General features: G+C 51.0%; 2 protein-coding genes, 1 long non-coding RNA gene and 2 pseudogenes across 4 annotated transcripts in view; 2 read left to right on the plus strand and 3 right to left on the minus strand.

The window, feature by feature from the left end:
• Positions 1–21,856: 21,856 nt before the first annotated feature.
• LOC136518419 (protein VACUOLELESS GAMETOPHYTES-like) lies at positions 21,857–23,485 on the plus strand. The gene is made up of 2 exons (XM_066512077.1): positions 21,857–22,026; positions 22,517–23,485. Exon 2 carries the CDS (start codon positions 22,671–22,673, stop codon positions 23,352–23,354), a length of 684 nt encoding a protein of 227 aa, XP_066368174.1. The 5' UTR covers positions 21,857–22,026; positions 22,517–22,670; the 3' UTR covers positions 23,355–23,485.
• Positions 23,486–32,895: 9,410 nt separating this feature from the next.
• On the minus strand, positions 32,896–34,406 carry LOC136518420 (disease resistance protein RGA2-like; annotated as a pseudogene).
• Positions 34,407–35,387: 981 nt separating this feature from the next.
• Positions 35,388–39,522, plus strand: LOC136518496 (CRM-domain containing factor CFM9, mitochondrial-like; annotated as a pseudogene).
• A 17,443-nt stretch (positions 39,523–56,965) lies between these two features.
• The window catches only part of LOC136518036 (VIN3-like protein 1), an 18,310-nt gene continuing 3,834 nt past the window's right edge, over positions 56,966–71,441 (minus strand). Inside the window, exons 3-4 of one of the 2 annotated variants that reach the window (XM_066511690.1) lie at positions 58,467–58,768; positions 56,966–58,385 (exon numbers count right to left, since the gene is read on the minus strand). In XM_066511690.1, the coding sequence (XP_066367787.1) occupies positions 57,322–58,385; positions 58,467–58,768 (1,366 nt within the window). In that variant the 3' untranslated portion in view covers positions 56,966–57,321. Of the gene's footprint in view, positions 58,386–58,466; positions 58,772–71,441 lie in introns of both variants that reach the window. The other variant, XM_066511689.1, reaches the window with a different exon arrangement.
• LOC136518037 (uncharacterized) lies at positions 66,240–68,524 on the minus strand. Its single transcript, XR_010774421.1, has 3 exons — positions 68,398–68,524; positions 67,842–68,322; positions 66,240–67,770 (listed from the first exon to the last, which is right to left on the minus strand). It is a non-coding gene; the product is annotated as an uncharacterized lncRNA (long non-coding RNA).

Raw genomic sequence — 71,441 nt, forward strand, 5'->3', positions numbered from 1 at the left:
TGTCAATAAAACAACAACGAGCAATGAAGACACACATGCATATGTAGACACACACATATGTACACGCCCACATATATATAGGCTAAACTTTAGCAAAGATCACAAGGGCTACAATTAATATTCCGTTACACATACATAGGTTCTGAATATAAGGGTAAATAAATGCTAATGATCAACCTCAAGAGAAGTTCAACACATGGATTAGTTCAAAATGCATGAGAGGGTGTCCAAATTGATTTAAAGCACCTTAGTTAATGTAACAACTACAAGAGATACTATATTCCATAACCATAAGCAACACTAGGTGATGCTTGGCCCTCTTCCCTCCTTCCCTCCACCTTCGTGCATCCACCTAGATGAGTATGTGTTGGTGTGTCCGTCAAATTGCACGTTTCTATTGTTCTTCAGTATGTATAATAATTCATTATGTTTGTTTGATCATGAAAAATATTTTAAAGTCTTACAACCTACTCACCATGCCCCGTGAACACTTGGATACAACATATGTCGGACATAGATGAAACATTTGAAACATACTATTGCAACATATGTGTGAAACATATTGTCGGTGCAGAAAGTGACCAACAAGTAAATATTTGTAGTTTTGCCGTACATTATGATCAGAGGTGGCCTAGCACTCAATGACACAGGGTTTATACTGGTTCAGGCAGCATGCCCTACATCCAGTTTGAGTTGGTCGGTGACTTTATTCCTGAGCCCAGGTGCTCGAAGTTTGCAGTGGGGTTACAAATGAGAAGGAGAAAGATGGGGGGTACAAGGGGTCCGGTCGACTCTGATCGGAAGGGCCGAGAGCGATAGGAGCTCCACTATGAGCTAAGTAATCAAGCGTGTGCTTGAGGTCCGAACCTAGTGGTTCTGTGGTTGTGAGCTAGTGAACTTGATCGATCTGATGAATCTGGAAGCACTTGGATCGACCTGGATTAACCTTTTTTTGTTGGGAGAGACCGCATCCCCTTTTATAGATGAAGGGGATGGCCTTACAAATGAGAGGGAGAGAGTATGCTTCTAAAACTTGTTGCCCATGTCGGTAGGTACAGGATGATGGTAGGCGCCCACAACACTATTGGATGTCAGATGCACGTGGGAGGTTACGTCGTCTTGTTTGGGCATGATACACGTCGGCGCCTGCCACACTGTTGATGTCCAAAGACATGTGAGGAGTTTCACCATGTTCACTCGACATGTTAAATGCCAGCGCCCACAATACTGTAGGGAAAATGTCGGCGCCTACAACACTATGTGTCAGGGAGGTTGCAGAGTACTGTTTTTAGCAGTCGTATAGGGTACGGTCCCTGGTATCATGGTTTGACTTTGTGCGCCCTGCCTTGCTTTCTCTGTTTGTTCCCTAGTCCCTTCTAAGCGGGTGTCCCTGGTCGATTGGTCCCAGTCAGCTCTGGTTGCGCCAGTCGGAGAAGTGCAGTGAGCAGGGTCTTTGCATACCCCAGTCAAAGACGTGGGGTCGGAGTCGGAGGTAGTGCTTTGCCAGGCCTTCCAGTCGGAGAGACCATCCGAAGGTGTGCTAGAGACCGAAGTGAGCGCTCCAGTCGGAGAGGTGGGTCAGAGCCGGAAGGCGGGTGCCGTTCCTCCTTGACTAGACCTTCTGGTCAGTGATTGGATTGCCCTTCTGGCCTATCGTCCAGATACTTGGGTCGACCCATGAGTTGCGTGTTTGTCTGCTTGGGCCGAGCCTTTGTTGGGAAGCTGGTCCATTAGGGACCCTGGGTTTATGAACCCGACAGGAGCCCCCGAGCCCCTAGGCGATTTGGGCAGAATCGTCTGGGGATTTTTGCCTCGATGATGGGGCAAGTTTGGGGTCACAGACCCAGGTGTTTTGTGTCTTGAGCCCCCAAGCCCCGTTGGGCTTTAGTAGAGGTCGGTTTGAGTTGTGTGCGTTACCCCATCCTCGGTTCCTCACAACTGGAGGGGCTGAGTGTTGTCTCTTGTCCCGATCTCTCGAGCTCGGGTGACGCGCTTAGTGAGTTCGCTAATGGGTATGATCGAGTGGAATCTGGGTCCATCATTCATGACAGGGTTGGCATAGCCCTCTTGTGACATTCCACTGCTCCTTTTCCTACAACTCAACAGATGCCTAGGTCATTCCAGAGACCAACCCGGGTGGCCTAATGGCCTCCCCTCGATGGAGATTCTGTGGGCTTGGCAGAGGCTTAGAATCGAACAAGAAGGTTGAGATGACCCTGTCTACTAGACTAGGCAAGGGCCCCACAGGGCTCATCTGCGTTTTTCTCCCCTGGCTCGGTTGTTGCTCATGTCGAATGAGGCAACTGCCGCTTCGTGACGCAACACGGAGCATTATGATGCATTCCGCTGCACGTGCGATGCTTAGTTCCCGAGCCCCCAGGCGGTTCAGGGCTCGAATCATCCGAGGGGCACGGGCGTATGGAATGAATGCATGTGTAGATGTATGAAATGATTATAAAGAAATAGAAGGGGGTTGGTAGTGTTACCTTGATGACTCGAGTGACGGGGTCTGAAGAGCTCTAGTCGGAAATGTCTGACTGGGACCCGTGCTCGTCGTTTCTGATAGAGTCGGCATGGCCTACATGAGGCATCCATTTGCTCCTTACCTATCCCTCGGTGTGTTTTCCCTGGTGGAGATCCTGTTTTGGGTTTTTCCAAGTCCCGCCTGGGGATGCGGAGAGCTGCCTACATGTGGTGAGGCTTCGGTTTTCATGCCCGGTCATGCAATAGTGGTGGGCCATACCCAGGCTACATCTCGTCTCACCAGGCGGTGTTTTGTCTGACCAGGCATTGTTCCATCGGTCAGTGTGCATCCCATCGGTCAGGGTGTGTCCCATCGTTTCCCATCCGCATTGAATGGGGGAAGGGAGAGTTTTTTTTGCTCTAATGTTTTGCCCCTCTTTGGCTATGGCATTTCTTCCTTAAATAGGGGGGAGGGCTCTCCGTCGCAGTCCTTTGCCTGTTCTTCAGCTATTGTCTCTCCTCCTTCTTCCCTTTTACCGAGAGTGCCTATATGCCGTGGCGGTTCCTATGTGAGAGGGGGTGAGCGAGGGGGAGGACTTACAGATCCTTTTGTGAATCCAGAGCGCGATGTCGAGCTGGTGGCTACCTGGAGCGGTGCTGGTCATCTTTGCCTGAGAAGGGACGGCTTCCGCCGAAGGGGGTGGCGTGCTGGATTTGTCTACAAGGCCTTCTTCGGGATGGAGCTGTGTGTGGCCTTGTTGGAGGGGAAGTTGCTCAGGAGTGTGCCGGTAGAGGGTTCTGTGCCTATAGCTGCTCAGGTTGGCCAGTTCATAAAGTTTGATGAGATCTCTTCCAGCCATGGCGACCATACCTTGGTAGCAGCGTCCCTACTCAGGAACAGCCTCGACTGCATGAGAAGGTCATGAGCTCCATGTTCCTCTACTGAGCATCTATGGGTGCGACGCCCTTGAGGTACCCGTTGCGCTCACCAAAGTCAAGGGGACGGAACCAGGTGGGTCCCTTGAGGTGCCCATTGCGTTCACCGAAGTCAAGGGATCAGAACCGGGCGGGGCCCCTGTAGCGGTGGTTTCATCTGGTGGTGTGTGTCGTAGTCTTCCCTTTGGCGTCAGGCGATGTTGTCAAGGGGCCGCAATAGTATTTAGATTTAGAAGTAGTTAGAAAAAATGTAATAGTTGTGGGTGAGCCCCTGTGTGAACAGTTTTTGTATCAATGAATGCATTAGTTCTATTTTTGTGAAAGAACCACACTATCCATTCCTTGTTTTTTTTGTCCTGGCATAACTTTCATTTTTATCCTTTTCTTTTTTTGCACCTGCCCATTAGTTCCATAGGCTACAGCTGTTAAGAGCCTGGGCATGGCCCGCAGGGCTCGGTTGCTTGTAACCATAGGTCATGGCGGGGTGTGTTTGGTTGGGAGTAAGAATAGAGTCACATTGGGCAATCAAAGGAATGGAATGTGCTTCCGTTCGGAGACAAAGTTGTTTACCATGTGATAGTAAAAAAAAGAGGTAATATTTAGTATTGTACCCTCATGGAGCCCCTGAGCGCCCCAGGCTGAAAATGTTCGGGCTGGGGTGCTTTTATAGGAGCAAGTGTTGACGAAAAAGCGGTAAGACAAAATTTAGGGGAAAAACGACGTAGCTGTTCAATGTTCCAAGTGTTGGTGAGAATGTTGCCATTGTTGTCCTCTAGTCAGTAGGTGCTCGGTCGAATTACTTCGGTCACCATACAGGGCCCTTCCCATGGTAGAGAGAGTTTGTGTCTTTCCTTCGTTGATTGGGTCCTCCGGAGTATGAGATCACCGACTTCGAGTGTCCTCCCCCTGATCTTCCTTTTGTGGTACCTACGCAGGGTTTGTTGGTAGCGAGCAAAATAGATGGCAGTCGTCTCGTGGGCCTCTTCGAGCAGGTCGACTATGTCTTGCTGAGTCTCCATGGCTCGGTCGCGGTCGAAAGCCTTCACTCTTGGGGCATCGTGGTCAAGGTCGAAGGGTAGCACTACCTCAGCTCCGTAGGCCAGGAAGAAGGGTGTGAACCTTAAGGATTGGTTTGGGGTCATTCTCAGGCTCTAGAGGATTGCTGGGACCTCTGCAACTCATCGCCTGGCGTACTTGATGAGTCGGTCAAAGATGCATGACTTAAGTCCTTGGAGGACCATACCATTGGTGCGCTCGACCTAACCATTAGTTTGTGGATGTTCGACCGAGGCCCAGTCAATCCTGATGCCGTATCCATCACTGATGATATAGTTAGGAACATCGAACTGGTAGATGATGTCAAGGAAGAATTTGACTACCTCTTTTGAGCAGATGTTGGTGATGGGCTTGGCCTCTATCCACTTGGTGAACTTGTCGACTGCTACAAGTAGGTGAGTGAAACCACCTAGGCCCTTTTTGAGGGTCCCACCATGTTGAGGCCCCAGACCACAAATGGCCAGGTGATGGGGATGGTTTGGAGCTCCTGTGCTGGCAAATGGGTATGCCGAGCGTAAACTAGCATCCTTCACACCTACGGATGACCTCCTCTGCATCTCATAGCGCGGTGGGCCAGTAAAAACCTTAGCCAAAGGCTTTCCTGACCAGCAACCTCGGGGCTATGTGGTGTCCGCAAATCCTAGCATGGACCTCGAGGAGGAGCTGCTTCCTTTGGTTGGTGGGGATGCACTTCATGAGCACCCCTGATGGACTCTGTTTGTAGAGTTCATCACCAAGCACGATGAAGGTCTTGGCGTATTGAGCACCCCTGATGGACTCTGTTTGTAGAGTGTCCTTTCGGGTAGGAGAACCTCCTCGAGGAGGTACGTGAGTAGCGGTGCTCGCCATTCATTTTGATCGAGTGCCAATACGACGATGTTGGTGGGTGATGTCGTCATAGAGGTATTGGGATCGGAGCCCTCGAGCGCTGGCTTGGTGTCGGGGTTGGAGTCCTTGGGCATCAGCTAGGCATTGGGTGTGTCTAGACTAGACCTTCCATGATGTGGGTGGATGGCTCGTGGACGTCATTTATGAAGACCCCACTTGGGAATGGATCCTGCCTAGCGGCCAATTTTGCAAGAAAGTCAGCGGCATCGTTGTCCTTTTGGGGGACGTGGTGCAGCTCGATCCCCTGGAATTTGTCCTCAAGCTTGCACATGTCTTGGCAGTATGCTGTCATGAGGGGGCTTTTGTAGGAGGACTCCTTCATGACCTGACCAACAACTAGCTCCGAGTCACCACAAACGTAGAGTCGCATAGCACCAAGCTCGATGGCGATGCGTAGTCCATTGATGAGGGCCTCATACTCTGTGGTGTTGTTTGAGGCTAAAAAGTGGAGGTGGATGGTGTAGTGGAGCCTACTCTCATCCAGGGAGATCAGAACCACTCCAGCCCCTGAGTCGGGTGCCATTACGGACCTGTCAAAATACAATGTCCAGAACTTGTGGGTGACGTCCGGGGTCGGTAGCTACACCTCTGTCTATTCGGTGACAAAATCCACGAGCGCCTAAGATTTAATGACGGTACGAGAGATGTACCTCATGTCGTGGCCCATGAGTTCGAGTGCCCACTTAGAGATTCGTCCCGCGGTGTCGCGGTTGCAGATGATGTCCCCGAGCGGGTATGAAGTGACGACCATAACCTCGTGGTCGATGAAGTAGTGCAGGAGCTTCTGAGTCGCCATCAGCACGTCGTATAGGAGTTTCTGCACCTGGGGGTATCGGACCTTGGGGTCGGTGAGTACTTTGCCGATGAAGTATATGGGCCGTTGGACCTTAAGTTGGTGTCCTGGCTCCTCCCTTTCGACGACCAGCGTGGCGCTTACCACATGGTTGCTGGCCACGATGTAGAGGAGAAGGGGTTCTCCCTGTTTGGGAGCGACGAGGATCGGGGCTGACGTCAAAGACGTTTTGAGGCTCTCCAGGGCCTACTGAGCTTCTTCAGTCCAAACGAAAGTGTCCATCTTTTTGAGGAGCTTGTAAAGTGGCATCCCTCGTTCGCCAACCCAGGAGATGAATCGACTTAGAGCAGCCAGGCAGTCGGTGAGCCTTTGTATGCCCTTGACGTTGCGTATGGGACCCATGTTGGAGATGGTCATGATTTTTTTGGGGTTGGCCTCGATGCCGCGCTCGGATACAATGTATCCTAGCAGCTTCCCCTTTGGAACTCCAAAAACACATTTCTTGAGATTCAGCCTGATGTTGAACCTTCGAAGGTTCGCGAACGTTGCGGCCAAGTTTGTGATCAAGTCGCAAGCTTGAGTTGTTTTGACCACTATGTCATCAACATAGATGGCGATCGTTGGCCTTGGTCGCTCGGCTTGATCAGGCTGATCGAGCGGGTCGATTTGGTTGGTGAAGCATTGCTGCATGCACCTTTGGTAGGTGGCACCAGTGTTCTTCAAACCGAATGGCATGGTTACATAATAGTATGAACCATACAAGGTGATGAACGAGGTTGCGAGCTGATCAGACTTTTTCATCGTGATCTGGTGATAGCCTAAGTAGGCATCCAGAAAGGAGAGGATCTCGTAACCTAATGTGGAGTCAACTATCTAGTCTATGCGCAACAAAGGGAAGTGATCCTTTGGGTGCACTTTCTTGAGGCTAGTATAATCAATGCACATTCTCTATTTCTCGGTCTTCTTTTTAACAAGAATGGGATTGGCAAGCCAGTCAGAGTGGAATACCTCTCTAATAAATCCGGCTGCCAGGAGTTTGGCGATCTCTTCGCCTATGGCCCTACGCCTTTCATCGTTGAAATGGCGCAGGCATTGCTTGGCGGGCTTCGAGCCCGAGATGAGGCATAGTGCGTGCTCGGTGACCTCCCGCAGTATGCCTAGCATGTCAGAGGGCTACCATGCGAAGACATCGCGATTGGTGCGCAGCAAGTCGACGAGCTCGCATTCCTATTTGACCAGGAGCCGGGTCCCGATCCGCACCATCTTGGCCGGGTCAGTGGGGTCAACCCCCACTGCCTTGGTTTCCTCGAGTGGATAGAAGGCCGTCGAGGAGGTTGGTTTGTTGTAGTCTGGGACTACCGGGATCGATGATTTCTGAGCCACGGGAGCTCAGTCGAGTTGACGACTGTAGTGGTGAGCTCGTAGTGCTCGCGGACACACGTGAGGCGTGCAAGAAGGCGCTACTCACTGTGATGACACCGTTTAGTCCCTGTATCTTCAGCTTGAGGTAGGTGTAGTTGGGGATTGCCATGAATTTGGCGTAGCATGGCCGCCCCAAGATGGCATGGTAGGACCCTAGAAAGTCCACCACTTCGAAGGTGAGGACCTCCGAGCGAAAGTTGGTTCAGTTGCCGAACATGACGTTCAGGTCGATCTGCCCGAGCGGGTATGCCTGTGCTCCTGGGATCACCCCGTGGAAGGGAGAGCCCGCCAGGTGGAGCTCCGATCGAGGGATGTGCATGGCATCGAGGGTGTCAACGTAGAGGATGTTGAGGCTACTACCTCAGTCCATTAGCACCCTGGTGAGGCGCTTCTTGTGAACGATGGGATCGATGACAAGCGAGTAGCGTCCCGGTCTTGCGACGTGGGAGGGGTGGTCCCTTTGATCGAAGGTGATCGAAGATTCTGACCAGCTGAGGAAGGAGGGGATGCCCGTCTCAGCGGCGCATGCCTCCCTATAACATACCTTGTGCTGGCGTTTGGACTAGATGACGTCAGATCCATCGAAGATCATGTTGTATTCATCAGTGTTAGGGAAACCATCTCTGTCCTTGCCCACCATGCCTCCTTTCTTGGTTGTCGCCTCTTTGCCGTCCCCTTCTTTTGGCCCGCCGGCCTGTCGTAGGAAATGTTTGAGGAGCTCGTAGTCCTTGTAGAGGTATTTGATGGGGTAGGCATGGTTGGTGCACGGGCTATCCATGAGTTTGTTGAAGTGGTCAGGCAGGCCCTGTTGGGGCTGCTTGCCCATGCGGTCAGTTGCGGCAACCAACGCGGTGTTGTTCGGCCGGTGCCGGTCCTTTTTGTTCTTCTTACCCCTCTATGTGGAGGGGCCCTCGTCTTGGTTCATGCGCTTGGCCTTGCCTTTGTCCTGGTCCTTGTTGAAGACCGCTCCGACCGCTTCCTCGCCAGAGGCATGGCTAGTGGTGACGTCGAGCAGGTCACGGGTGGTACGGGGCTTCAGGCATCCAAGCTTGTGGATCAGGGACTCGCAAGTCATCCTGAAGAGGAATGCGCTAATGACGTCCATGTCGATGACATCAGGGAGGGAGTTGCATCGTTGGGAGAACCTATGGATGTAGTCCCGCAAGGACTCGCTGGACTCCTGCTAGCAACTCTTGAGGTCCCAGGAGTTCCCTGGGCGGATATACGTCCCTTAGAAATTCCCAACAAAGACCCTCTTGAGGTCTGCCCAGTCGCGGATGCTGTTGTGCGGGAGGAATTCAAGCCATTCCCGAACATGTTCCCCCATGTAGATGGGGAGATACTGAATGATGAAAAAGTCATCATCCACCCCTCTGGCTCGGCGGGCGAGCTAGAAATCTTCGAGCCAAATACTAGGGTTTGTCTCCCCGGTGTACTTGGTGATGTTGGTGGGTGGTCAAAAGTGTTGTGGGAACTACGCTCTTCGGTATGTCGGTCAAAGGCCCATGGTCCTAGGCCCTCAGGACTAGGACTCCAGTCATCTAGCCGACGACCGTGTCTAGGGCGCGTTTCATCGCTCCCCTCGATGGTTCGGCCGGGATCTGTGTCGCCTGCTCTCACCGCTGCCCAGTGGACATCATCATCATACCGGGCATGATGTTGGTTGCTGACGACATTGTGAGCATCCTGGTGTGGACCGGGCCACTTGTGTACCGGCGGTCGGTGCAGAGCAGGTGATAGGTCGGATCGAGGCACGGCTGCTGCCTCCTAAGCCGCACCTAGCGGCTGTAGCGGTGAGCAGATGGAGTGATCCATCTAGTGCGTCCCCACTCCCCCGGTGGGGAGAGAGGGCGCGTGTCGGAGTCGCGATACGGAGCTTTTCGCTTGTTGAACGGCAGTGGCTTCTACTAGAACCTAGAGGTTCCGGTAGACTGCCCGCACCTAGGGGTCGACAGGATTGGGAACATTGCGTAGAAGCATTGCTGTAGCAGCGATGTTCTAGCTAGCCCAAGTGAATTGTGGAAGATCGTTCCTCTCATTCATGATGTCATATTGGACCTAGCGGGCGCACCCCCGAGCACCGCCCGCCGGGTCATTTGCATGGGGCGCAACGTGCTGCACCGAGCTTATCGGCGCAAGCGGCGGCTGGTTATGCCACCGTTGTCATAGTTCCTCAGCATGCCCTTGTGCAAACATAAGGGCCCCAGCATGCGGGTCCGGAGGGGTATGAGTTTGTACAGACTCCGCAATGATCGGTGACTGTCCTGGAGCGTCCACCATAGCGCACTCCCAGGATGGACGGTGGCTAGGTGCCACATCACCGATGCTGGAGCCGTTGCTCTCACCCTCATCATCCGGTAGTTCGTGGAAAGTGGTAGGAGCATAGCTCTCCATTCCCATAAATTTGGATGTGAGGGGGGATGGCGACAGCATCCCTCGGAGCCCCTGAGCGCACACGTCCATGGGGGGTGTGAGGTCATAGGGGAACCGATCGTATGGTGTTCATGGTGTGGTAAATGCGGTCCCTCTAGATAATCAGCGGGAGATAGTAAATAGAGAGTAAATAACAGTATGCATATTACTCACAGCAGGGTTTGAGCAGAGAGTTTGCTCGGAATGAAGTGCAGATGCCACGTCGTTGAAGTCGTCATGCGTCCTAGAGCCAATGGAGGGTGCCCCTCTGACGAGCACCAGAACGGGTGTCTCCTCGCAAAGGTGTAGTATGCCGAGCCGGTCAGCGAAGAAGTCCTAGCTTCCAAAGCAGAAGGCCTAGGACGGCTCAAAGATGGGTGGAACCCACATCCCGATAGGTGGGAGTATGGGAAACTCCAGTGAACCTAAGCGAATCGCATCGTCTAAGCCTGCCATGGCAAAGATGGCAGAAAAGTGGGCCATCCGATGACCAAAAAGTGTTGAACATACAGCATCTTCCCCACGGACGGCGCCAACTGTCGGTGCAAAAAGTGACCAACAAGTAAATATTTATAGTTTTGTCGTACGTTGTGATCGGAGGTGGCCTAGCACTCAATGACATAAGGTTTATACTGGTTCAGGCAATGTGTCCTATGTCCAGTTTGAGTCGGTCGGTGACTTTATTCTTGAGCCTAGGTGCTCGAAGTTTGTAGTGGGGTTACAAACGAGAAGGAGAAAGATGGGGGTACAAGGGGTCCGGTCAGCTCTGATCAGAAGGGCCAAGAGCGACAGGAGCTCCGTTATGAGCTAAGTGATCAAGCGTGTGCTTGAGGTCCGAACCTGGCGGTTCTGTGGTTGTGATCTAGTGAACTTGATCGATCTGATGAATCTGGAAGCACTTGGATCGACCTAGATTAACCTTTTTTCGTTGGGAAAGAGCGCATCCCCTTTTATAGATGAAGGGGATGGCCTTACAAATGAGAGGGAGATAGTACGTATGCTTCTAAGTCTTGTTGCCCATGTCGATGGGTACAGGATGATAGTAGGCGCCCACAACACTGTTGGTGTCGGATGCACGTGGGAGGTTACATCATCTTGTTCGGGCATGATAGACTGTCGACATAATATTGTCGGCAGTCCACCGAGGGGTATCCCGTGATGGTAGATTTGTCGGTGGGGTGCGCGTAATCAGGAACCGGATGGTGACAAGGCGCAGAGACAGCGATTTAGACAGGTTTGGGCCGTCTAATCGACGTAATACCCTATGTCTTGTGTCTTTGGTGTATTGTATTGATCTGGATAACCAAGTAGCTTGATGTAGCCTATCCGCTAGGGGACCCCTGCCTCTCCTTATATAGTCTGGAGAGATAGGGTTACAAGTAAAGTATCCTATTTGGTACTATACAATGTCTTGTGTTGCACGCTGAGCAGCGCCGTGCACGCCTTGATCTTGTGGACCGGGCCACCTCCGATGGTGCGGCCCATGTCTTGGGGGCCATACCCCCATAGCTAGTCCCTAAGCCTGATAGTAGGTGACACAGTCACATGGTGTCAGGGTCATAAAGTAGAAGACCAGCCAAGTAGGTAGCCAGTCCCTGAGCATAGCCTCAAGATGAGAACAAGCACATTCACCGCAAGGTGAAGTGTGCCCACTTAGTCCCCGAGCCTGCTGGAAGATGAAGAATGAATCTTGTAGCAGGGTCAAAGAAGTCTGAAAGCTTGCCAACGTCGTCTGACATGCGTGTATCAAGACCCTAGACATGCTGCCCAAGATCAGCACCCTGATCCAAACAGCATGGAGCAGCTTGATAGCACACCGACGAGACATAGCAAGATCCGAGCACCGAGGAGTCCCTGACGTAGCCGGTGATGTCCGACCACCCAGGGAGTTCCTAACATAGCTGGCGATGACCGAGAACCAAGGAGCGAGGAGTCCTCGACGTAGGCGACGATGACCAAGCACTGAGGAGCGATGAGCGAGGAGTCCCTGGCGTAGGCGGCGATGACCGAGCACCGAGGAGCGAGGAGCGAGGAGTCCCCGGCATAGGTGGCGATGACCGAGCACCGAGCATCAAGGAGTGAGGAGTCCCTGGCGTAGGCGGCGATGACCGAGCATCGAGAAGCGAGGAGTCCCCAGCATAGGCGGCGATGATCGAGCACCGAGGAGCGAGGAGCGAGGAGTCCTCGGCGTAGGCAACGATGACCGAGCACTGAGGAGCGAGGAGTCCCTGGCATAGGCGGCAATGACCGAGCGCCGAGGAGTGAGGAGTTCTCGGCGTAGGCGGTGATGACCGAGCACCGAGGAGCGAGGAGTCCCCGACGTCGTTGGCAATGTCCGAGCACCGAGGACCGAGGAGTCCCCGGCATAAGCGGCGATGACCGAGCACCGAGGAGCGAGGAGTCCCCAGCGTAGGCGGCGATGACCGAGCACTGAGGAGCGAGGAGCAAGGAGTCCTCGGCGTAGGCAGCGATGACCAAGCACTGAGGAGCGAGGAGTCCCTGGCGTCGCTGTCGATGACCGAGCATCGAGGAGCGAGGAGTCCCCGGCGTAGGCGGCGATGACCAAGCGAAGAGGAGAGAGGAGTGAGCAGTCCCTAGCGTAGGTGGCAATGACCGAGCGCCGAGGAGCGAGGAGTCCCCGGCGTAGGCAGCGATGACCGTGCACCGAGGAGTGAGGAGTCCCCGGTGTTGCTGGCGATGACGGCGTAGGCAGCAATGTTCGAGCACCAAGGAGCAAGGAGTCCCCAACATAGGTGGCGATGTCTGAGCATCGAGGAGCGAGGAGTCCCCAATGTCACTGGCGATGATGGTGTAGGCGGCGATGTCTGAGAACCAAGGAGCGAGGAGTCCCTAGCGTCGCTGACGATGACCGAGCACCAAGGAGCAAGGAGTCCACGGCGTCGCTGGTGATGGCCGAACACCAAGGAGCAAGGAGTCCCCGGCGTAGGCGGTGATGTCCGAGCACCGAGGAGCGAGGAGTCCCTAACATAGGCGGCGATGTCTGAGCACCGAGGAGCAAAGAGTCCCTAGTGTCGCTGGCGATGTCCGAGCACCGAGGAGCGAGGAGTCCCCGATGTCACTGGCGATGACCGAGCACCGAGGAGCGATGAGTCCCCGGCGTAGGCGGCGAGGCCTGAGCATCGAGGAGTCCCCAACGTAGGCGGCGATGTCTGAGCACCGAGGAGTCCTTGGCGTAGGCGGCGAGGTCCGAGCACCGAGGAGTGCCCGACATAGGCAACGAGGTCTGAGCACCGACATAGCTGACGACGTCCGTGCGGTGAAGTGTGCCCACTTAGTCCTCGAGCACGAAGAATCTGAGGGTCGAGGAGTAACCGGCGTAGTTGGCGATGAAGCACGAGCGGCGAACAGTCCGATCAACTGGTCGGTGATGGAGTCCATGAACCAAGCGGTCCGACCAGTTGATCAGTGGAGAAGTCCGAGCACCAGGTGGTCCGATCACCTGGACGATGATCCTGCAATACAAACATGTAGAACGGGTAGTACATGATGTAAAAATAAATAAACTCTGGAGAAAAATCAGCAATGGTGATGAAACGGCATATGCAGTTCGGCAATCAGTTGGTGTGAAAATATATTTATGTTTAATATAAACCTCCCAACCAGTTAGTGTGTAGCTGAGTCTCCAGCCCTAGCTAGCCTATAGTCCATAACGTTGAGCGCGGAGCCCATCCACGTGTAGGAGGAACAAGCGTGACCAAGGAGCCACTGCCGACCACCCATAACGCAGAGCGCAGAGCCTGTAGCACATGTAGGGAGGAGCCAGAGACAGGGCCGTCTCTGGAGGCATCCGAGCATCAACGTGACTGTTCGAGGGTTCGGAAAATCATTTGGAGAACAAATATGGAGAAAACAGTTCGGAGAAACATTATGGCGATATACGGAGATCGGAGAATATTTAGAAGAATATTAAAGCGTGACTTAGCTTTGGACGGAGCATTTGGTCGACGACGTATGGCATTATCTGGTCAGCATTGATGAAGTTGCTAGGCGCTCGAGCTTTCTGAGCTGTCATCATGGCGGCGGTCGCGGTTGTCATGGCGTGTGGACGGAGTAAGTAGTCCAGGCGACGTCGTCCTTATATTAGTGGTCGGCGACTCGGGCAGCTTGCGATCGGCGATGGTGTAGGAGCGGTAGGAACAGCCTTTCCGCTTGATGGAGTATTCGTCGTCGTCATTGGCTTGTGTGGTGATCTACCTTGGACTTGTACAAAGTATCAGATGCTATGCAAGAAACGGTGACATATACATGTATACGCACTCCATCGATGCATGGCCCTATTTACCACATATATGCTTCCTTGGTTGCATGGTTCTGTAACATAGCAGGGTGCCTCCTTGTTTGCTTGCATGGCCATGACGTTCACATGCATATACCCGTATACGATGCATGCATATATCCATAGATGCCTTGGCCCTGCTTGCTTCCTGTTTGCTTGTAATAAGAGGAAAGTCTTGATCGACGAAACCTTGACTGCCGTGTTGGAGATGGAGACGGCGTTGTAGTCTGACTTGTGCTCTGATTTCAATACTTGGGCTTTAGATCGGATCTCGTCGTCTCGTGGAGATAGGGCACCGTCTTGTAAATCCAACATGGTGATTTACATGACAAACTATTGCTTTTGCTAAAAATCCATCGTGCGACACACGGTAGACCTCCTGGCTTTGTTGTAGAATCAGATCTGGCCCAGCAGATCGATCAGGTGTCGGCGTAGAACTATCCCGCTGGACGCTGGTGACCGTGGATTGACCCCACGTCTTCTCGTACGATAGAGTACCGCCACAAATTACTTCGGGATGCTGTGTTGATGATAGGAATAGTGACCGAGTTGTGGACGAGGATCATCGCGGGAGCGACGACGGTGATGATGTTGTCGCGCATGATGTTAAACGCCGCCACCGAATCGTTGTAGATGTTATTGATGTCGAGGTCCATCTGGCTCACCATGGATCAAGCGCACACCCCTACCTGGCACGCCAACTATCGACAGAATATTGTCGACAGTCCACCGAGGGGTATCCCGCGATGGTAGATTTGTCGGTGGGGTGCGCGTAATCAGGAACCGGATGGTGACACAAGGCGCAGAGACAGCGATTTAGACAGGTTCGGGCCGTCTGATCGACATAATACCCTATGTCCTGTGTCTTTGGTGTATTGTATTGATCTGGATGACCAAGTAGCTTGATGTAGCCTATCCGCTAGGGGACCCCTGCTTCTCCTTATATAGTCTGGAGAGACAGGGTTACAAGTAAAGTATCCTATTTAGTACTATACAATGTCTTGTGGTGCACGCCGAGCAGCGCCATGCACGCCTTGATCTTGTGGGCTAGGCCACCTCCGATGGTGCGGCCCATGTCTTGGGGGCCATACCCCCACACAGACGTTGGCGCCTGCCACACTGTTGACATCCAGAGGCATGTGAGGAGTTTCACCATGTTCACTCGACACAATAAATGCCGGCGCCCACAACACTGTCAATGCCTAGAGGCATGTGGGGGAGCCTTACCGTATGAGAGTTAATGATGCCCACAATACTGTAGGGGAAATATCGGTGCCTATTGTAACAACCCAAAAATCCACACACCAAAAATCCCAACTGAAAATTTTTTGTTTTAACCCCATGCAATGTTGAGTGACATCTGTAGGAGCCAACCCTAGGTGTTGCATTAGTTGTAACCCAACTAGACAATTTCATGAGCATAGCATGTCATTTGTTAATTATGTTTATTTAAAATCCTAACAAATAAAATATTGCATACATTGTTAACTCAAATTGTGATTTGGATTTCCATTTACTTTACGTAATGCTTAACAACTCCTTTAAAGTAATAAACCATAAAGTAATTATTAATCAAACCAAAGAATAAATGCTTAAAGTGAAAACTATTTCTATTTTTGTATAACAAAGCTACAACTATTTTTGTTACACAAAATAGCTAAATAAAGTCCCTAATATATATAAGAGTGTTGTGGGCCTCACATCTAAAAATCCAATGGATGAGGTACACCAGATTTGAATTCAAACTCCAAATCAAATTTGAATTCAAATAAAGAAGAAGAAAAACAAAACAGAAAAAGAAAAGAAGAAAAGCCTCGCAGCCGGCTCGGCCTGCTCGGCCCGATAACCAGCCCAGCCTACGCGCGGCAGCACCAGGCCCAGCAAGCCGGCCCAACACGCCGCTCACGCCCATGCTCCCTTTTACCTCGCCTGCTGCCACTGCCAAGCCAAACCCGCATGTCAGCTTTATCTTCTTCCCTCACTGCTTTTCTTCCTCGCCCTACGGATACGAATCACCAGCTGTCACCGTCTCTGCGTGGAGGCCACGCGTCGCCCCACGCTATCCGATCGGCCTCCGCTTCACGCCAAGACGTCCTGACCGGCAGGACCCAGCCACTAGCCGCCCAACCTTCACCTTCTTCCTCCACACGAAGCACCCCATGACTCTCTGCTTTATTCCATGGCAGAGCGGGCTAGGGTAGGGAGGGAAAGCGGGGGCACTACTCCACCACACCACGGCCGTCCGATCCCACGCACCGACCATCGCACGGTCGTAGGCGAGCCCCGAAGCCAGCCAAACTCCCAAGCCTTCCCTGGGTGAGCCCGAGCGCCACCGCCATGGGCACAGCCCTATAAAAACCCCAGCCAAAGCACTAGCACGCCCTAGTTCCTCATCGCCGCCGCCGGGTGGCAAAACCACTGCACCACCGCACACCGAGGGCCGGGGAAAAGGAGAGCCGTGAAGAAGAGGAAGGGATTTCGGGTGAAGAGGATGCCGCCGCCGCCGAAGTTGGGGACGACACCACCGTGATCGACGCCGCTGCTACCATGACTACGCGGCGTCGGCTCGATGCGACACCGCCCTGATACTGCACCACCTCGTCGGCAAGCAAGCTCAGTGAGTTCCATCGCTGAGACCACCCCTAGCCCAACCGTGGACGTAGACCTCGTCAGAGCTATGCTCTCCGGCATAAGCCAACTGGGTAGCATAGGGGACCTCCATGATCGCGTAGACAAGCTAAAGGAAGCCAAGCAAGTGCCATCTTGCTCACCACGCTTATCCGCACATGCACACACATACATCGGGGCGACGCCGAGCCTCTGCTCGGGAACACCACTCGCCACCGCTGCACCTTTGTTAAACCCGTTTGGACCATGTATTCGCCATAGCCGAGCCTGCTAAGCCACTTGGAGACCAAAACCATGACCAACGACATGATGCCCACACGTGCATGCGATCATGAAAGCCATGGCGACGTCGAGCCGATCGTGCTCAAGCATGCCCCTGTTAGCGCACACGCACGTGCACACCAGGACCCTAGGAGGAACGACACCGAGCGCTGAGCTCGAACACGCCGATGTGGTCCACGCTCAGAGCATGCGCGTCACGGCTAGAGTACGGCCGCGACGGGGTCACCACCGCCGCATCACTGCACCAAGGACGCCGTTAGCACCTTGATGGGATCCACCATGCCGATGAACACGTCACGCGCTCATTCTTGAGGAAAGGGGTCCGCTGCTACGCCGCCTAGCTTGCGTCGTTCACCACCGGGCCGCCGCCATGACCGAATCAGGCCACCACCATGGCCAAAGCCACTAGGGGCTCTAGAAGCCCCTTCGACCTGCCCGACAAGCTCGCTGGAGCATCATGATGCTCACACGCACCACAAATCCGGCCTTTGCCGCTGCAACCGCGCTATCCACGTACGCCGATGAGCTCGAGCAGCCGCCGCCGTGGCCAGACCCCTAGGGAACCTTGGCCACCGCAATAGCCCCACTGTGGGAGTTGCTGCACCTTGGAGAAGCCATAGCACCACTCGAACGCACCCCTACGCCTCCAGCGAGGTATGCCACCGGTGGGAACACACCGCTTGGGGGGGGGGGATTTCTCCCCTGGACAGCCCACTCATACACCCGGTGCACGTAGACCATAGAGAGATGAGGAGAAAGGTGGACGCGGTTCACTAGAAGGAGAAGCGGTCCACCATAGACCGGCGCATGCGTCCACCGTGGACCGCGAGCCATGGACTCGAGCCCAACCCGAAATACAGAAGGCGCCGTGGTGCTCTATGCCGATGCCACGTGGCGGGCCAAAGCCCAGCCCATATCTAGGCCCAACCAGCCTAGTCGAGGCCCGGCCTATATTGACCATTGACCGGTCAATGTTGACCGTTGACCGGGGCCACATGTCAGTAACACCGCCATACGGGACCCACTTGTTAGAGGATGAAACAGTCGAGATGACGTCACGCTGATGTCATGATAACGTCATCTGCTGACGTCAGCAGCTCTGGGCCCACCTGTCAGTGACTATGATCCGTTGACTCGCCCGTTGACTTGACGTTGACTTTGACCGAACCCACAGGTCAGTGACCCAAGAACCCCTGGTCCCACCTGTCGGAACTGATGACGTTGATGACGTCATGCTGACGTCAGCGGGACCCCACCTGTCAGTACCAGAACCGAGACGATGACATCATGTTGATGTCGTACTGATGTCATCATGCCACGTGGACCAACAGGAGCGTGACACGTGTCAGCACGATATTAATTCAGCCTTTTCCCATTTTCAGAAATGATTGAAACTTCGGAAATTCATAACAAATTCATACGAACTCAGAAAAATACAAGACCAGGACCAAAATTAATCTAAAATCAAGTTCTATGCAATGAACCTATGTTTGAGTGCATTTGGCTCTTTTGAATTTTCATTGCTTTTTGTGCTATTCTATAGACGTCGCTAACGTGACTATAATGCGATCGTTTGTAGACTCGGAGGAGAACCAGATGGACGAGGACCGAGAGTACCGTGAGGAGTACGGAGACGACTACACTGAAGGTGCCACATCTCACCCAGTCTCGTAGCACCTATTACGCATGGCTAATATAGAGCTACTATTGCTTTACTTTATTGTTATATTCACACTATGATAGGACTTGCATGGTAGTATGCTTACTTGATGGCCTTTACCTTGATGCAATCTTACCCCTGCTTACCCCTTTATTAGGCTAGACACACGCTTGCTGCTATATTTCATTGCTTATACTACTACTACGCTTGCACTACATTGATGCGTGGTGGAAACCGGTGTAATCTAGACTATGGGGAGAGTGCTGCGTGTGTGACTTGGGTGTGTGGAGGGTAAGGGTTGTGTCAACCAAGTTGGAGTATACGATGAGCCTGGGGCAAGTCTTGCCATGAGGTGCTACCTGGGCACCCCTGGAATGGATACATGTGGTGGGTAAATGGTATATAAGGTGGCCCTAGGTGTGAACCTATGATGGGAGGAGCCTGGGGTGGAGGTGCTATGGTGACACGGTAAATGGAAACACTGATGAAGACATTCTGGCTTGGTCAACCCTAAGGACTTACTAGTACTCAAATTCACCGGGAAGCCTTACGTACCACTCGCCCTATATGGTGCGGGACGGCCGGACTACTTGTTAGGATATTGCCACTACTGCTAGGTTGATAGCGGACAGTGCAAGGAGGTATGGGGCGCGGAGGATTCCCCCACACCCTTCCGAGACTTCATGGAGACCTTGTGGACTCGGCTCATGACTCACAGTTTCAGCCACCCCAGACTAGGCTTGGGGTCTACCAGGGCTGAATGGTAGAGTGACAATATCCTAGGCTAGCAAGCGGCCAGAATCTGCCTAGTTGATGACGGTCAGCGAAGAAGGCAGATCTTGTGGTTATGTAAAACCTCTGCAGAATGTATGGTTGATCGATCGATACATATGCCGACTAGTCGGCTATGGACCTTTTCTGGGTTTCGCTTAAACTAGATAGCGAGATGAGTACTTCTCTTCTTCTCCCGTGAGAGAGTGTCGGTCGTAGCCAGGGGCTATGGGCCATGAGATAGTACCGAGAGGGAGTTGGCCTGTCGACTAAGCGATGGTATGGTGATGATATGGAGATGGTGGTATATCGATCCCGGTATATCGATCCCATAATCGAAACCTGGCTCTGGATGGGAATGGGGTGGAATGTGTGTGGGAATAGTGTTAAAACTTGACCAACTATTATTATATACTTGATATGCTAAAACATAGGAAACCCCTGCCTTATAGGTTCCTTTTGATTATATCCAACTTACATCCAATTTCCACAAAGCATAGCTCATAGGGTGGGAGTGGCCAGTACAAATCGTACTGATAAACTTTGGCACATAAGTTCTGCTGAGGAGTATAGCTCTGAGGAGTTTGACGGTTGAGGGTTCGTTCCTACGCTCGAGTTTGGTGATCTCATCTTCAAGCTATTCTGAATGAATGCTACTTTTGATTCCGCCAATGCGACGATGTAATAATTTATGTAATTCCGCACTATTTGTACTCTGATATTACGTTGTATGGATGTAATATTCGACTGGAATTTGGGTAATATGATCTACAACGGTCTTATTACATTTCGACTCTGTGGATTTTCTTTAGCGGAAATCAGGTCGCTTCACCTACAACACTGTGTGTTAGGGAGGTTGCAGAGTACTGTTTTCGGTAGTCGTACAGGGTACGGTCCCTGGTATCATGGTTTGACTTTGTGCGCCCTGCCTTGCTTTCTCCGTTCGTTCCCTGATCCCTTCCGAGCGGGCGTCCCCGGTCGGTTGGTCCCAGTCGGCTCTAGTTGCGCCAGTCGGAGAAGAGCAGTGAGCAGGGTCTTTGCATACCCCAGTCGAAGACATGGGGTCGGTGTCGGAGGTAGTGTTTTGCCAGGCCTTCCGGTCGGAGAGACCGTCCGGAGGCGTGCTGGAGACCGAAGCGAGCGCTACGGTCGGAGAGGTGGGTCGAAGTTGGAAGGCGGGTGCCGTTCCTCCTTGGCCAGACCTTCCAGACGGTGATTGGATTGTCCTTCTGGCCTATCGTCCAGATACTTAGGCCGGCCCACGAGTTGCGTGTTTGTCTGCTTGGGCCGAGCCTTTGTTGGGAAGCCGGTCCGCGAGGGACCCCGGGTTTATGAACCCGACACATATGCAACATCTAGATAAAACACTTGCAACATGTGTGTGAAATATATGCAATATCTAGATAAAATACTTGCAACATGTGTATGAAACATATGCAATTGCAACATGTGTGTAAAACATATGCTACATCCAGATAAAACACTTGTTGCAACATACGTTTGAAAATATTTTTTCGAAACACTTGAAAAAATAAGCAACATGTGCAACATCCCGATCTAATTTTGCAACACCCATATGTAACAATTGCAACATACCTCTGAAATATCTGAAACACTTGAAACATACATTTGCAACATAGGGGAGAAGGCTAGGGCCGGTCGATTTAGGTCATCGGGGTGGGATCCGGCGGCGCGCGAGCACCACCACCATCCAGCTCCAGCAGCACCAGTCTTGGCTCCGCCTGGCGGGCGGTGCGCGATACTAGAGGGAGCGAGCGGCACGGTGCATGGCCGAAGCGAGGAGCGAGGTGCAGGTGGGGCGCGCGACGGGTGGGGGTAAGGAGTGAGCGGCGTAGGTAGGGCACGCGATGGCGCAGGAACGAGGAGCAAGCGAGCGAGCGGGCGCAGGGTCGGGGGTACAGTGGGAGAACGCCGCAGCAGCGAGCGAAGTGAGGCACGACGTTCGGATGAGAATAAGAGACATGAAAATGAGCATGGAAAAAGGCATAGTTATCGTGCACGTCACGCCACGTATCTGTCCGGAGGGAATCACTGAGGTCGGACCTTTTGTAGCATTTTCGTTTATTTTCAGACGGAGGGGCATTATGGAAATATTTTGGTCCACCCCATTGTTTTCCAGGATTTTACTTGATATTTGTTTTCAAGCATTTTGTATTTCCACCTCCCCATTCAGCCGTTAGATCTGACAGCTCAACGCCTACCACCTCGCATCAGACGGCCAGTCAGACTCCTGCTTCCTCACCCGCTGCCTCGCCGCCGCCGAAACGAAATCCACCTCGCCTTCGCCGGGGCGTCGCCTTCCAGACGCTCCCAGAGCTGCCGGCGGCAGCGGCGGCCAACCAGCCGTGTGGCTCTACGGGGCCTCCTCCGGGCAGCCTCGCCGTCGTTCCGCCGCAGGTGCGCCCTGCCCCCATCCCTCCCCTCCTTCGACACGGTCGCAGAGATCTCTGACACTTGCGTATTTCTGCGGGTTCACCTATACAATACACATAGAATGTTTTTTCCCCTTTTCTTACCGCTTGGGTCCAGGGGATATGAGCGAGTATCCCATACAATTTTTCACCATGTGCTGGGTTTGGAACATGCAAACCTTTCCTGGTTTATACACAAGCTAAACTATTTCATACAAAAAAAATTTCAACTCCGATGTGTGAGTGTGAGTTACAAACGGCAACCCGTACTGTAAATGAACAACAGCAAGAAATATTTGCACAACCATTAGTGCACAATTTCTTGTCAGTATCTCTACTATAATGGACCAATCAAAACTGTACTAGATCTCAAAAAAAAGTCCCCCGCTGAGAGATTACAACAATTGTGCATCAACGAAATTGTACACAGAATTACCGTATCATTAAAATCTATGGCTACTAATTCTTTCTTACAGGCTTCAACTTGATCCGATGGCCAATGGTGTTATTTGGATCTCTCTCGCCCAGGCTTCAACGTACGCCTCACACATCCCGCAGGCTACGATAAAATAAAAACCAATGGAAGTGAGTCAAGACAACACGAGCTCAAGCTGAGGACGAATCCACGCCATGGCCATGCCGGTAGCCCACTTCTCCCATCCCCAACACGAGCTCAAGCTGAGGACGAAGTACCACCTGCCACGCTTCTGTGACCTGTGCGGGGAGAAGCTCACCGGCAGCGGCTACAACTGCCACCACCGCCTCTGCGATTTCGACCTGCACGAGGAGTGCGCCAAGTACCCGCAGACCCTTAGCTCCTTCTTCGCGCACCCGTGGCACGACCTCACCCTCGCCCGCACCGACGACGACGGGCGGCGCATCTGCGACCTGTGCCGCGAGGAAGTCCCCGCCGGCGTCTTCCCATACCACTGCGCGCCGTGCGGGTTTGGCGTGCCCCCGCGGTGCTCGCGCCTGCCGCAGACCATGAGCAGCATGCTGCACCCGGATCACAGCCTGACCGCCTTGCCCGACGTGGGAACATGCGCGGCGTGTCGCGAGCTCTGTTTCGTTTGGGTCTACCGCTGCGGGCTGTGCAACTTCGACATTCACATCGAGTGCCTGCACGGCGCCAGGCCCTCTGCCACCACCACCACCACCATCACCGCTGCCACCAGCAGCAGCAGCAGCAGCAGCAAGGAAAAGGAGTCGTCGCTGGGCGACAAATCTGTGGGAGGTCTTGCTCAAGCCGTTGAGGGAGCCGCCGCTGTGGCAGGTCTTGCTGAGTCTCTAATGAATATGTTCCAGAACGAGTGAGATTTTCGTGCGAATGTGGAAACTCACTTGCACAATTTCGATCAGTTTCGATGAATATGTTTCTTAAGTTTTCCATGCACTTGCTGGAGTCCGGAGATTACGTACCTGTATGTATTACTTCCTCCGTTTCGAATTATAACACAGTTTACCTTTATGCTAAGTTAAATTGCTCAAACTTTATTCATGTTCATACAAAAACGCAATAACATTTACAAGATAAAATAATGTCATTAAATTGTCCACGAAAATATGTCATGATGATGTATCTGTTTCAACTTGTAGATGTTAATATACTTTTTCAAAAAAAATACATGGTTAAAGTTAGAGAAGTTCCCTGCCACAAAAATCATTTTAGGAGGCAGCGTCTCCATAAATAGCCAGGCAGCATCTAGCTAGGTAAATACCTGCATCTGAAAATTACTTATAAAGATAGAGGTTCTAAGGCGATCATCTTAAGATGTTATGTTTGTGAAAATAGATATTAATAGAGACTGACATTCTATCCTTCTCTAACAATCGATTTTTAAATACAGACGCCTCAAGCTACCCATCTCTCAAAATAGTGTCACAAAAAATAATTCATAACTTTTCTATATAAATTTGGATAAAGATAAACTTTATATCTACATAGTAGCTCTCGATAAGATCAACAACTTTATAGTTGAGAAGTTTTTTTATTTTAATTGTTTAGAGTCCCGCTTTAAATTCATGAATTTTGAAATTAAAATTATTTTTTTCTAAACATCATGAGATGTTGACATGTTCTATAGGAAAGTTGTTGTTCTGTAACTTTGGAGTCGAAAAGTTTCTTATGTAAAGTCATTTAGATTCTCAAATATCTGGACACGGTTACAACAAGATAAATATCCATCGTGGCTGCGCACATATATTTACGACTATATTTACTATTTAATTTTAAAAAAGATCAAATACAATTTTTTCTTTCATTTATCAAAAGTGAATTATAGAGTTACTTTAAGAAGTTATATCTACTTTAAGAAGCTTGGTACGGTATCTTTGATTATTTGGGATGAAGTTTGCATGAAGTGGCCATGAAGATCTCTAAGACATGTTTAAGGACTTAGGCATATTGTAAATTATATGGTTAATGCGAGAAATAACTTTATTATGCCTGGTTACGTGTAAGTGTTTCCCGGGTTGTATATACATGGTCATATACAATTGTGTGAAAGTTGAACTCTGGAAAAAAAAATCGTTACTTGGTTGTTTCCATGTAATCCTTGAATGAAGCCGTAGCGTTAGCACGGACACCGTACAGTCTGAATAATTCTCCAATGCACAAGATGGAAACAAATCAACATATTATTACCATACATCCTGCGAGATAGTAGCACACAGTTCGCACAACAGGCAAAGGCAAACTTCCGCCACTTTCGGAACCAATGTCAAGCTCTGGTCCTTGGCTAGAGTTTTGAAAGGCTAAGAGAAAAGGTGCATCCATGCCCGAGAGACATTATTACCCTGAATAAATTGTTTTGTGCGAACATGAGTAATCTTTTGCCTGTTTGGATCATCAGCCGTTTGGCAGCTCTTCATGAATGACTTGTCACAGTCATGAAGTATAAAAGACTGTAGAGATACGGGCAGAGTTGGAAGTGACTGAACATTTGGGCACCACCGCAAAAACAAATTCTGTAGTTGTGGCAGGGTCCCCAAATTCTCCGGCAAGCTGCTCCACTGGCACCAATCAAAGTAAAGCGTTGCTAGAGAAGGAAACTGTTGCAGGATTTCTTCTTCCCTCAGCTCATTCGATTGCTCAATACTAAGAATCCGTAGAGATGAGATGCCTTTTCTTGACAGCAGACGTGGCACAAGGGGTATGCCATCAACAGTGATCCTAACAATACATTGTACCTTTTCGGCCTCTTCAAGGGTCATAAGAAGGTTGGGACACTTCATGATGGTGAGGTGTTGCAGGCTGATGAGATAATTTAGGCCTTGCAAACAAGTAAATTGGGCACAATCAATGATTTTGAGAGTCTGAAGCATAGTTAGAGACATCATCACCTCACAAGGGATTGCTCTGAAAAAGGGAAGATACATTAAGGTCAACCAAGTTAGGGATGCAGAACGTCTCCACCAGTTATGGAGGACGGTGTCAGTGATGACACAATATGAGATAACGAGGGAATCTAATGACGCAGGACACAGAAATTGGGAGTAATCTTCCTCCGTTATCTGGCCTCGGATAAACCTAGCAGGAAAACTAGCACATGTGCTTCCAAAAATGCTGCGCAAGATTGCGTCAAATCTTTCAGGCTGCTCTTGAGCGAACCGATGTATCTCCTCAGGATGTACTGTAATCTGCAAGGATGGCTCTATTTGAGACACTCATTCGTTGAAAAGTGACCTCATCAGCTTCACATCTTCCACACATGTCTCAATTATAGCCTCACAGATATGAGTGGCTAGGCTCTTCAGGCTATCTGGAAGTCTTGGCAACTTCTTTAGCTTGTGAAGAGCAATAGTCTAAGCTCATCAAGGTGAATGAAAAGCTCACTGATATTAGGGAGAGCTTCAAGGTTAACACAATGCTCGAGTTCTAGGCATCGTAGGCTACTAAACTTTTGTTCCAACCAGCTTGGGCACTTCCATCCTCTGTAGCCATATATTACTAGTTTTGTTAGCTGTGACGGTGGGCAGAGGCCCTCAATTACCTCCGCTTCGAGGTCTGGATGTTGACTAGACGGCTGCAATGGCCATTCAAGTATAATGTTGTCAGGTACTTCTTGTCAGATAGCTTGGCTTCTAGTGCTCTCTCCTTGCTTTCCACATTTTCAAGGCCACTGATTCTCAGTCTGCCACAAAGGTGATTTAGTCCCTCCAGCTGCTGCAACTCATACCCCTTCTCCTTCCTCACTCTAAAGTCACTCAATTCTCGAAGTGATTTCATCTCCGCAACCCCAGGAAAACATGAAACCTTAGAAAAATGAAATAAACGATGTCCAGAGTTCTTGACGTGTCTCAAGCTATTCAGGCTACTCATGTTCTTCACGTTGGAGAATTCTAAAAAAACCTTCACCCTGGAGCTCTAAAGTCTGCAGATGATATAGTTTATCAAAATGTCTTGGCAAATGTATCTGACTGTACAAACTGTTGGTGAAGGCATTGATGGTGAGAGAACGTAGATGTTTTAAGTCACAAATACAGGCAGGGATCTTCACCATTTTGCCTTGTAGAGGCACATGCACAACACGCAATTTCTTTAACTTTTTCAAAATTCCCTCAAATTCTTGTATGGTTATTATAGTCAGACCTTCAATGCTAGTAATGATTAATGTGCGTAACTTTTCTAATTTGCAAATCTGCTTGGTAAACTTCATTGGTTCGTTCAACCTCACAAAAAGATGGCGAACATCAGGAGGGAACTGTTTCATCTCACTGCCATCAATTCGGGTACAATCATTTCCAGCAACCACGGTAGCCAATTCATGCAGAAGATCATGAGTAGTAACCCACTCGTTCTCATTGGTGCTATTTGTGTATTTTCCCGTTTGCATAAATGAGCATGACACCAGTTCATCAAAGTAGCCATGTGCTATATATTCCATTTGCTCAACAGTACCTGTAGTTTTTATAAAGCCTTCTGTCATCCATAAGCCAACTAACTCAGCACGTCCAAACTTGTATCCTTGGGGAAATATGCTGCAATATGCAAAGCACCTCCTAACATGCTCATCAAGGTATTGATAGCTCCACCATAGAGCTCCCATGGTATCTGTCAACAAGTCATGATCTTCAACTCTTCTCCAAATGGTAGCTTTTAATTGTTTACGTAGTTGTGCTCCTACTACTCTTGCTGCTAATGGTGACCTCTTCAGTTTTTTTGCAATCTTTCCGCCTATTATCTTAAAAGTTTCTGATTCTTGGTCACCAAGATTTGTGTCATGTAGTGCATAATGCATAAAAAGGTGGAAGAAATCCATCTCGTTCTAGTCAGGTATTAAGATAGGGCTATGACAACGTAGATACTTAGCTGCATCGGCAAATCGAGTCGTGAGCAGGACCTTACTCCCTGTATTCCCGACCTCAAGCGGAGAAAGTAGCTGATCCAATTGGTATTCATCTTTGTCATCCTTCGCAGTCCATACATCATCCAAGACTAACAGGAACCTTTTGCCTCTCAGTGATTCCTCTAACTTCATCTGTAGGGTGTCAAGATTACTGTAGTCATGGCATGGCTCCTCTAAAGCTGCTCAAGCATCTGACGATAAATTCCATGCACACTGAAAATCTGATTAACCTGAATCCACATGATAGGTTTAAAATAGTTCTCTGTGTTGGCCTACAGAATCACCGGCTCAGGTGATTTGACCACTCACCAGTCTTGCCGAACACCCGCTAGTATTGCCGAGCACCCACTAGCTATGCCGACCACGAACAAGCGTTGTTCGACCACACACACTATGGCTAGAGGTAGAGTATATACACATAGCCAGAGACACCAGCGTTGGCCGGAGCCCTGTATAGTAGATGGCAAATCTGAACTCTATTTACCGAGTTGCAGTGGCGAACTATTTATACAACTCTATCCATCTAATCCTAGTACAACTGTCTTGCTGCAACAGTGACTAGATAACACAGCAGGACTTACTTCTGCGTCTGTCCCTGCATATGGCTACAGTCCGGCAGGTGAGCCGTTCGGCGTCTGCCTCTACATCGACTACAGTACCACAGCAGGGAGCCTTTTCGGCGCCGCCTTCTCTTGCTGTGTGTTCACACAAGGAAGCAGTAGATTATCTAACAATTCTTCCCCTAATCCTACTGCTACCCCTTGTACCCCCTCCATGCTGATCATCTACTTCAGCTCTGTGAGTCGAAGACGTCCGAGCGGCTTGGTGAGGACGTCCGCGAGTTGCCGACCAGTTTCGACGAACTCGGTGACGATCTGCCCTCCATCGACACAGTCCCTGAGGAAGTGGAACTTCACGTTGATGTGTTTGCTCCGGTCGTGCAGAACCGTATTCTTCGCGAGGGGTGATGGTGGGTTGGTTGTCCACCATCAGTGCTAGTGGGTGAGCTTCCGCACCGGTCAGCTCGCCAAGCAGCCGGCGCAGCCACACAACTTGGCACGCCGCAGTGGCCGCCGCTACGTACTCTGTCTCGCACGTAGATAGCGCCACCACCTTCTGTTTTAGCGACAGCCATGAAATTAGAGCCGACTCGAGGAAGACAAGCACGCCAGAGGTGCTCTGTCGTCCGTCGATGTCCCCCGCCATGTCTGCATCGCTAAACAAAGTGAGGTGCAACCTACTCCCGCCGGTCTTGGGGAAGATGATCTCCTGATCCACCGTCTCTTTGACGTAGTGCAGTAGCCGCTTCACCGCAACCTAGTGATCCTCTCTGTGATCCTCCATGAAGCGACTGACGTAGCCCACGGTGAACGCAATGTCCGGCCTCATGTGGACTAGGTAGCGCAGACCGCCGATGATGCTCCGGTAGAGTGTTGCATCTACCTTTGCCGCGGTGCTAGCCTTCATCAGCTTCAGCCGCTCCTCCATTGGAGTCACGCATGGCTTGCACTCAGCCATGCCGCTCCGCTCCAACAGCTTCGAGGCATACGCGCTCTGACCGAGCGTGAGTCCCTCCTTCCCCTGTCTCACCTCGATGCCGCGGTAGTAGGAGAGTGCGCTAAGATCGCTCATTCGAAAATAAGCCACCATATCGCGCTTGAAGCTGTTGATGTCCTCCGTACGCGCGCCGGTGACGATCAAGTCATCCACATACACGCCGACGATGAGCTCCTCCTTCCCCCGTCGCCGCGTGTGTAGTGCTAGCTCGGTTGCGCACCGCTGGAACCCAAGCTCACCCAACGTGGTGTCAAGCTTGGCATTCCATGCTCGTGGAGCCTACCACAGCCCATAGAGCGCTTTGCGTAGTCGGAGCACCCTATGCTCCTCTCCCTTGACGGCGAAACTTGGAGGTTGCCTGACAAAGACCGTCTCCGCCAGCTCACCATTGAGGAATGCCGATTTAACGTCCAAGTAATGGACGCGCCAGTCCTTTGCTGCTGCCAAGGCTAGTAGCAAATAGACAGACTCTATGCACGTTACCGGCACAAAGACTTCCTCGAAGTTGATGCCTCATGTTGAACAAAGCCTTGGGCGACAAGTCACGCCTTGTGCTTGACAATAGCATCGAGCTCGTCCCGCTTGACCTTATACACCCACTTCAGGCTGATCGGACGGCATCCTGGAGGTGGATCGATGAGCTACCATGTCTCGTTTCTCTTCGATCGCCTTCATCTCCTTCAGCATCATCCGTCGCCAGTTTCCATCGCGCTCGACCAGCGCGAACATGGGTGGTTCCTCTTCACTGACGAGCAGCAGCTCTGGGTCATTGAGCAGCCTACCTGCTAGGCCTGAGGGCCCTGTGCCGCCGACGATGTTGTCCAGCATGCGGAACCACACCTCCTCACCTTCGTGGAAGGCATCCACGAACTTAGTGATGTCACTTGGAGGTGAGGCGAACTCGATCGGCGTCGATGGAGTTCCCTGTTCCACCGGAGTGCTCGGCACCCTGGTTGCAGTGCTCGGCACTACTACTGGACAGCTTGTCACTACTCCTGCAGTGCTTGGCACCACTGTAGGAGTGCTCAGCCTCAGTCTAGGAGTGGTTGGCACCACTGCAAGACATCTTGGCTCCGCTACGAGAGTGCTCGGCACCCATCCTGGAGTAGTCGCCACCATTGCAGAACCTCCTGGCACTATTCCTAGCGTGCTCGGCATCCCTCCAGGAGTGCCTCAGAACTCCTCCCGGAGTGCTCGGCATCCCTCCCGAAGTGCTCGGCACTGCCCTAGGAGTGCTCAGCTCTGCCGCTAGAGTGCTCGGCACTCCTCTCGAAGTGCTCAGCACCTCTTCCCAAGCGTCTCCACCACCGTGGATGACCAGGTGCTCGACGGCGAAGGTGCTGGTGAAGCCACCAGCTTCCCCTGTGCTCGGACTGCTCCAGTCCCAAGCCGCCTTCTCATCGAACACGATGTCGCGTGAGACAAGTACCTTGTTTCCGTGAGGGTCGTAGAGCCGATACTCCTTGGTACCTCCGCGTAGCCCAGGAACACCATCGGTGTGCTCCTGTCCTCCAGCTTGGTGAGGATCGGCTTCATCTTCCTGACGTGGCCGATGCAGCTGAATGTTCGGAGGAAGGACACGCTCGGCTTGCGTCCATACCAAGCTTCGAATAGCGTGTTGCTCGTCAGGGCCTTGGTCAGAGCGCGGTTGAGGATGAACACCGTAGTGGTCACCACCTCACCCCAGAACCTTGTCGGCATGCCTTTGGCCTTCATCATGGATCGAGCCATGCCGACCACCGTCTGGTTTCGTCGCTCCACCACGCCATTCTGCTGTGGTGAGTACGGCGCGGTGTGGTGTCGCACCACACCCTGATCCGTGCAGTACTCAACAAACTCCACCGAAGTGAATTCGTCGCCGCGATCAGTCCTCAGCACTCGGAGCTTCTAGCCGCTCTCGGCCTCCGCGCGCATCTTGAACTTCTTGATCGCCGTCGCCGCTTCATCCTTGCTCGTCAGGAGTTGCAGCCACATATAGCGACTGCAATCATCCACGAGCAGGAGGAAGTACCACCGACCACCGTTTGTAGCTAGCATGATCGGCCCATAGAGGTCACCGTGGACGAGCTCGAGAGCGTCCTTCGTGTGATACTTGGCCGCCTTTGGGAATGGTAGCCTCCTCTGCTTCCCAGGTAGACAGCTGTCACACAGCTCGCCTCCATGCTTGATGTGGGGTAGCCTTCGAACCATCTTCTTCAGCCGACCAAGCGCGTCGAAGCTGAGATGTCCGAAACGGGCATGCCACAGCCATGGCTCCTCGGTGTGCCTTGCTGCCAGGCACACGGGCTGCTCTACCTTTAGGTCAAGCAGGTACAACCGGTTTAGGGACCTCTTCACCTTGGTGAGAAGTCGCTGCTCCCAGTCCCTGATCCTAAGGACTCCATCCTTGATCAGTACCTCGCTACCGCGCTCATCCAGCTGACCAATGTTGATAATGCTTGAGCGCAGCTGCGGGATGTAATATACATCCGTTAGCGCGCGGTGCTCCCCGTTCTGGCACCTAAAGATGATGTTGTCACGCCCTTGGATTGCCACCCTTGAGCCGTTACCAAACTTCACTGTACCGGTAATATCGTCGTCGAGCTCGGAGAAGGATGCCTTGAGCCCGTCATGTGGTTGCTGGCACCAGAGTCCAGATACCACCGCTGCTCCTGGTCAGCGCCCACACATCCGAGGTGGACTTGGGCGTGTGGTTCATCAAGATTGACAGTCTTCAGGGCCTTCCTAGGTCCTTCCACCATCGTCGCCTCTTCCCTCTCCTCGACCTCGATGTCGTGCAGTGCATAGAACATCGCCATCAGGATATTGGCCTCATCTTCATCATCAGCTTGCGCCAGATGAGCCTCAGCGTTCTTCTTCTGCTTGCGATTTGGACACTCCCGTGCCCAATGGCCCGTCTTCCCATAGCGCCGGCAGGCGTTGGGGTCAACCTGCTTCTTTTTCTCCGAAGAAGCCTTGGCGTGGCGCTTGCCATCGCCACCGTGGTTGGAGGAGACTGCCTTCCCGGAGTTTCTCCGAGCAGCCCACTCCTCTTCTGTCAGCAGCAGTTTACCGATGTCCTTCGTTGCTGTCGCCTGCTCTAGGCGCCCGTCCACCGCCCACAGACGGCCTGTCACATCCTCAATGGTGAGGGTGAACAAGTACAGCATCGTCTCTATGGAGAGAGCGATCTGGATGTACTTTGCCGGCACAGAGTGTAGGTACTTGGAGACCGCCTCCTCTTCGTCGATGGTGACGTCGTGGCTCTTCAGCTTGCTGATCAGCGTCTGCAGGCGGAGGGAGAAGTCCACCGTTTCACCATCCTTGAACTTAAGGTTGGCGTACTCCTGCTTCAGAAGCTGGACCGTCGCCGGTCGGAACCGACGCGCATCGCCGCAATAGCCTCACACGCCTCCTTGGCAGAGCTTTTCGCCCCCAACGGCTCCCTGTACTCCGCCGATACAGCAGCGAGGATAGCCTCCAACGCTGACATGTCATCTTTCTCATTGTCGGTGCCTTTGTCAACAGCATTCTAGAGCCGTCGGGCTCTGAGCTCTTCATGATCACCAACCATTCTCCATAGTTGGTTCGGTTCAGCGTCGGCCAACTGGTGCCTCCGACCTCCCGTACCGTGCGAACAACGACCTCCGGTCGTGGTTGGACAGTCACAGCAGTGCCACTATTGTTGTCCATTTCCGAATCGTTCATTATCACCAGCAGTTAGTTCGGCGACGACGCTTGTACGGCTTTGATACCACTTGTTGGCCTACAGGATCACCGGCTCAGATGATTTGACCACTCACCAGTCTTGCTGAGCACCCGCTAGTGTTGCCGAGCACCCACTAGCTATGCCGATCACGAACAAGCGTTGTCCGACCACACACTATGGCTAGAGGTAGAAGAAGAGCGAGAACAGAGCATACACACACAACCAGAGACACCAGCGTTGCCCGAAGCCCTGTATAGGAGATGGCAAATCTGAACTCTATTTACTGAGTTGCAGTGACGAACTATTTATACAACTCTATCCATCTAGTCCTAGTACAACTGCTCTGCTGCAACAGTGACTAGATAACACAGCAGGACTGACTTTTGCGCCTGTCCCTGCATGTGGCTACAGTCTAGCAGGTGAGCCGTTCGGCGTCTGCCTTTACAGCGGCTACAGTACCACAACAAGTAGCCTTTTCGACACCGCCTTCTCTTACTGTGTGTTCACATAAGGAAACAGTAGATTATCTAACACTCTGTTCGTTCAAAGGTACAAACATGTTGTGCTAGTGTTGTCTTCCCAGAACCAGCAATACCGTAGATACCAATCACTGAATAACACTTGCTGTTACTGGAGGCTGGTTCGCAAACACTTTCATGGAGCATCCTTCTTATGTCATCACGTTCCTTGTCTCTACCAATTATGAAACCTGTCACAGATGAAGTAGTGGCAATCCTGGCTGCGCTGTTTGCAGGATCTGATATGTCATTGCTACTGCTACCACTAGTAATGGTGCTAGCCAGCGGTGACAAAAGCTGAGACCCTTCTTCAATTATGTTTTCCAACTTCTTTAGAGCATTCTTCAGTTTTCTGTTTTTTCCAGAGGTGATTTGTTTCACACGGTTTATAGTTATTGCTGACTTGGTTCCCGACTGAGGCATGATCTGCATGAAACGATTGAAATGTTACACACTGACACTTAAGTTTTAGACGACATTTGGATGCTGTGGTATTGATAAACTAGAGTGCGAAAAAAGTTATGCAACAGTTGCTAAGTGCATCATCTGATTATTCTTGCCTTAGTTTCATTTTTTTTTTCTGAACAGAGATTATTCTAACTGTTTGATTTTCAGTTTCAGAGAGTTTTGATTATCAAATCTGGAATTGCAATTCTACTATAGCTATTAGCTAGGTGGACTCGTAACCTGCTTCTCGAGGCGGTGATAGTCGGCGACGTCAAGGATGTCCTCGGCGTCGTAGAAGGCGGACTTGAGCCTCCTCGCCCACTGCTCCAGACGATCCCGCTGTCCGGGAGGGATCTTCTCGGCCCGTTGCCGCATCAGCTCTCGTCGAAGCCGAGAAGGGCAAAGCCATGGTTGAGGAGCCTGGTGGTGATGGGTGACGCTGCAACCTCCGCCATGGACGCAACCAAGCAAGCAAAGGAAGCAGGAAGGAAACCCAGAGTGTGCGCGTCTGTGTTCTTGGTTTCTTGCTCAGCTCAGCTCGGTGGAAATTCTAGTTCGTGGACGAGGCAGTTCTAGGATTCTATCCACACATCGTGGAGTGAGTTCTTCCACATAGGGATAACTGGATATGGTTTGCAGCAACAAGACGACGAGAAAATTGGTTAGTCGTCGTCGTGGTCGTCTCTAAGCTCTTTCCTTGGAAGTTGCTGTTGTAGTTTCAGTGATAGCAAATTAGCAATGCCGGTTTCATCAATGTATGCACTAGGCTGCAGGGCCTGATAGGCGATAGCACACTTGTTAGATTTCTCTTTTTATTTTCTTTAGCAAATTAGATTTCTCTTCTGTCGATGAAAAATGCGTTCTCAGTTCTCATGCATGCCTGAATATTCGTCTTTCTTATAAGCAGAGCCCTTCAGAAAAAGAAATGCATTTGCATTCTCATCCTAGCTACGCGCAAATATCTGGCATTGCAATATTATTTTGAATTGAAGTTAGTATTTAAATCCCAACTTCATTATAGTCACCAAACAAAAAAGATCTTTGATGCCCCCTTTGAAACACAGGAATAGAAAAATTATTATAGTAATTATAGTAATTACACAGGAATGCAATTGCAAAACACGCGATTGAAAAAAACACAAGGATTTGAAGGGAGTGATCATTTGGACGGATCATGGGAAAAACGCTGGATTTTTACCCAGAGGTTTGAGTGGATGCTAAATTTCCTATAGTTTTTCTAAAAAACAGCATTCATAGGAAAAAAACGTAGGATTTTTACCAAGAGATTTGAGTAGATGCTCAATTTTCTATAGTTTTCCTCAAGAATAGTACTGAAAGGGAAATTTTCTACACTATTCCTATGCTCCATTCATGTAAACCAAAGGCATAAACAGTATTTTTAGAAGAAGAAAAAAAGGTCATGAACAATAGCAATTCCTATAGGATTCTCAATCGTATGTTTTTTCTCCATTTCTTGTATGAACCAAACGAGGCCTGAATTCGCAGCCTCTGCCTTTTCTATAGTGCTGGTTCAAAAGGCTTTCACAGTTTCCTTGAAAGCTGTTTCCCAGGAGAGCTTCAGTTTGGGTTTCACTGCCACAGTGACTGCATTTTTGCATTGCAGTTGCAGCCGCGCCGTTGTCCTGACCCATCAGATCGAACGGCTCAGGGACATCCCCTCACATCCGACGGCCAATCAAGCTCCTGCTCCCCCGGGCCGCACCCGCACAGCGGCAACAGCCCAACCCACCCCCGCCGTCCCCACCACCAGGCCAGGGTTTATCGCGCCGCCGCCTCCTAAACCCACCTCGCCTCCGCCCCGACGCGGCGGCGCCTTCCAGAAGAGCTCCCACAACCGCCGTTGTTGGCGGGGGCGCCCAACCAGCCATGTGGGTTCTCCGGGGCCTCCTCCGGGCAGCCTCGCCGTCGCTCCGCCGCAGGTGCGTTCCGCCCCTTCCCTCGACTCCGGAACAGCAGCACCGGCTCTCCCCCCATCCCTCTCGATCTCTGTTGACGCGCGCGCGTTTGTGTTTCTGCGGCGGGACAGCTCCGGGCGCTTCGCCGCGAGGGGCGAGGCGGTGGCCGCGGCCTCGGGCTCCGCTCCGGCGCCCGCGGGGCTGCCGGCGGCGGGAGCGGGAGCCGACGGCGCGTGGCGGCGGGCGATGTCGACCAAGGGGAGGAGCATGCGGAGCAAGGTGGAGAAGCGGATGGCGAGGGAGACCGGCCGCACGCAGCGGGAGCTCCGCCGCGCCGTCAAGCTCAGGAAGAAGCTCATGACCGAGGACGAGAAGCTCATCTACAACCTGCGCAGGGTAAGGAGGCCCCAAATTGCCCCCCGTTTTTCATTCCGTCGTGAAAATCAGTAGTGACCCGCCTCTTCCAAGTGGGACGCGATTCGTTGAATTGTTATGTTTTTTTTTTTTTTTTTGTTGAAAGTGTTGCTCTCTATATGATTTATGGAGAGGAATCGGGAATGTAGGGTGTAATGTTAAAGAAAAACTATTGGTATTGAGGTACTGGCACAAGTAATTGTTGATCCCAGAAAATAGTGAATACAGCTATATTGTTTGGGGGTTTTGCTCTGTTTATCAGAAGGAATCAAATAGCTAACATAGAAGATTGTAAAGTCAACCACACCTTTTGTACACATATTTAAGCTTGATACAGTTCCCATGATTTATAAGGTTTTCAAATCCAAAAATTATGTGCTAATATGTATGTCGTGCATATATCATGGCATATTTGAAGCCCTATGGAGCATTTCTTATGTACTGAACACAGTGCTTGCATTCTTTTAGGCTTGAAGAAAAATCAGTGTCAATAAATAACAAAAAATATATGGCTTATTTGTATAATGATTGGGTGCTTAACACTAGCTGAGCTGGCACACCTGTTAAAAATAAAAAATAGTAATTTCCAGATATATCATGAGAATCTAGGTAAACTACATCGTCTATTGTCTTTGGTCTATTCTTTTAGTAGCAAAGTCCTTGACTTATCATATTCTCGATTTCCTTTTATCTAGGCCAAGAAAAAAGTGGCTTTGCTCCTACAGAAGCTCAAGAAGTATGAGCTACCAGACTTACCAGCTCCTCGTCATGATCCTGAGCTGTTAACGGCAGAGCAACTACAAGCCTACAAGAAGATTGGATTCAGAAATAGAAACTATGTGCCTGTTGGAGTTCGTGGAGTCTTTGGAGGTGTTGTTCAAAACATGCATATGCACTGGAAATTCCATGAGACGGTACAAGTTTGTTGTGACAACTTCCCAAAGGAAAAAATTAAGGAAATGGCAGCAATGCTGACAAGATTGAGTGGTGCAATAGTGATCAACATTCATAATACCAAAACAATCATCATGTTTCGAGGAAGAAACTACCGTCAACCAAAGAACCTTATACCTTTCAATACACTTACCAAAAGGAAGGTCAGTCACTTGCAACTGATGTGTCTGTCTCAGTTAGCACTTCCTTGCTATTTCCATTCTACTTACCACTTGCTCTGGATAACGCATGTACTCTGTATGGCATTTGTGAATAACCAATTCCTAGAGTACTGGTTTGTTTAGGTTTCATATGGTTAACTCCAATGGAGTATCCTTCTTTCCCATCAAATCGATTATCTCCATCTTTGCAAGACTTTTTCTCGCAATCTGTGTATTAAGAAGACTTTTAATTACTGAATAATTTAGTTACATTGTTTATTCTTTGTTATGGCTCATGGGGCTTGATACAAGTATTCTTGTTGCAGGCATTATTCAAGGCTAGATTTGAACAAGCACTTGAATCACAGAAATTAAACATCAAGACAATAGAAACTCAACTCCGTCGTAAGGGTATCAATCCAGAGGACCCAGTTGCTATGGCCAGCATCCAGCGTGTTGCCTCTATGTTCTTCTGAGCCATAGATGAGCAGCAAGGTACTCCCTATATTTTCCGTGGGGATGCACAACCTTCTGCTGGGACTTCTGAAATAAAAGAACCACGTGATGAACCATCTGAAGATAGTGACCAGGAGGAGCTTGACAGGTTCATTTCAGAGATAGAAAGTGCAGCAGAAAAGCAATGGGAGGAAGAAGAGGCCGCAGAGAAAGAAGAATCTTCAAGAATGCGATATTGGGAGAGGGAAGATATAGGTGATCGGAGGGGTTTCAACAGAAGTTATGAAAACTCAGATTATGAGGATAGAGGACAGCGAAGATATAGGAGAGAGCATAACAACAACAGAAGGACTTCAGATGCAAGGAGGTGGGATGATGATAGCGAGTTCGAGGCATCAGGTGAAGAATGGGACTCTGGTGATGACAGGGGTAATGCTCTGGGCTTCGACAATGATAGAGATTCTACTGATGAGCATCCTCGACGATTTGGAAGCATGAGGAACGAGAAGAACAGATCCAGTCGGACACAGGATTTTGTTCCTAGGGGAGAAGTGGGCGAGGGGAAGGGTTTCAGTAGAAGCTATGGCAACTCAGATGTTCTCAATAGAGGCCAGGGAAGGCATAGGAGAGATAATAACAACAACAAAAGAACATCAGATGCAAGGAGGTGGGATTATGATAGTGAGATCGAGGCATCAGGTGGAGAATGGGACTCTGGTGACGACAGTGATAATGTTCTTGGACTCGACAATGATATAGACGCATCTGATGTTCATCCTCGACAGTTCAAAAGTATGAGGAATGAGAAGAGCACATCCAGTGGCAGGCAGAATTCCATTCCTGGGGGATTCAGAGGTTCCAATCGGATTCCAGGGAATTCAGTCGATGGTTCCGATGGCACTATGTTCAGAGGCAGCAACGGTGATGAGTTGCACCGAAGATGATGACCTGTGGGAGTCAGATTATAAGGGGGAGGAAACGAACTCAAGAGCCCCAAAGGTGAATTTCCCAAGTTTCCACAGCAGTAGTGAGGACAGTGATGACAACAGGAGAAACGATGGCAAGGTTGGTAAAATGAAGAAAAATACTGATGAAAGTTGGGACAGTGACTGAGAACTCAAGAAAGAGTAATGTTGATATGTGGTGCATGAAGGTCAGCTCCAATGACTGTCAAACCACTGATCCAGATTCTTTCATTGGCAGCATTGCTCATGTATTTGTCCAATGGAAATCTTGAGGAGCTAGAGGAATAAGCATGATTTCCCTGAGAACTAGTGTCTGAACGTTTGCCGCAAGTTTTCAGACGTCTTTTGTTCCAGTTGTCATGGTATAACCTGAAAAGTTGCCTGAACTGAATGAGGGGCAAGTTGTCAACGGTGTGCTAAGCTGCTAGCCTCATCAAAGCCAGAATACTGCAATGACTTGCACAACCGAGGACAAAGTGGCGGATGTAGTCAGAGTTCACTGTTGAGAAACTTAACAGATCGAGGTTCCTGAAGGTCTCAGAGATGTGAAATCCTCACTCTGCGATCGCATTTATTAATTCTCATATTCTTGCAGCTTTGATGTGAACGACAAAACATGCACATAGATAGAAATATCTGAAGGTCATGTGTGTCCTGCGTGACAGAGTTGTCTCATTTTCGGTAAATTGTCCGATACACGTTCTTCAGAGTGTTCTCTAGTGTGAAACTTTTACTCTATTTTAATATCGTGTATTTCAGCGTCATGATTGCTGCTGTCGCCTCCACCGCGTGCGTCCTATCGTTGGGGGCGCATAGCCGTACGTCCGATGCCATCCTCCTTTTCCACCGTGATCACATAACTGGGATCCCGTTGTGTCGTGCTCTGTCCGCCTAGCTGCTATGTTTTGCTGAAAGTGTAGGTTACAAACGTATGTTTCGAGTGTTTCAGATGTATGTTGCCAGTGTTTCAGATGGATGTTGTAAAAGTAGATCGAGATGTTACATATGTTATAATAGTTGTACACGTATGTTGCAAAGGTCTGTTACCAATGTTCCATCTGTGTTTTCCGGATGCATGTTGTAAGTATATTTATCTGGATGTTGTATATGTTCTACACAAACGTTATATGTGTTTTATTTGGATGTTGCGTATGTTTACAATGGTTTTTAAGTGTTTTCAGGTGTTCTTTTCAAGTGTTTCATAAGCATAACGTATGTTGCAACTGTTGTATTTGGATGTTTAAAAAGCAGATCAGGTATTGCATTTCTCCTCCTCGTCTTCTGCTGCATCGTCTTGGTGTGTCCTCCCGGCACCGGTAGGGATATACACGCCGTAGCCAGGTCCTTCTGAATGGGAGGTGCCGCCTCCTTCCCCTCTTGTCGCTCGGGTGGCATAGACCCCGCATGGAGCGTGCGAAATGGAGTGCACGCGGGTGTCCGGATGTCCGGACGCTAGTAGTGCCATAAGAGAAATTTTCGTGAAAGTCGACAGGCTTACTGGAATTTGATATCCCTCTGCTTGTTGTCCAGACTTGTATCTCTCGATTTTAAAATCCGAGCACTCAACCTGTCGGTGCAGAAAGTGACCAACTAGTGAATATTTGTAGTTTTGTCGTACGTTGTGATCGGAGGTGGCCTAGCACTCAATGACATAGGATTTATACTGGTTCAGACAACGTGCCCTACGTCCAGTTTGGGTCGGTCAGTGACTTTATTCCTGAGCCTAGGTGCTCGAAGTTCGTAGTGGGGTTACAAACGAGAAGGAGGAAGAAGGGGTGAACAGAAGGTCCGGTCGGCTCTGGTCGGAAGGGCCAAGAGCGACAGGACCTACGCTATGAGCTAAGTGTTCAAGCGTGTGCTTAGAGTCTGAACCCGGTGATTCTGTGGTCGTAAGCTAGTGAACTTGATCGGCGCTTGTTATCTTCAAGAAGGGCTCTCTCTTTTGTTGGAGGGGGCACGTCCCCTTTTATAGATAAAGGGGATGTCTTTACAAGTGAGAGGGTGAGGGTGCGTATGCTATCGAGCCTTATTGCCCATGCCTATCGAGCCTTGTTGCCCACACCGGCGGGTACAAGATAATAGTAGACGCCTACAACACTGTTGATATCACTGTAGAATGTCAGAGAGGTCGTGCTGCCTTTTTCAGGGATGGTGGACGTCGGTACCTACAAATACTGTTTGATGCCTAGAGGCATGTGAGGAGTCTCGCTATATTCACCCGGTACGGTAAATCCTGGCGCCCGTACCGCTATCGATGCCTAGAGGCACGTGGAGGGCCTTACGGTATGGGAGTTTTAGCGGCCCCTACAATACTATAAAGGGAGATGTCGGCGCCTACAATACTGTTTGTGTCAGGGGGGCTGCAGAGTACTGTTCCGTGCAGGGTATGGTCCCTGGTACAGTGATTTTGACTTGTGAGCCTAGCCTTACTTTTCTCCGCACGTCTTCTGGTTCCCATCGAGCGAGCGTCCCCGGTCGGATGGCTCCAGTCGGCTCTGAGTGCGCCGGTCAGAGAAGAGCGGTGAGCAGGGTTCCTACGAACCCAGGTTGGAGACGCGGGGTCGAAGTCGGAAGTAATGTTTTGGGCCAAGTCTTCCGATCGGAGAGGCCATCCGGAGGCGGCTGGAGTCGAAGCGAACGCTCCGGTCGAAGAGATGGGCCAAAGTAGCCGTCGAGCGGGCGTTGTTCCTCTTTGGCTAGACCTTCCGGTCGATGACTGGGCCGCCCTTCCGGCCTGTCGCTTTAGACTCTTGGGTCGAGCCTTGGCGTGGAAGCCGGTCCCCTATGGACCCTAGGTTCATGAACCCGACAGGAGCCCCCGAGCCCCTAGGTGATTCGAGTAGAATCGTCCGGGAGATTTTTGTCTTGCCAGCGGGTGCACGCGAGCGCACCCATGGGTGGAGCCCCCGATCCCCCCGGGTGGTTCGGGTAGAACCGTCTGGGGGGGTTTCGGTGTTGTTTAGTGGGGGAGTTTTTTTATTTTGAGATGGAGTTTTGTCGCCCAAGGCGTCGTTGTGCAGCCGGGGCGGTTTTTTAGTTTGTTTTGAGAGATTGTATGAGAGGGAGCTTGTGGATCCTGGCGTCGGTGCGCGTCGTGGATCGGGCGAGGGAGTCAGTCAAGGGTTTTGGACGAGACAAAGCTTCACTGATCCTGGCGTCGGTGCGCGCCGTGGGATCTGGTGAGGCAGTTGGCGTTGGACGAGACAGAGCTTCACTGATCCTGGCGTTGATGCGTGTCGTGGGATCGGGTGAGACAGTTAGTTTTGGACGAGACAGAGCTTCACTGATCCTGGCATTGATGCGCGCCGTGGGATCGGGTGAGGCAGTTAGTTTTGGATGAGTCAGAGCTCATTGATCCTAGCATCGATGCACGCCGTGGGATCGAGCGAGGGAGTCAGTCTTGGATGAGACAGAGCTCACTAATGCTAGCATCGATGCGTGCCATGGGGTCGAGCGAGTCGGAGTCATGTTTTGGACGAGACAGAGCTCACTGATCCTTGCGTCGATGCGTGCCATGGGATTGAGCGAGGGAGTCAGTCTTGGACGAGACAGAGCTTACTGATGCTGGCGTCGATGCGTGCCGTTGGATCGAGCGAGCCAGAGTCATGTTTTGGACGAGATAGAGCTCACTGATCCTGGCGTTGATGGGCGCCGTGGGATCGAGCGAGTCGGAGTCGTGTTTTGGACGAGACAGAGCTCACTGATCCTAGTGTCGATGTGCGCCGTGGGATCGAGCGATGGAGCCAGTCTTTGATGAGACAGAGCTCACTGATGCTGGCGTCGATGCGCGTCGTGGGATCAAGCGAGGGAGTCAGTCTCGGACGAGACAGAGCTCACTAATGCTAGCGTCGATGCGCATCATGGGATCGAGCGAGTCGGGGTCATGTTTTGGACGAGACAGAGCTCACTGATCCTGGCATCGATGCGCGCCATGGGATCGAGCGAGGGAGTCAGTCTTGGATGAGACAGAGCTCGCTGATGTTGGCGTTGATGCGCGCCATGGGATCGAGCGAGTTGGAGTCGTGTTTTGGATGAGACAGAGCTCACTGATGCTGGCGTCGATGCGCGCCGTGGGATCGAGCGAGTCGAAGTCGTGGGGCGAGATCAGGGTCGCAGACCCGGATGTTAGGAGCGCAGTCGGAAGCGTAGCCAGATGGGGCGAGATCGGGGTCGCAAACCTAGGTTTTTTGGAGTGCAGTCGGAAGCGTAGCCGGATGGGGCGAGATCGGGGTCGCAAACCCAGGGTTTTTGGAGCGCAGTCGGAAGGGGCGAGTTCGGGGTCGTAGTCCTAGGCTTTTTGTCTTGAGCCCCCGAGCCCTGTTGGGCCTTAGTAGGGGTCGGTGTGAGTTGTGTGCGTTACCCCCATCCTCGGTTCCTCACAACCAGAGGGGCTGAGTTTTGTCGCTTGTCCCGATCGCTCGGGCTCGAGTGACGTGCTCGGTGAGTTCGCTAACAGGTGTGATCGAGTGGAATCCGGGTCCGTGGTTAATGATGGGGTCGGCATAGCCCTCTTATGACATTCCATTACTCCTATACCTGCAACCTGGCAGATGCCTGGGTCGTTTCAGAGACCGACCCAGGTGGCCTAACGGCCTTCCCTCGATGGAGATTCTATGGGTTTGGCGAGAGGTTTAGGATCAAACGAGAAGGTTGAGATGACCCGGTCTACCTGACCGGGCGAGGGCTGTACGGGGCTCATCTACATTTTTCTCCCCTACCTCTGTTGGTTGCTCATGTCGAATGAGGCAACCGCCGCTTCGTGACGCAACACGAAACATTGTGATGCATTTCGCTGCACGTGCGATGCTTAGTTCCCGAGCCCCAGGCAGTTTAGGGCCCGAATCGTCCAGGAGGTTTGGGCGTATGGAATGAATGCGCGTATGGATGTATGAAATGATTGTAAGGAAATAGAGGGGATTGGTAGTGCTCACCTTGATGGCTTTGAGTGACGAGGTTCAGAGAGCTTCAGTCGGAAATGTCCGACCGGGACCTACGCTCGTCAATCGTGGGTGAGCCCTTATGTGAATAGTTTTGTATTAATGAACACATGCTCACCTTGATGGCCTGAGTGATGGGGTTTGGAGAGCTTCAGTCGAAAATGGCCGACCAGGACCCGCGCTCATCGTTCGTGGGTGAGCCCCTTGATGGCCTTGATGGCCTAAGTGACGGGGTTTGGAGAGCTTCAGTCGGAAATGACCGACCGGGACCTACGCTCGTCGTTCGTGGGTGAGCCCCTATGTGAACAGTTTTTGTATTCATGAACACATGCTCACCTTGATGGCCTGACTGACGGGGTTTAGAGAGCTTCAGTCAAAAATGGCCGACCGGGACCCGCGCTCGTCGTTCATGGGTGAGCCCCTATGTGAACAGTTTTTGTATTCATGAACAGATGCTCACCTTGATGGCTTGAGTGACAGGGTTTGGAGAGCTTCAGTCAGAAATGGCTGACCGGGACCCGCGCTCGTCGTTCATGGGTGAGCCCCTATGTGAACAGTTTTTGTATTAATGAACACATCAGTCCTGTTCTCTGTGACAGGATCACTGTCCGTTCCTTGTTTTTATCCTGGCATAGCTATTATTTTTGTCCTTTCTTTTTCGCACCTGCCCATTAGTTCCGTAGGCTGCAGCTTTTTTAAGAGCCTGGGCATGGCCCGCGGGGCTCGGCTGCTGGTAGCCGTAGGTCATGGCGGGGTGTGTTCGGTTAGGAGTGAGAACAAAGTTACGTAGGACAGTTAAAGGAAAGGAAAAGTGCTTCCATTCGGGGGAAATTTTGTTTTGCCACGTGACAATAAAAACAGAGGTAATATTCGGTATTATGCCCTTATGTAGGTAATATTTGGTATTATGCCCTTATGTAGCCCCCGAGCGACCTGGGCTGAAACTGTTCGGGCCGGGGCGCTTTTCAGGAGTAAGTGTTGACTAAAAAAGTGATAATACCAAATTTTAGGGGGAAAATGACGTACCTGTTCAATGTTCCAAGTGTTGGTGATAGCGCTGCTGTTGTCGTCCTCCAGTTGGTAGGTGCCCGGTCGAATTACTTCAATCACCGTATAGGGTCCTTCCCATGGTGGATAGAGTTTGTGTTTTTCCTTTGTTGATTAGGTCCTCTGGAGTACGAGGTTGCTGACTTTGAGGATTCTCCCCCTGATCTTTCTTTCGTGGTACATACGGAGAGTTTGCTGATAGCGAGCGGAGCGGATGATGGTCATCTCGTGGGCTTCCTCGAGCAGGTCGACTGCGTCTTGCTAAGCCTCCACGGCTCGGTCGCAGTCGAAAGCCTTCACTCTTGGGGTGTTGTGGTCAAGGTCGGAGGGCAGCACTGCCTCAGCTCCATAAGCCAGGAAGAAAGGCGTGAACCCTGTGGATCGGTTCAGGGTCATTCTTAGGCTCCAGAGGATTGCTGGGACCTCTGCCGCCCATCGTCCAGCGTATTTGTTGAGTCTATCGAAGATGCGTGACTTGAGTCCTTAGAGGACCATGCCATTGGTGCGCTTGACCTGACCGTTGGTTTGTGGATGTCCAACCGAGGCCCAGTCGATCCTGATGCCATATCCATTACTGAAGTCTAGGAACTTCTTTCCGATGAAGTTGGTTCCATGGTCAGTGATGATACAGTTAGGAATGCCGAACCGGTAGATAATGTCGAGAAAGAATTTGACCGCCTCTTCCGAGCGGAGGTTTGTGATGGGCTTGGCCTCTATCCACTTGGTGAATTTGTCGACTGCTACGAGTAGGTGAGTGAAACCGCCTGGGCCCTTTTTGAGGGGTCCCACCATGTTGAGGCCCTAGACCACGAATGGCCAGGTGATGGGATGGTTTGGAGTTCCTATGCTGGTAGATGTGTTTGCCGAGCGTAGAACTAGCATCCTTCACACTTGCGGACGACCTCCTCTGCATCTCGTAGCGTGGTGGGCTAGTAAAAACCTTGGCGAATGGTTTTTCTAACCAGCGACCGTGGGGTCACGTGATGTTCGCAAATCCTGGCATGGACCTTGAGGAGGAGCTGCCTCCCCTGGTTGGTGGTGATACACTTCATGAGTACCCTTGATGGACTCCGTTTGTAGAGCTCGTCACCGAGCGCGACGAAGGTCTTGGCGCGCCGAGCAATCCGTCGGGCTTCGGTTCTTTCAGGCGGGAGAACCTCCTCGAGGAGGTAGGTGAGTAGCGGTACTCACCAGTCGGTTTGATCGAGTGCCAATATGGCGACGTTCGTGGGTGACGTCGTCATAGAGGTACTAAGATCGGAGCCCCCGAGCGCCGGCTGGGCATCGGGGTGTTTCTGGATCGGACTTTCTGAGATGCGGGCGGACAGCTCATGGATGTCATTGATGAAGATCCCGCTCAGGGATGGATCCCATCTGGCGGCCAATTTTGCAAGAAAATCAGTGGCGTCGTTGTCCCTTCGAGGGACATGATGCAGTTCGATCCCCTGGAATTTGTCCTCAAGCTTGCAGACCTCTTGGCAGTATGCTGTCATGAGGGGGCTTTTGCAGGAGGACTCCTTCATGACCTGATCCATGACCAGTTCCAAGTCACCACGAACGTAGAGTCACGTAGCACCGAGCTCGATGGCGATGCGCAGTCTGTTGATAAGGGCCTCGTATTCCATGGTGTTGTTTGAGGCTAAAAATGGATGCGGATGGCGTAGCGGAGCCTACTCTCGTCCAGGGAGATTAGAACCACTCCTGCCCCTGAGCCGGGTGCCATTACAGACCCATCGAAGTACATTGTCCAGTACTCGTGGGTGACGTCCGGGGTCGGTAGCTAGGCCTCCGTCCATTCGGTGACAAAATCCACGAGGGCCTGAGACTTAATAGCAGTGCGAGGGGTATATCTGATGTCATGGACCATGAGTTCAAGCGCCCACTTGGAGATTCGTCCCGCGGTGTCGTGGTTGCGGATAATGTCTCCGAGTGGGTATGAAGTGACGACCGCAACTTCGTGGTCGGTGAAGTAGTGTAGGAGCTTCCTGGTCACCATTAGCATGGCGTATAGGAGTTTCTGCACCTGTGGGTAACGGACCTTTAGGTCAGTGAGTACCTCCTCGATGAAGTATACGGGTCGCTGAACTTTGAGCTGGTGTCCTGGTTCCTCCCTTTCGACAACTAGGGCGGCACTCATGACATGGTTGCTTGCCGCGACGTACAGGAGTAGGGATTCTCCCTATTCGGGAGCGACGAGGATTGGGGTCGACGTCAGGGACGCTTTGAGGCTTTCCAGAGCCTGTTGGGCTTCCTCAGTCCAAACAAAGGCATCCGTCTTTTTGAGGAGCTTGTAGAGCGGCATCCCCCGTTCGCCAAGCTAGGAGATGAAGCGGCTCAGGGCAGCCAGACAGTCGGTGAGCCTTTGTACACCCTTGACGTTGCGTATGGGGCCCATGTTGGAAATGGCCGTGATTTTTTTGGGGTTGGCCTCGATGCCACGTTCGGACATGATGTATCCGAGCAACTTCTCCTTCGGATCCCTGAAAACACATTTCTTGGGGTTCAGCTTGATGTTGAACCTTCGGAGGTTCACGAATGTCACAGCCAGGTCTACGATCAGGTCGTAAGCTTTGGCTATTTTAACCACTATGTCATCAACATAGACGGCAATTATTGGTTTTAGTCGCTCGACTTGATCAGGCTAATCGAGCGAGTCGATTTGGTCGGCAAAGCATTGCTACATGCACCTTTGGTAGGTGGTGCCAGCTTTCTTCAGGGCGAAAGGCATGGTTATGTTGCAGTATGAACCATACGGGGTGATGAATGAGGTCACGAGCCAATTGGATTCTTTCATCGCGATCTGGTGATAGCATGAGTAGGCATCTAGAAAGGAGAGGATCTCTCAACCTGAGGTGGAGTCAACTATCTGGTCTATGCGTGGCAAAGGAAAGTGATCCTTTGGGCATGCCTTGTTGAGCCCAGTATAATCAACACACATCCTCCACTTCCCGGTCTTCTTTTTGACAAGAACGGGATTGGCGAGCTAGTCAGAGTGGAAAACCTCTCTAATGAATCCTACTGCCAGGAGTTTGGCGATCTCTTCACCTATGGCCCTGCGCCTCTCATTGTCGAAGCGACGCAGACGCTGCTTGGTGGGCTTTGAGCCCGGGATAAGGAGCAACGCGTGCTCGGTGACCTCCCATGGTATCCCCAGCATGTCAAAGGGCTGCCATGTGAAGACATCGCGATTGTCACGTAGGAAGTCAACGAGCTCGCATTCCTATTTGGTCGGGAGCTGGGTCCCGATCCAAATCGTCTTGGTTGGGTTGGCAGGGTCGATTCCTGCCGCCTTGGCTTCTTTGAGCAAATAGAAGGCCGTCGAGGAAGTTGGTTTGTTGCAGTCTAGGACTACCAGAGCTGATGACTCCCCAAGCTGTGGGAGCTCGGACGAGTTGATGACAACGGTGGCGAGCTCGTAGTGCGCGCGGTCGCACGTGAGGGCGTGCGAAAAGGCGCTACTCACGGTGATGACGCCGTTTGGTCCTAGCATCTTCAGCTTGAGGTAGGTGTAGTTGGGGATTGCCATGAATCTTGCGTAGCATGGCCGCCCCAAGATGGCGTGGTAGGACACTAGAAAGTCCACCACCTCGAAGGTGAGGATCTTCGAGCGGAAGTTGGCCCAGCTGCCGAACGTGACGGGTAGATCGATCTATCCGAGCGAGTATGCCTGCGCTCCCAGGATTACCCCGTGAAAGGGGAGCCCGCCAGGTGGAGCTCCGATCAGGGGATGCACATGTCATCAAGGGTGTCGACGTATAGGATGTTGAGGCCACTGCCTCTGTCCATCAGCACCTTAGTAAGGCGCTTCTTGCGGACAATGGGGTCGATGATGAGCGGGTAGCATCCCGGTCTCACGATGTGGGGGGGGGGTGATCCCTCTGATCGAAGGTGATCGAAGATTCTGACCAGCTGAGGAAGGAGGGGATGGCCATCTCGGCAGCGTATGCCTCTCTATAGCGAACCTTGTGCTATCGTTTGGACCAGATGGCGTCGAACTCGCCGAAGATCATGATGCATTCGTCTAGGTCGGGGAAAACATCCTCGTCCTTGCCCGTCGTGCCTCCTTTCTTGGCCGCCGCCTCCTTGCCGTCTCCCTCCTTTGGCCGACCGGTCTGTTGGAGGAAACGTTTGAGGAGCTCATAGTCCTTGTAGAGGTGTTTGACAGGGTAGGCATGGTTGGTGCACGGGCTGGCCATGAGTTTGTTGAAGTGGTCAGGTAGCCCTTGTTGGGGCTGCTTGCCTCTTGCGATCAGCCGTGGCTACCATCGTGGTGTTGTCCGATCAGCGCCGATCCTTTTTGTTCTTCTTGCCCCTCTATGTGGAAGGGTCCTCGTCTGGGTCCACGTGCTTGGCCTTGCCTATGTCCCAGCCCCCGCCGAAGACTGCTCCGACCGCCTCCTCGCCAGTGGCATGGTTAGTGGCGATGTCGAGCAGGTCACGGGAGGTATGGGGTTTTAGGTAGCCAAGCTTGTGGATCAGGGACTCACAGTTTGTCCCGGAGAGGAATGCGCTGACGTCTGCATCGACGACATCAGGGAGGGAGTTGCATCGTTGGGAGAACCTACAGATGTAATCCCGCAAGGACTCGCTGGGCTCCTGTTGATAGCTCTTGAGGTCCTAGGAGTTTCCAGGACGGACATATGTCCCCTAGAAATTCTCAATGAAAACCCTCTTGAGATCCACCCAATTGTGGACGCTGTCGTGCGGGTGGAATTCAAGCCATGCCCGAACATGTTCCCCCACGCAAATGGGAAGATATTGAATGATGAAATAGTCATCATCCACTCCTCTGGCCCAACAGGCGAGCCAGAAGTCTTCGAGCCAAATGCCTGGGTTTGTCTCCCCGGTGTATTTGGCTATGTTCATGGTGGTCGGAATCACTGCGGGAACGGTGATCTTCGGATACACCGGCTAAAGGCCCGTGGTCCCAGGCCCTCAGGGCTGGGCTCCGGTCATCTGGCTGGCGACCATGCCTGGGGTGCGTTTCACCGCTCCCCTCGAGGGTTTGACCAGGATCCATGTTGTCTACCGCTGTACGGTGGACGTCATGATCGTGTCGGGCCCGATGCCGGTTGCTGACGATGCTACGAGCATCTTAGTGCGGATCGGGCCACTAAGGTACCAGCGGTCGGTGTGGGGTAGGCGCCAGGCCGGACCATGGCGGGGCTGCCGCCCCCCGAGCCATGCCTGATGGCTGTAGCGGCGAGCGAATGGAGCGATCCGTCTAGTGCGTCCCTGTTCCCCCGGTGGGGAGAGAGGGTGCGGGTCGGAGTCGTGACGCGGAGCTTTCCGCCTATTGGACGGCGGCGGCTTTTACTAGAACCCGGAGGTTCCGGTGGACTGTGCGCTCCCGGGGGTCGATGGTCTTGGGAACGTCGCATAGAAGCATTGCCATAGCAGCGATGTTCTGGCCTGCCCAGGCAAATTGGGGGAGATCGTTCCCCTTGTTCACGATGTCGTGTTGGACCTGACGGGCGCGGCCACAAACGCCACCCGCCGGGCCACGCGCATGGGGCGCAATGTGATGTACCGACTGCGTTGGCGTAGGCAGCTGCTAGCTCTACGCCGTTGTCGTAATTCCTCGACGTGTGCTTGCGCAGACGTGAGGGCCCCTGCACGCGGGTCTAGAGGGGTGTGAGTTTGCGTGGACTCCACAACCACCGGCGGCTGTCCCGGACATCCGCCATAGCGCACTCCCAGGACGGATGGTGGTGGGGTGCCATGTCGCCAATGCTGGAACTGTCGCTCTCGCCCTCATCATCTGGGAGTTCAGCAGGAGCGTAGCCTGCCATTCCCATGAATTCGGATGCGAGGGGGGATGATGCTAGCATCCCTTGGAGCCCCCGAGCATACGCATCCACGGAGGACATGAGGCCATAGGGGAATCGACCATACAGTGTTTGTGGTGTGGGTGATAGAGTCCCTCTGGGTGATCGGTGGGAGACAGTAAGCAAAGAGTAAGTAATAGTACGCATATTGCTTATAGCGGGGTTTGAGCAGAGAGTTTGCTCGGAAAGAAGCGCAGATGCCGCGTCGTCGAAGCCATGCGTCCCAGAGTTGATGGAGGGCGCTCCTCCGATGGGTGCCAGGACGTGAGCCTCCTCGCGAAGATGTAGCACGCCGAGCCGGTCGGCGATGAAGTTTAGGCTTTCGAAGAGGAAGGCCTAGGATGGCTCGAAGACAGGTGGAACCCGCATCCCAACGGGTTCCAGTGCGGGAAACTCCAGTGAGCCGAAGCGAATCGTATCACCTGAGCCCACCACGGCAAGGGTGGTGGAAAAGTGGGTCATCCGATGACCAAAAAGTGTTGAACGTACAACGCCTTCCCCACGGACGGCGCCAACTGTCGGTGCAGAAAGTGACCAACTAGTGAATATTTGTAGTTTTACCGTACGTTATGATCGAAGGTGGCCTAGTACTCAATGACACAGGAATTATACTGGTTCAGGCAACATACCCTATGTCCAGTTTGGGTCGGTCAGTGACTTTATTCCTGAGCCCAGGTGCTCGAAGTTCGCAGTGGGGTTACAAACAAGAAGGAGGAAGAAGGGGTGTACAGGAGGTCCGGTCGGATCCGGTCGGAAGGGCCAAGAGCGACAGGAGCTACGCTGTGAGCTAAGTGTTCAAGCGTGTGCTTGGAGTCCGAACCCGGTGGTTCTGTGGTCGTGAGCTAGTGAACTTGATCGGCGCTTGTTATCTTCAAGAAGGGCTCTCCCTTTTGTTGGAGGGGGCACGTCCCCTTTTATAGATAAAGGGGATGGCTTTATAAGTGAGAGGGTGAGGGTACGTATGCTACCGAGCCTTGTTGCCCACGCCTAGCTGCCATGTTTTGCTGAAAGCGTATGTTGCAAACGTATGTTTCGAGTGTTTCAGATGTATGTTGCCAGTGTTTCAGATGGATGTTGTAAAAGTAGATCGGGATGTTACATATGTTATAATGGTTGTACACGTATGTTGCAAAGGTCTGTTACCAATGTTCCATCTATGTTTTTCGGATGCATGTTGCAAGTGTGTTTATCTGGATGTTGTATATGTTCTACACAAACGTTATATGTGTTTTATCTGTATGTTGCGTATGTTTGCAATGGTTTTTAAGTGTTTTCAGGTGTTCTTTTCAAGTGTTTCATAAGCATGACGTATGTTGCAACTGTTGTATTTGGATGTTTCAAAAGCAGATCAGGTGTTGCATTTCTCCTCCTCATCTTCTGCTGCATCGTCTTGGTGTGTCCTCCTCCCAGCATCGGCAGGGATATACACGCCGCAGCCAGGTCCTTCTGAATGGGAGGTGCCGCCTCCTTCCCCTCTTGTCGCTCGGGTGGCATGGACCCCGCATGGAGCGTGCGAAACGGAGTGCACGCGGGTGTTCAGATGTCCGGACGCTAGTAGTGCCATAAGAGAAATTTTTGTGAAAGTCGACAGGCTTACCAGAATTTGATATCCCTCTGCTTGTTGTCCAGACTTGTATCTCTCGATTTTAAAATCCGAGCACTCAACCTGTCGGTGCAGAAAGTGACCAAGTAGTGAATATTTGTAGTTTTGTCGTACGTTATGATCGGAGGTGGCCTAGCACTCAATGACACAGGATTATATACTGGTTCAGGCAACGTGCCCTACGTCCAGTTTGAGTCGGTCAGTGAATTTATTCCTGAGCCCAGGTGCTCGAAGTTCGCAGTGGGGTTACAAACGAGAAGCGAGAAGAAGAGGTGAACAGGAGGTCCGGTCAGCTCCGGTCGGAAGGGCCAAGAGCGACAGGAGCTACGCTATGAGCTAAGTGTTCAAGTGTGTGCTTGGAGTCCAAACCCGGTGGTTCTATGGTCGTGAGCTAGTGAACTTGATCGGCACTTGTTATCTTCAAGAAGGGCTCTCCCTTTTGTTGGAGGGGGCACGTCCCCTTTTATAGATAAAGGGGATGTCTTTACAAGTGAGAGGGTGAGGGTGCGTATGCTATCGAGCCTTGTTGCCCATGTCTACCGAGCCTTGTTGCCCACACCGGTGGGTACAAGATAATGGTAGGTGCCTACAACACTGTTGATGTCACTGTAGAATGTCAGAGAGGTCGTGCTGCCTTTTTAAGGGATGGTGGACGTCGGTACCTGCAAATATTGTTTGATGCCTAGAGGCATGTGAGGAGTCTCGCTATGTTCACCCGGTATAGTAAATCCTGGCGCCCATACCGCTATTAATGCCCAGAGGCACGTGGGGGGCCTTACCGTATGGGAGTTTTAGCGGCCCCTACAATACTGTAAAGGGAGATGTCGGCGCCTACAATACTGTTTGTGTCAGGGGGGCTGCAGAGTACTGTTCCGTGCAGGGTATGGTCCCTGGTACAGTGATTTTGACTTGTGTGCCTGGCCTTGCTTTTCTCCGCACGTCTTCTGGTTCCCATCGAGCGGGCGTCCCCGGTCGGATGGCTCCAGTCGGCTCTGAGTGCGCCGGTCGGAGAAGAGCGGTGAGCAGGGTTCCTGCGAACCTAGGTCAGAGATGCGGGGTCAGAGTTGGAAGTAGTGTTTTGGGCCAGGCCTTCCGATCGGAGAGGCCGTCCGGAGGCGGCTGGAGTCGAAGCGAACGCTCCAGTCGGAGAGATGGGCCGAAGTAGCCGTCGAGCGGGCGCTGTTCCTCTTCGGCCAAACCTTCCGGTCGATGACTGGGCCGCCCTTCCGGCCTGTCGCTTTAGACTCTTGGGTCGAGCCTTGGCGTAGAAGTCGGTCCCCGAGGGACCCCGGGTACATGAACCCGACACAGCCCTAAATGTTATTAGTCATTTCGCTACTACAATTTTTTTTTTAAAAAAATTATCTAGTTGGCACTCAACACTGCTGCATTTCTCTTTTTAAAAAGTTATCTAACTGGCTACAAATAATGTGGTACTTCGAGTCAACAAATAAAAGAAGATATTATGTACTTCCTCTGTCCTAAATTATAAGTCATATACCAACTCTCTTAGGAGTTAAAGTATCTCAACTTTAACTAAATTTATATGATAAAATAATAACATTTATGATATCAAAAAATATCGTTAGATTCTTCATAATATATGATGTCATAAATCTTTGTAATTGTTTCTATAATTTTACTCAAACTTGAGATATTTTGACTCTTCAAAATTTACAATGGACACATACTCCTACTTCTTTTTATATGACGTGTGAACCCATCATTTTCACTTTGGGCATGTTTGGAACGCAGGAATTTCACAGGAATTGCGCAGAAATTTCACAGGAATCAGTTCATTTTCACATGAAAAAGTACAGGAACGGAAAAAAATCCCGCATTCCAAACAGGGCCTAGATGCGATCATTCGCCACCAGTCGGCAGTCACCGGCCTCTGCGGTGGTCGGTGTCGCTTCTGAAGCTACTGGGCCTGGCCGCTTGCCGATCTTGCACCGCCACATCCTGTCGGAATGCAGTGGAGAGGGATCTGACAGCATATAAGCCGTACTTTTTCAGCTAACGAACATTATTTTTCTCTTACACCAAATCAATCAACAGTACTTTCAGCCATGGCTTATCAGCCAAACAAGCTCAAACGAACAGAGCAAGTATCTCTTTTATTTTCTATATCTAGCCCTCTTTCTAAGTTCTAATGACTATAAATTTGTTGAGAGACTTAGAAGAGGCGTGCCTTATTTCTGGTGACGGCAAAAGAGGCTCGAGCCCCAATCGATGTAGTGCTAGATCCACTACTGCTGCAGGGTATGCCTGTCTTCAAAAATTCAAATCCACCGTGACTCTAGGTACCTGCACAGTTAGATCCCCTAGGGTTTTTTTTATAATTTTTAATCCTTTTTAATAATATTTTAATATTAATCCATCTTCACTTTTATTTTCGAATCTAACCTTTTTTGACCACACTATCGTGTCTGGCACGACAAAACTACACTACAACGCCATATATGTGGCGCAGGAAGCCCGCTAACGTGGCAGTCCAAGCCACGATGGATGCCGTGTTGGCTACCCTTGCTACGCAACTCACTTGGCGTAGCGACCTTGACACGCTAGCCCTCTTGGTGTGGCAGGGGCCCATACAGTGGCAGCCGATGGTTGCCCCTTTCTCCCTTTTGTTTCTTTCTTCCTCCTCGAGCTGTAACTCTTCCGGTTATGTCCCTTCTGCTTCTCTTTTATCTTAATCTCCATCTCCCCTTCTCAACAATCAAATGAAGAAGGGGAGAACACTCCTACAAGGTATATGCCCTTGTTGTACTCACGTATTTAAAAATGCTTACATTAATATATTAGTTTTAGTAGTGTTTAGGGTTTCATGGTTGGATGGTTAATTTGAGTGAATTTTTTTTGATCGGGATAGATCTGGGGCACAATATCATTTAGTTGTTTAATGTTTTCATTTCCCCTTCATCGACATCTAATTTCATGCAACTTATTATGTTGGTTAACTTACTATGAACATGTATAAAGTCCTAGAGTTTTCCATGATATTAATTGGACACTTGGTTATGTTTTTTTCCTGAAGCTCAAAGTGACACCACATCAACAAGACGTGCTGGGTACGAAGAACATGATGCATAGAGATAATTGGTGAAAGAAGGGTTGTCTCAAAGAGTTATATCTGGACATGTCTTGAAAGGATGCATTGGTCTATATCCTGAACTACCGGTGTCTAAGTGTGATTGTGGTAATTAAGTTAGCCTAGGTGGCTCAATCAAGCCATCTAAATACTGTTGCATGGGCCTACTATGTATATGGTGATTATTGTGTATACGTACAATGAAACAATAGTTATTTTTATTCTATTAATTGTCCTCATGTCCTTCTGTGGGTGTGTGCGCGTACGTCGTAAAAATATAGGTAATCAATAATGTGCAAACATCTAATAAAATAAAGGAATGACATAAGTAAAGTCCAAGGGCAACCATAGATCGAGGTACGGTGTGTGGGATTGGTCAATAAAATCACTTTGATGCAAACGAGCAGAGATCTCTGGCAATCTAGATTAGTATGACAAGGATGCAATAAGCTAAAATATATATGCTGCATGAAGGAAGAAGAGAAATAATTTCTCATCCAGCGCTTGCCTGTGGACGGGGAGAAAAGTTTGCATGTTCTAGGCGAGTAAGCTGCATATATTGTTCTAGGCGTTGAGCGCACACTGTGAACAAAAAAAACATAGATGAAAAGGTGCCAGAGATACGACGTTTCGAGCCTCATGGCTTCCCCAACGCAACACGGAGGCGGTGTACTGCCTATCCACGTAGGACATCTGGTCTACGTTTATCGTCGAGAAGTACTGTTTCGCTGATTTGGTGTGAGAAAAAAATACTATTTATTTATTAAAATAGTACGACTCATAAGATAAGCGAACCCGTCACGTAGAGTGGTGGTCTCACGGTATATATTCATGGTTGTTGGTCGTCTACAGCAAGTGAATAGTGAAGAAGAGAGAAAGGGGTTGCTTGGGAGGAGAGAGAGGGATCGCAGAAAGGCTGCTCCAAACAGTGTTATAGGACCACAAATGATCAGACATGTATAGGTGGGTGGTGGTTTTATTTTATTTTTTCTGGCATAGTATGTGGACACAAATTTTAGTCTAGGGCTAATGATGGCGTGGTCTGCCCTCAGTGACAATGCTGGTGCTCTTACCCTGGCGTCCTCTGCGCTAGCTTTCTCGGTTCCTAATCCTATCTCCTAGATAGATTGGGAATCCATGTTTATACGCAGGTAGTAGGCAGTATTCATTACATCTATATATTCATTTTCTTTTGTTTGGGGTTAAGAAAAGAAGAGAATTAATATGATAATGGATCACTACATGTCCACATCCCTACTACCGAACACTCCATCTTTGCTTCGGAAGATGACTATTACCGACCACTCCATCTTCGCTCTTACTCTGTTTCTGAACTTCGAAAAAAAACCTTGTTTTTTAAATAAGTCATTGTTGGTTTTTAACGTTCATCATTTTTATGTTTAGATTAGTAAAAGTGTCCGTTCGGTACATGAAATCTAATTTTTGAAATGTAACTCATATTATTGTTAAATATAAGTTATTCAAACTCGTACGAACACGGGTCATAGATCCAGATCACATACAGTATAAAAAGGACGCGATGACAATTTGATAAGTAAAGAAAATGATACAAAAGAAAAAAAATCACTCTTTAAACTATTATTAGATATAGATATAGATATTCGTGCAAATTGACAAACGTACCAGACATGTTTGAAGCGTTTTTGACAAGGAGCTCTTCACTTACTGAAAAATCAAATAAAAGCTATAAAAAGTAAAAAGAACCCCAATGGTACTATATATTTACATAGAAATTGAAGGAGTACTTATTTACATAGAAATTGAGGGAGTACTCAATTTCTCTACCACGTTCTAAAGACGGCGAAGTAAAGTTGGAACTATTTTCATGGTACGGGCATATGGAAATTGTTATGCTGGTATTTAGTGACAAGCTATTGTTATGCTGCTCCTGGGCACGAGCTACTACAACATAATGAAGTAGTGTAAACTATAAACTTTAGAAAAAGAAAAATTCCAGTAGGGTAAAGAAAACAAAAACGATACAAGCACAAGTAAACCAGATATTTTGTACCATCAAATTCCATTTACCATGATATAACCCAGAATAGCCAACGGACTACCTCCAAAAGAATTCCTCAATGAGCCACAACAAAAAAGATAGAGAGAGCATTCTACAATAATTTCAGGATACACCCTAGCAATCCAATGTTAATTAAGATTCCACTAGTTCCTGATGGAAAAGAATTATTTCAGAGCTGGCTATTTGCTGCCTAAAATAATTTCCTATTTTCACCGATGCCCCTTTTCATTGCTGTCAGATTGATGGAATAAACTAGAATTTAACTGCCACCGATCAGGGAAAAATATGGATAATCAGTGTTAGCAATATCTTCAGCTCTAATCCTTTTGTCCTAATGCCATAGTTTGTTGCAGAAACCGGTTTTTGCCTTCTTGCTGTTTAAGATTTCTCCAAAAGAATCGACGAGCTGCCCAGCCAGGCTGCTGGGTTCGTCGCTTAATGTTTTGACATATGTGGTCACAGCCTTGCGCTCCTGGTCTGTCGATCTTAGACTATACCAGGTCAAGAACTTCATCCTGAAACCGTTTTCAATGTGTCCATCGCATTCCAACTGCCTTATTACCTTTACACAATGCTCATAATCCCCATCCAGTTGCCTCGTTGATCCAGAGAGCATTTTTTCATGGCAAATAGCAGAAGCACCATTCTGCTCACATTTATTAACTTGTACGGTATTCACCTTGCTTACTGGCCGAGATTCAACAGCAGGCGGCTCAGCAGTGTGGCCAACTGCGCAGGTCTCAGAGTCACCACTGTCATTTGATCTGACAAGTCCCTTCTTAGAATAATAATGCTTCTCAGTGGTGTAGTCCATGGGCACAGGAACCTCAGCATTTAGGTCGGGGACAGATGATGATGAGTTGAAATGAAGCTTGCGACAAGCTCCAGATAACTCAGTCTCGGTAACACTTCTGCTGCAGGAACCTTCATGCACATCTTCAGAAAACCCTTCAAAACAGCCTTCTGCATCCAAAGCTTCCTGAAAGTTCTTCCAAATATCTCGGATCTTGAACCCAGTTGACTTACAAGACTGATTCCTGTCTCTTTTTTGTGCCTGTGTACCCCCTCCCACTGCATTCTGTGGTGCACGCATGGCAAATATCTCCCTGCTCTCAGTACGACATCTAGATTCTGAATGCCCAAGTACCCCATCATCTGTGAATGATATAACTCTGAAAGAATATTCTGTGCATGGGGTAAGGTCAAAAAGTAGTATTTTTCTTTCATCTTTGGACACAATAACAGGCTTTTCCCTACTTGGTTGCTCTCTGCTCTTCCAGTACCATAGCTTATAACCTTTGATAGTGTCAGAAGACGAGGTTTCTTTCAAGATGACAATGAGCGAAGAAGATTTTATGTCTACAAATTTAAATTTACAGGCAACAGGTAATGAATCTGCAAAGAAAAAAGTGCATAAGTCTTTTGAAGCAACACCAAAACTATTATACTAATATTTTATGTAAGAATGATCATCACCTCGAAGATGCAGGTCAGGAGAACTCAACCACTCATCAGCTTTTTGAATTGCTGTAGAGCATAGTTTCTGCACAGCAATACCAGATGAGAACCTGCTTACGATACCATGTGCATTCTTTGCCGACATTCCATCAAGTGGGCCAACCTCACTTTCCAATTTGGCTTTTGCATCTTTGATAATCTCATGCAGTTCTTTAAAATGGATAGTTCCCTCTAATAGCCTGTAGCTCAAATAAATGCGTTGGCAGAGATTATCAACTCGGCGAGCATCTTTTCCAATTACTAATTGCCTTTTCCAATACCTACTACAAAGAATACATATGTCAATTAAACAAGTCTACCAAGAATGACCAAGCCACAGCAGGTGTTCCAATAATGTCCCAAGTAAATACAAGTCTACCAAGAATGACCAAGCCACAGAAGGTGTCCCAATAATGTCGCAAGTAAATACGGTATCTATATGCAAATTATTACCACAATTTAAGACCAGGCACTCAATTAAAATAAAATAAAAAACTACTAGACCAAAATTTTGAGGTGCTGGTATGTTGTACCTGTGTTAGGCTAATCAAACAACTTCATGCTCCAAAGAATTAAAAATTGGAAAAGATAATTTCAGCCTTTTAGGTTTATTCATCTAAGATGTACTCCCTTCATTTTTGAATATATGACATTTAGGATAAGCTAATTAGGTAAAAAAATGAAACTAAATTAGCTTGTCGTAAATGTCATGTATATAAAAATGAAGGATGTACATTTTACAACTTTTACCAACATAGGACCCTTGCATCTACACAATGTTATATACATTGGATGACTACACAAGCTGACAAGAACGACTAGAATATCCACCGAAAAGATGAATTGGCTCCTAGTAACCTAATTAACTTGAATGTTGCATGTTCTAAAATGGATTGACAAAATTATTTATCTACCATCAATAGGAATGAAACTTCTATCAAAGGTAAAGAAAATACCACAGTTGAAAAATGCTTTCTGACTTTGTTCACATTAATTTCATTATTACTGAGGTGGAGCTAGTCACTTTCCATGCAGAATTAATTTTTGCACATGCATACAAAGAATCGCAGAACTGCACTTGTGCGATGTTTCATATAATTTAATAATATATTAAGAACACATCTATATTTATGTGGGGGGTATGACCCCGGATACACACGGCAGACCACATGGGCTGCGCCCCCAGGGGCGGCCCAGCCCACAAGACGAAGCCTTGCGGGGCACGACGCTGCTCGGCGCCTCCCGCAAGGCATCGGGAAGATATCCTGAAAATACTACGAGATCTGTTATGATACGTATGATCCCATGATTCTTGTAATCTGTTATTACTTTCCGGTTATCTCCTAGATCTAACCGACTTATAACCCTGCCGCTCGGACTATATAAGGCGGGCAAGGACCCCCTCAAAACTCACGCAACATCATACAATAGCCAATACAATCCAACAGACCACAGGAGTAGGATATTACGTCATACTGACGGCTTGAACCTGTCTAACTCGTGTCTCTGTTGCCTTCTTGTTCTCGATTACACGCATCTTTGCCGATCAATCTACCTTCGTGGGGTACCCCTCGGAGGACTGCCGACAATATTCTGTCGACAGTTGGCGCGTCAGGTAGGGGTGTGCGTGTTGTTTCTATATCGAACAAGATGGTACGTTCCGCAGGCTCTTCGTCCCTCCCACAGCCCGGCCAGATCTTCACGGTCGGATCGATCTCGTGGATCATCAACGCTGACGGAGTCGGAGAGCTCATCGAGCCGGTGCAGGTCAATCCTGCGCCGATCACCCAACACTTGCGACTGCAGATCCGATCTCGGAACCACCTCCGAGGTCGCTTTCGCCGACAATTCGCCGCCTGCTCCCCCGCTACTAGAGGAGGCGAATCAACAACGACGATGTGATCGCATCCATCGATCAGGTCGACCAGAAGCTCGCCGATTGCCTCTCCATCACAGAATCGGCTCTGACCACTCTGGTTTAGCGCCGACCACCGTCCGATACAGATCTATCGGAGGCTGCTTGGAAAACTCCAGGGGTTACGGCCCTACCCTTCGGATTCACCAACGTCGCCACCACCTACCAAGATGCCCTAAGGGGCAAGTTCGCCGACCAGGTTGGAGATGTCCAACCTCCCGCCGACCAGATCGCCGACCAGCCTCCACCGGCTGTCAACATGCTACACGTCGTCCGATGCCCCGGAGCATCCCTCCAAACCATCCTGGAGGATAATCCAGACTCCGAGTCCCACGGCTCTATGGAGACTGTCGCCGAAACCTCCGCCGAACAACCTCCTTTCCCTCCCTTCCGTGGAGGCGCAATCTTCAACGTCAGCGTCGACAGCCCCCCCGTGGGAAGAGGAAACCGAGGAGGACCACGCCGCCCGCGTCAACAGGAACGTCAACCGTGCGCAGCGTCGAGCAAACGAGGCTGCCCTTGCGATGGCCGAGGCTCAGCTTGACTCGCAAGGAAGGCCACGCCAATTCCACCGCAACCACGACGACGAATTTATCCGTGTTGACGGCCACGACGTCTACAAGACCCCAAGCGCCAACTTGGCCGTGGCCGCCAACGAGCTCGCCAGGCTCCCGCAGACACCGGAGGTCGCAAAGGTCGTCGCCATGCTTAAAGCGGCATACTGCCAGGTCAACGAGATCCGCCAGGATCAGAGGCCGTCATACTCCACAAGCTCAATTCGCCGATCAGCTGCGCCAAGATCTGATCACCGCCCAAGTCGTTTCACCGACCAGCACCGCGACGAACAGACAACCCCTCCAGGGGGAGCTAGGGGCAACCGCATCGAACACACACGCCAACACGATCAGGAGGTCAACCAGGACGTCCGAGCGCACCTCAACAATCTCCGAGACGCGCGACGACGTATCGATGAACGTCGTTTCGGTCGCCATGAAAAAGAAGTACGTCACCGTCAAGAGTACGAGCAAGAGTTCGGTAACCCGGACTCAGCTCTCGAGCTGCTCAACGCCGGCAACGCTGCAGATCACAGCGCCGACAACCCTGAAGGGCCCCCAGCATCCACGAGGGAACTCCGAACACTCCAGTGGCCCTGTGGTTTCAAAATCACTGGGGTCGAGCCCTACGAGGGACGGATGAACCCCACACAGTGGCTACAGACTTACGCCACTGTTGTGCGCACCGCCGGAGGAGTTACCAGTGTCATGGCGAACTATCTTCCCGTCATGCTCACGCCAACCGCGATGAACTGGTTCACAAGCCTTGCCCCGAACTCCATCGGATCCTAGGAACAGCTGAAGAAGATCTTCACTGACAACTACATGGCTACGTGTACTCGGCCGGGCACCAAGCATGATTTGAACCGTATCTACCAGAAGCCGTCCGAGCTCCTCCGTAACTACATCAGACGCTTTTCCGAGATGAGGAATTCTATTCCCAACATTACGAAAGCTGAGGTCATCACCGCCTTCGTCTGAGGACTCCATCACCACGACTTCCGCTCTAAGTTCAATCGCAAGCCGCCAACGGGGATTGACGAGATGATTACGACCGCCAACCAGTACGCCGACGCTGAAGAAGCCGAAGTGTGTTTCAATGAGGATGCGGGCACTCATCGCTCAACTCGCCGCAGCGACGATCGCCCCGACGACCGGCGCCACAGCTACCGCCGCTACGACGACCGCAATCACCATCGGGACAGTGGCCGTGATCGGCCAGAAGGATCCAAGTCTGGTCAATATCGCCGCCGCTGACCAGACCACATTGTCGCCGCCGTCGAAGAACCTTGAGACAAGCACAACTATGACGAGCAGTACAAGAAGATACTCGAGGGCCCGTGCCCCCTCCACAAAAACGCCAAGCATAAGATGAAGGACTGCCTCAGCTTGACCAAGGAATTCCAGGCTAAAAAGCCGGACGACGACAACAATGATGGCGCCGGAGGCCGCCGACCACCTGGGGGCAACAACAATGCCTTCCAGGATCACGACAAGGTGGTTGCCACTATCTTCGGGGGTCTCACCGCCGCCGAGAGCAGAAGAGAACGGAAGCTCACCGCCCGACGGGTGCTCGCCGTCAATGCAGAAGACGTCGTCGCCAACCCCAGCTATCGCCCCTGGTCTGAGGTCCCCATCACCTTCAGCAGGGCCGATCAGTGGGCGGATATTCCTTACACAGGGCGTTTCCCCCTCGTCCTCGACGCAACCGTCCAGAAAGTGCTTTTCAGAAAAGTGCTCGTCGACGGCTGGAGCGCTCTGAACCTCCTCTTCGTCGGAGCCCTAAAGGAGTTGGGGCTTGGGATAGGAGATCTCACACCCTCCGACTCCTCCTTTTGGGGTGTGGTACCTAGCAGGGCATCCAAATCACTTGGAGAGATCATCCTACCAGTACAGTTCGACACTGGCTAGCAACTACCGCGTCGAACACATCAACTTCTACGTCGCCGACTTCAACACCGCCTACCACGCCATACTTGGTCGGCCTGCTCTGGCCAAGTTCATGGCCGTACCGCACTACGCCTATTTGGTGCTGAAGATGCCTTCGCCTGCAGGAGTCTTGGCCCTGCGGGCCAACCTCTCCATCGCCTACGCCTACGAGACAGAGAGTCTCGCTCTCGCCGAAGCCACCGACCTCTCCATCCAGATGGCCAGTGTGGTCACCGACGCTAGGACGGTGCCCGCCGACGACCTAGAGATCCCATCGCTAGAGCCTCCTCGCGCCTCCACCAAATCCAAGGAAACCAAGGAGGTCGGCCTCGGCCTCGACGACCTCTCCAAGACCGTGAAGATTGGGGCTCACCTCGACCCCAAATAGGAAAGCGCGCTCGTCTCCTTCCTACGTGCCAACGCCGACGTGTTTGCTTGAAAATCTGCAGATATGCCGGGGGTACCACGAGAGAAGATCGAGCACTCCTTCAATGTCTCGCCGACCGCCAAACCGATCAAGCAAAAACTCTGACGATTCGCTCTAGACAAAAAGAAGGCTATTAGGGTAGAAATAAAACGGCTCCTAGCTGCCGGGTTCATAAAAGAAGTGTATCATCCTGAGTGGTTAGCAAACCCTGTTCTCGTTCAAAAAAAGAATAAAGAATGAAGAATGTGATTACACGGATCTTAACAAACACTGCCCTAAAGACCTCTTCGGTCTGCCTCGAATAGACGAGGTTGTAGACTTCCCCGCCGGCTACGAACTGCTCTCCTTCCTCGATTGTTACTCCGACTATCACCAGATATCCCTCAAGGAAGACGACCAGATCAAGACGTCGTTCATCACGCCTTTTAGTGCGTACTACTATACCACCATGTCTTTCGGACTCAAGAACGCTGGGACGACCTACCAAAGGGCCATCCAGATGTGCCTTGATCAACAGATCGGCCGCAACGTCGAAGCCTACATCGACGATGTGGTCGTCAAGTCCAAGACCGTCGATAATCTCATCGTCGACCTTGAAGAAACATTCGCCAACCTGAAAAGGTACTGATATAAGCTAAACCCTTCAAAGTGCATCTTTGGAGTTCCATCCGGCATACTCCTGGGCTACATCGTCAGCGCCCGCGGCATCGAACTCAACCCCGACAAGATCTCCGCCATCGCCAACATAAAACGACCAACGTCCGTCAAGGATATACAAAAGCTTACATGCTGCATGGCTGCTCTCAGCCGCTTTATATCGCGCCTCGGCGAAAAGGGACTACCGTTCTTCAAACTCCTCAAGGCCTCCGAGCGTTTTTCCTGGTCGGAGGAGGCAGATACAGCTTTCGAGCAGCTCAAGTTGTTTTTAACGAAGCCTCCGATCATGACGGCGCCTAAGCCAGAAGAAACTTTACTAATCTACATCGCCGCCACTTCTTGTGTCGTTAGCACAGCTATCATCGTCGAATGCGAGGAGGCCGGGCACGCCTATAAGGTGCAACGTCCGATTTACTTCATCAGCGAGGTCCTTAATGAGCCCAAAACTCGTTATCCTCGTGTCCAAAAGCTGCTATACGCCATTCTGATCACGTCACGCAAGCTCCGCCATTACTTCGAGTACTACAAGATCGCCATGGTCACCGAGTTTCCTCTGGGGGGACATCCTCCGCAACAAAAAGGCCAACGGCCGCATCAAGTGGGCTATCAAGCGCGGCACTTACTCCATTGAATTCAGAAGCAAGCCTACCATCAAGTCACAGGCGCTCGCTGACTTCGTCGCTGAGTGGACCAAGATCCAAGAACCCATCCCCGCTACTTGCCCCGAGCACTGGATGATGTACTTCGACAGCGCCCTCAACATCAACGGTGCTGGTGCTGCAATTCTGTTCATTACGCCGACCAAGGATAAGCTCTGATACATTCTCCGAATACATTTTTCGGCCTCCAACAACGCCGCCAAATATGAAGCAAGTCTCCACGGACTCCGTATAGCCGTTGAGCTCGGCGTCAAACGCGTCATGGTATACGAGGACTCCGCGCTGGTCATCAACCAGCTCAACAAAGACTGGTTCTGCTCTAGTGAGAAGATGGACGCATACTGTGCCAAAATCAGGAAGCTTGAAGGAAAGTTCTACGGTATCGAGTACCACCACGTGGTACGAGATCAAAATCAGCTCGCCGACCACCTATCCAAGATAGGCTCCTCTCGCGCCGCGATTCCGCCTGGGGCCTTCGTTCAATACCTCTTTACGTCGTCTATTAAGAAAGAGAAGGAAGTTCAAGAAATTCCCCCCGCCGAGCAGCTGGTACTTACAGTGCCTTCGCCGGCCGCCGATTGAAGGGAGCAGTTCGTCAAGTACCTCACCAGCGCTGAAGTACCCGCCGACAAAACTGAAACCGAACGCCTAATCCGTCGAAGTAAGCATTACGTGCTGGTGGATGGGAATTTAACGAGGAAAAGTGCTAAGGAAGTGATACTGTAGAAATGCATCACCCAAGAAGAGGGAGTGAAACTACTTCTAGAAATTTACTCTGGTTCCTAAGGCAACCACGCGGCCTCGAGAAACCTGGTCGGCAAATCTTTCCGAGCTGGTTTCTATTGGCCCACGGCCATCTCCGATGCAGAAGACCTCGTCCGACGTTGTGAAGGATGCCAATTTTTTGCCAAGCAAATACATGTGCCGGCACAAGAACTGCAGACCATCCCAGCTTCCTGGCCTTTTGCATGCTGGGGACTGGACATGATCGGGCCTTTCAAGCCAGCGCTAGGTGGTTTCCGGTACGTATACGTCGCCATCGACAAGTTCTCCAAGTGAATCGAATACAAACCGCTTGTTTCAACCACTGCAAAGAAAGCAGTTGAGCTCTTCGAAGATATCATCCACAGATTCGATCCCCCGAACAACATTATCACCGACCCCGGAACTACATTTACTGGTCATCATTTTTGGGATTTCTGCGAAGACCGATGCATTTCCGTCAAATACGTCTCCGTTGCCCATCCTAGGGCCAACGGCCAGGTCGAACGGACGAACAACATGATACTTAGTGCCCTAAAAAAGAGGCTATATCAGAAAGAAGAAAAGCATCCGGGCAGATGGCTCAAAGAGCTACCAACTGTGGTCTGAGGACTGCGAACTCAAGCTAGTCGCAGCACCGGTGTCTTCATATTTCTTGATTTACGGCTCAGAAGCCATACTACCAGCGGGCATTGCCTTCCGAGCACCTAGGGTGAAACATTATGATGAAGAGCAAGCCACAACTGTTCGGACAGAGGACGTCAACAGGGCCGAGGAAGAACGCCTGATCACATGTATCCGCACAGCCCAATACCTAGAAGGCTTGCGAAGATACTATAACCGCAACATCAAAGGTCGTTCATTTGCTATCGGCGACCTCGTTCTCCACAGAAAGCATAAAACCGAAGGGATGCATAAGTTCTCCTCCCCCTGGGAAGGGCCCTACGTGGTCAAAGAGGTTACCAGACCAGGGTCTTACCGGCTATGTGACTTGGACGGAATCGATATCCCCAATTCAGGACACATCGAACATCTTATACGTTTTTATCCTTGAAATGCTATAGATATATATTCTTCACTCCATGATGAACAAAGTTTTAGTCGTCATAATTTGTCTCCATTATGACTTAATCTCCACTTACGGTCGCCAGCTCTAAGTTAATCCTTAATGAACTCTAATATGTGATCGCCATAAATGCTCCGTCACGTTTCTCCATATCTCCAATATGTGATCGCCATAAACGCTCCGCCACGTTTCTCCATATCTCCGAAATGTTTCGCCAATCGCCGAGCAGCACATGTTTTGTTCTGTGCTCTATGGAGAAGACCCAGTCTCCGATTTCTCCCTACACGTGCTACGGGCTCCGCGCTCTGCGTTATGGGTGGTCGGCTGCGGTTCCTTAGTCACGCCTGTTCCTCGTACACGTGCACGGGCTCCGCGTTCAACATTATGGACTATGGGCTAACCAAGGCCAAGAGCCCAGTAAAGAACTCACTGCTCGGACGCTACTAATACTACATATATCTCTAAGTTATTTCGCCAACCGTCGAGCAGCATACGTTCCGCTCTGTTCTCTATGGAGAAGACCCAGTCTCCGATCTCTCCCTACACGTGCTACGGGCTCGGCGCTCTGCGTTATGGGTGGTCGGCTGCAGTTCCTTTGTCATGTCTGTTCCTCCTACACGTGCACGGGCTCCGCGCTCGACGTTGTGGACTATGGGCTAGCTAAGGCCAAAGAGTTCAGTAACAAACTAACTGCTCGGACGCTACTTATACTACGTATAATTGCGTTAGGGTTAACACTACAACGATTCTTCAACGAAAAACTGACAAACTGCATAAACATGCACATGTTATTTTACAACATTTATACATATATATAAATGATTGTCTGCGCCCTTGCGCGTTTTAACCACTCTCTCCAGTTATTATAGACTTTTCTCCGAGCAGATCATCGAGCTTCGCTATCGCCATCCATCTCGCCGAACAGGTCGACGTCGCCGGCCAGCTTCTTCGCCGCGTCTTCCACCTCATCTTCCAGCTGCTGGTGCTCCGTTGCGCCCGTCCCTCTAGCAAATCCGGCCCCTATCGCTTGAAAGTCAATAGTAGGGTAATGGGACTGGACCACCGCTCGGGCGTGTGTAACGGCGGTGACGATGGCGTCGCGGTTGAAGCTTTTGAAGTTCTCCCACATCGCCTTGCACCTCTCAATGATGGTGTCCGGACACAGCGACCTGCCGTCGGGTTGAGGAGCCACCTCCAAGTCGACGCAGTCGAGCACCGGCTTGATTCCGGCAACTACGGCGTCGAGCTTGCTCCGCTAGGTTCTGGCCTCCTGCTCCAACACATCAAACTACGCCTTGACCCTCCGACGGTAGTCTGCAGGCATTACAAGATTCCATCAAGCAAGGAAATTACTCCAACAGTAACTCCGACCACGAAGTACTTACCTTTCAGCTCCTCGACCAGCTTCTCCGCTTGCCCTAACTCCTTCGCCTTCTCCTCTCAGAGTTGCCCGACGATTTGGCGCTGCTGGCCGAGCTCCGCATCTTGCTCTACAAGCACAACAGTCGTCAGCAACAATATGACTGTTCAACAATGCAAAGCAAAATCGCCGATACGCCATACCTTTTTTCCGCTCGGAGACGTTTTGGAGCTGCTCGGACACACTCGTCAGCCGCTCGAAGACGGCGGCAGGCTGCTCGGACTTGCCCCGCAACTGCTCGGATGCGGTCGCCAACTGCTCGGACAGAGCCCCTTTTGGTATTCCAGATCCCGCGCTTGAGACTCGGCAAGATCTTGCTCGCGCTGGGCCCTCTGGACGTTTTTCTCCATTAACTTCATCGCTTCCTTCAGCTTGGCGTTTTCTTCGGCGACGGGCTCCATCCTCTTGATCAGCTAGCGTCGTAATTCGGCAGTCCGAGCTATCCCCTGCAAACGCACCAAGACTATGAAGCAAAGCCGATCTACAACGTCAAAGACGAGCATCGCAGACGCAGTACTGACCTTGATTTGCTTCATCACTCCGGAAAGGGCGGACTCCAGCCTCCTAAGCTCCCTGGTGGTGTCCTCTTCAACAACCACCACTTCGCTGCCCCGCTTGCGGAGTATTCGGACAGCTTAAGCTCGTGATTCCTCACGCTCAATCTCTTCCACTTCGTCCTCCTCCGCAGCTGGAGGCACCACCTGGGGGCTCGGTGGCCGGACAGCGTGTCCGACCACGCCGTCCGACACTTCAGGGAGCGTCGTCTGCTCCCCTGGCACCGCAGGCTTCTCCGCTCCGAACTCCGGCGTGGTGTGGGATACTCCAGCCTCCGCTCCCGAGGACCCGGCGGCTTTCGCTGTTGCCCCAGGCACTGCAGCCGACCCATCCGCCGTCGACGCCAACCTTTCGCCGCCGCCAAGTCCACCAGCAGGCGCGGTTGACTCATCCGCAGGCTGCCGAGCACCCGGGGACTCCAAGATGGGAGTTGCCGGCGTCGCCTCCACGTCGGGACCAGCCCCCGGTTGCTCGCCGGTCTGAACGGACGGATTCAACTCCTCCGTATGCCTCGCTCTGCATCAGATTAGTTCGTCAATCGCCACCGCGATAAGGATTTGACAACAAATTAACTCCAACACAAGGATACTTACGTGTCGGCTTGCCGGTATACTTTTCTGAACCAGCGCTGCCTACCCGAGCCCCCAGGCGCGGCTCTAGGGTCGACCCCCGCGCCCTGGGATGGAGGTCTCGCGGTCTCCGCCTGCCGCTCCGGGACTCCCCTCGCCTGCTGCTCGAGGACTCCCTTCGCCGGCTGCTCGGGGACTCCCTCCCCTCCCTTCGATCGCTCCTCCGCGCACGTGTTGCACGGAGACGCTTCAGTGCTCGGACGAGGAGCTGCTGAAGCCCCGTCGTCGTCCGACCACTCGGACATCGCCGCACTCTGCGTCCGAGTGGTCCGGTCACCGCCAAGCGAGATGCCGCCCAGTTTATGGGGGGCAGCACCCGTCATCTTCCTCTTCTTCCGGGCCGACTCATCTGTCGCTGCCCTCTTCACCCGGACTTTCTCCGACACCGGGGGAGGACTCTCTGTCCGTCCAGCGTCCGCGCCTCCGGACTCCGAAGGGACATTGACGGCTCCCTCCTCAGGCTGAGCTGGTGGCCGGGCGTCTATCGCCTGCGGTTAGTCCCCCCTCGGCACGCCCGAGAAGTACACCGCTCATTCCTGCGAATGGATCTTTTCATAAATGCATCAGTTAACTGCTTGGCAACGGTAAAGGATGAAGAGCATCAAGAACAAAACAATTGGGATGTTTACCTGAGGAGGCGGATTCGTACAGTTGAAGGCCCTCGTTTGCTTGGATAGGCTGAACGAGGCATTTGGAGTGAACAGCTCTGTGGCCCGCTCTAGCACTTCGTCCTTCGAGAGCCTCCCCGTGCTCTCTCAGGTACCGTCGTTGTCACCCTTGAAGTCATAGCCCGCGTGGGCCCTCTCCTTGCAGGGCTGGACGCGGCGCACTATGAAGCTCGCCGCCACCAATCCACTATTAATTTTCACGCCCTTTATCAGGTCGAGGAGCTCCCTCACCTGCTCCATGTCGGCACTGCTCGGTTTCTCCGACCAGCTCGTCTGGTTCTTCAGAACGTGGTCGACGTCGCAACGGATGGCGGGATGGCTCTGCTTCATGTAGAACCACCTGGCGTTCCACCCCTTCAACGAGGTATTTAGCGGTACAGTGATGTACTCGCCCGCCATCCCGTCGCGGAGTTGAAGATACACACCGTCGACCACCTTCGAACCGCCGCCACCCTTCTTCAGCCAGAATAGATGACGGAAGAGGTTGAAGTGGGGAAGAACTCCGAGATATGACACAGAAATGGATGAAGATGGAGACGTGCAAGACGGTGTTTGGGTGGAGGTTGCACAGACTAATGACCCAGAACTCCAGCAGATCCTTCAAGAAAGGATGAACGGGAAAACCTAACCCGCGCCAGAAATAATCCGCAAAAACTACGGCTTCGTCGGTATGGGGCATTGGAAAGGGCTCACCGCTGGCTGGCCGCCATCCGACGATGGCACGGTCCGGGAGAACGCCCGCTTCCACCATCCTATTGATCTCCGCCTCCCCCATGACTGACGGCACCCACTCGTTGTCCCGGCTGGCTCCGACGGCCGCCTTCTTTGGGTTTCCTGCTCCCTTCTTCGGCGCCATCTCTCAGATCTGTTTTGGGTTGGTGGTGGGAGCGCGTGTGGATTTGGAAGTGCGAGGGCTAAGGAGGAAGATGAAACGGCAAAATGGCAAAGGTGGGAGCGCGGGGTGCGGGGGCGCAGTTATAAAGCACTTCCCCCATTCCCCCACCTTTCGCATTCGAGGGTTTTTAGAAAACCGCTCCCACGATTTGCGCCACTCCGAATTCTCCGCAATAGCGTGGTGGGCCGTTAACTGGGCTTTCGCGTAACTACAGCCCATACTGCTCATTTATCGCCGCGATTTGTTACTACTCACCGATTATTCGCCGCCTTCTCCGCCATCTGATAAGGCTCAGTAACCACTACTGTACAACCATTACTCCGATTTTTTCTCCAGGATTTGTTTTCTCCAAGATTTCCACTTGTGGCTCGGAGACTACGTCAGCAATACGACTTGGTTCCTCAACGCACTGGGGACTTTCTTCTGTTGACTGCTGCTTCTAAACCTGGACCACGTGACCACGTCACCTACTGTCAGGCTCAGGAACTAAGTGGGCACACTTCACCCTTGCGGTGAAATGTGCTTTTCCTCATCTCGAGGTTACGCTCGGGGACTAGCTGACTGCTCGGCTGGTCTTCTACTTTTCTTCTACTTTTCTTCTACTTTGGACCCTGGCACCATGTGACTGCTCACCTACTGTCAAGCTTGGGGACTAAGTGGCACACTTCACCTTGCGGTGAGTATATTTTGCTTAATCTGAAAGACCTCGCGCCTCCTGAAGTTGAAGAATACTATCTCCCTTTCTTGTCGTCGGACTCTAAGTGGGCACACTTGGTCCACTGCGAGGAATTTTCGTTTTGAACTTGAGCTCCTACACC

This window comes from Miscanthus floridulus, chromosome 17 (genome assembly GCF_019320115.1).
Source record: "Miscanthus floridulus cultivar M001 chromosome 17, ASM1932011v1, whole genome shotgun sequence".
Lineage (NCBI taxonomy): Eukaryota > Viridiplantae > Streptophyta > Magnoliopsida > Poales > Poaceae > Miscanthus > Miscanthus floridulus.

Bases quoted from the DNA above. Each gene is read 5' to 3' on its own strand.
- LOC136518419 (XM_066512077.1), top strand. From the start codon at position 22,671: ATGGCCATGCCGGTAGCCCACTTCTCCCATCCCCAACACGAGCTCAAG.